The sequence below is a fragment of the Xyrauchen texanus genome, chromosome 5 (genome assembly GCF_025860055.1).
Source record: "Xyrauchen texanus isolate HMW12.3.18 chromosome 5, RBS_HiC_50CHRs, whole genome shotgun sequence".
Classification (NCBI taxonomy): Eukaryota; Metazoa; Chordata; class Actinopteri; order Cypriniformes; family Catostomidae; genus Xyrauchen; species Xyrauchen texanus.
The window spans coordinates 22,704,495-22,776,583 of NC_068280.1; the positions used below are offsets into that span (position 1 = coordinate 22,704,495).

General features: G+C 42.0%; 2 protein-coding genes across 2 annotated transcripts; one reads left to right on the forward strand and one right to left on the reverse strand.

Moving 5' to 3' along the window:
* Positions 1 to 20,382: 20,382 nt before the first annotated feature.
* On the forward strand, positions 20,383 to 41,821 carry pnpla4 (patatin-like phospholipase domain containing 4). The gene is given in 9 exon segments (XM_052126310.1): positions 20,383 to 20,550; positions 22,146 to 22,226; positions 23,743 to 23,747; positions 36,327 to 36,462; positions 36,831 to 36,896; positions 37,280 to 37,427; positions 40,301 to 40,410; positions 41,146 to 41,289; positions 41,813 to 41,821. Coding segments are annotated over 9 exon segments (867 nt in total).
* Positions 41,822 to 47,353: 5,532 nt separating this feature from the next.
* Positions 47,354 to 69,301, reverse strand: sts (steroid sulfatase (microsomal), isozyme S). The gene is made up of 5 exons (XM_052126311.1): positions 69,173 to 69,301; positions 65,776 to 65,848; positions 49,002 to 49,115; positions 47,699 to 47,815; positions 47,354 to 47,511 (listed from the first exon to the last, which is right to left on the reverse strand). The coding sequence occupies exons 1-5, from the start codon at positions 69,299 to 69,301 to the stop codon at positions 47,354 to 47,356; spliced, it is 591 nt and encodes a 196-aa protein (XP_051982271.1).
* Between the last annotated feature and the right edge of the window lie 2,788 nt (positions 69,302 to 72,089).

Here is a 72,089-nt window from a genome sequence, read left to right on the forward strand (position 1 = left end):
TATTTATATATTAATTTCATTTTGACATCCTGAGATTCAACTAGGTTACTATAATGGGGCTTTTCCACTGTACGGTACAGATCGACTCGTCTCCGCTCGTTTTTTGGGGGTTTTCCACTGTGGATAGTATCTGGTACTTTTTTAGTACCACCTCTGTCGAGGTTCTTCCATTGCTCCTTTGTTGTGTGTTTGTGTCATGGTTAAGATGATGTCACGGCAGTAGAGGCAGCGCAACTATGATGGTCACCCTATAATCCCACCCACATTGAGGCTGCACTAAACTGCAGTAGGAAGCAAGCTCAGAAAAGTAAAGCGAGCAGAGTCGAGTCGAACAGTAATGTGCAGTGGAAAAGTGTCATAAGTGTATTCCTAACATTTGTGTTGCATTCTCAAGGTAATTTATCCAAATTCAAGCTCTCTCTCTCGAACTGCCGCATATGACTTGTCTAGCTGATTAGCCCGATTGGGGGCAGGGCGTGAGCACTCAAGGCCCGGCCCCACCCTCCTCCTCGTCACACATCCTTATGGTGGAAGCAGCAATGACACTGGTAAGCTTTTGAAAAATTTTTACATGCATTGTGTATTTTGTCAATTACTTAAATTTTTTATTTCGTAATTCAGTGGTTAATTTCATACATGGATGATCTGTCTGAGCTGTGTAGGGTTTGTGGTGAACGGTTTACACCGTGGGTAAGTTAATGTAAGAATGGGAAGTATTCAAATTTATGTCTGAAAATAATCATAGAAAACACTTTGCCTTAAATACTTGTTTTCCCTCCCCAAATTGGATGTAGCACTTGTGAACTGTGGTTTCACTGGCAATGTGTTGGCAAACCACCCGTCCATCAAGATTTGTATTGCTCTGCCTGCTTATAGCTTTTTAAAATGTTCAATTCAAGAATAAAATTGTCATTGAAATGGGTCACATCTGTGTGCAGTATATGTGTTTAGTTGGTTCACTCAGGATAATAACTGTTCTGTGGTATAGATGCTTGACTAAAATGGTTTTAGCAGATTATCATGTTGTGGTAGATGACATAAGTGGAAGATGACAGGTCACACAAAGTTATTCCATATAATCACTGACCATGGTTTCTGATTGCGTTTTATTACAGTTATAGTCTGAATGGTCTGAAACAAATGTTCACGCTGTTAAACACACAGACACAATGCATACCAACATTCAAGCTATGTCAACAAATTTTTAAAATGACTGTGTAGTAAACTGTTTGGCTACCTGTTCTGATCTCATAATGTTGACCAACATTATAGTCACTATTGGGACCCAAGCCTTCTGATCATGTCTGCATTAATAGTAACAAAAACTCAGTGGGTCTATATTAATTTGCAGCAACATTATTAATCTTTCTCTACTCATTGAAGAGAATGAGAATCAATGAAGCTTAGTGAAACTATCTGAACACATCTGGCAGCCATCCGACTAAATTTAGCATTATTAGCAGCATGTTACCAGCCTTTTGTTATAAACAAAGTTTGTAAAATTCTGTTAAATAAGAAATGGCATATTTTCTAGTATGACATTAAAAAGACTAATAATAGGCCTATAGAGTTAGAATAGAGTTTTTAGCCATTTATAATGAGAAAAAATGCTTCCTTTTTAAACGTAAACCCATTTAACTATAGCAAGCACTATGCTGCACTGTTGTGGTGTAAATTGTGCTTTTATTTGTTGTTGGTATCCTCACATTAAAGGTGCTGTAAGATTTAGAAATCCTTGTTATTAATGACACCTGTGGCCATTAAGTGAACTGCAGCCAGCTATCTGTTGCTCATGATCGCGCTCATGCACACACTCCATAGGGACGCGAGCGAGCTTCAGCCAAAACAATGATGTAACGTTTAAAGAGACTGAACGTGATCCACCGGCATCACACTGACAGATGAGATAGCATAATTAAAATTACACAGTTATGATTGTTTTAATTCAAACTTTGAGACTAAACTAAAACTACTTATCAGCTAACATGGCATACTGATACACATATACAGCTACATACTATCGAACTATACCACACAGTTTACTGTTGCACTGTTATGTTGCACTATTGTATGTGTTTTATGTCATATGTTGTACTATGATCAACAAACCAGAAACCGGTGTATTTGCTTAAATTTATCCAGCATACCTGACTTTTAGTATAAAGAGAAGATCGTTGAAATTATTTGAAAGTTATCTAAAATTACACAGATCAATCCTTATGGCACTATATTTCACATGCTTTGCAGTTACGTATGTAAGCTTACTTGTCAAATTAGAAAAATGGCAATTGAGGGTCAGTTCTGATCCCCAGGAATAACTTTAGTTTCCTATCTGTCACTCACTTGACGGTGTGTCGATGTTGTGACACTACAGAAGCCCCAAAACTCCTCTGATCTTTTTCCTCTGATCAATTGGAATTGGTGAGTGGAATTTGCATGCCAATCCCCAGACATACGGGTATAAAAGGAGCTGCCTCGCAACCACTCATTCAGATTTTTTCTTCAGAGCTGAGCAGTTGATTCACAGAGAGCAAAATACCACTGTCAGTCCATTCACCTCTGAATGCTGCTGGATTTAGGGTGCATTGCAGCGGTTTCTCCCCCTCGTGCACAGATTGAGTGTAGAGAACACCCCTAGGCGCTTCGACAGCCTAAAAGAGTATATATTCTTGCAATAAAAGAGCATATTTTCTCTAAAAGAGTGGCACCAACTGTCTTTTTAAAGATGCCTTTCCGTCTGTGTTTAGTTCCTGGTTGCGGTCGCTACCTCTCCGCATCTGACAGCCATGATCACTGTCTCACCTGCATGGGCCGCACCCACGCTGAAACAGCATTCGTGGATGGATCCTGTTCTCACTGAGAGAACAAGACCATGGCAACTTTTCAATCGTGGCTTTCCTTCTTCAGAGGGAAAGCCACTGCAGATGCTCCCTTCCCCGGTCCTTCTACTTATGGGTATGAGGCCACATGGTTAGAACTGGGGGAGATTTGGGGACCCCAATGGGAGTGGTTCTGCCAGGTAATCCCCCACGGACCTCCCTTTCCCCAGTACACTCGTTTGCTCCGGTCAAGTTCTGGAATGACGACAAATTTGATGTCTCATTCAGGGCTCGTAAACAGGATGAGCTTTCGATCGCAGCATCAGAGAGTGGGCTGATCCAGTCGGATGCGGAGGACACAACTGGGCTCCCACCTTCGGGTGCAGTCGCCCAGTCTGAGTCCAATGCGTAGCTGGTGGCCATGCTTGCCCAGGCGGCAGTGAGCGTCAGGCTGAAGTTGAACCCTCCACTGGTGGAACCTGGTGTTAGGCCACCTCAGCCAGCTGATACAGAGTCAATTCGGCTAAGCATAGGTAGACCTGTTCGCTTCCCGGGAATCCTCCCACTGCCCGCTCTGGTACGCCCTGACCAAGGCTCCCCTCGGCACAGATGCGCTGGCACACAGCTGGCCCCATGGGCTGCGCAAGTGTTCATTTCCCCCAGTGAGCCTGCTTGCACAGACCTGTGCAAGGTCAGGTAAAACGAGGAGCAGGTTGTCCTGGTGGCGCCTTACTGGCCAACCCAGGCTTGGTTCTCGGAGCTCACACTCCTCTCGACAGCCCCTCCCTGGCGAGATCCTCTGAGGGAGGACCTCCTCTCTAAGGGACGGGCCACCATCTGGCACCCGCAACTAGACCTCTGGAACCTCCATGTCTGGCCCTGGGATGGGAAGTGGAAGACCTAAGTGGCCTACCACCGACGGTGGTAGACACGATCACTCATGCCAGGGGTCCCACTACGAGGTGCCTGTATGCCTTGAAGTGGCGTTTTTTCTCTAAGTTGTGTTCTTCCCGACGTGAAGGCCCCCAGAGATGGGCAGTCGGGTATGCACCACGACACAGTAGACATTAAGTCCCTCGGGAGGATACTGCCAATCGGTAAGTCCATGTGACATATTTCCATACAATTATCTCCCATTCAGGCAGGGTGTGGTCTCCGCAGTGTCATTCCTCTTGGGAAAGGACCCCCCCAACGCAAACGCCCCAGCTGAACAATTTCCACTTTTTGTGGAGAAAAAAGAAGAGGCCACGGCAGGTGCTGCCTGTAATCCATTATGGGCAGTCAGCTTTTTCCCGAGGTGCGGGTGACCGTACAATGCTTGTGGAGCATTAGGGGAGGTTACATGAGGGCTGGGTGTGATTGCTATGAGGCACGTTGTGGCTTACCCACACCTGCACTGCCAATCCACATTCAGCTAGTTGTGGCGTTTAATATAGGGACCCCTACTGTCACTACATCAACACAATGTTGAGTGAATGACAGATAGGGAATGTCTAGGTTACTGTCGTCCCTCTTGCCACAACACTGAACTACCCGCTGAAATGGCCGGGACTTTGTCTCAGCTCCTCAGCACAAAATCTGAATGAGTGGTTGCAAACCAGCTCTTTTATACCAGTATGTCCAGGGGAGTGGCATGCAAATTCCACTCGCCAATTCTCATTGGCCTTATCTCAAAGATCAGAGGTGTTTGGGGCACCCAAGTGTGACCCCTGGTGTCACTACATCAACACAACGTTTTGTTCCCTCCATCAGGGAATGGACGTTACGACAGTAACAACACGTTTTCAATCGATCACGCTCCCGCTTAGCCAGACGGGATTCAGTAGTAGGCTCTCGGGAAAGCACATAAATGTCACATCCTTTGTATTTTCCCGGCAAAACCGACCCGCTCCCTTCAGTATGAAAATCAGTCTACAGGCTTTAATAGGCAACCTAGGAAGTCCGGGAAGGGCAAATTTTTTAAGTTGTGTTACATGCCGTTCACACATTGGCAAAAAAAGGTGAATATTACATGAAAATTGTTACATACTGCACCTTTAAGACAAATATTAAAATGGTTAATGCAGGCAAATTTTTTAACGGTTCAGGCAGACTCACATTTTCTAATTTGTCTGTCTAGGGATGCCCTATACATATCATTCCTCTGCCACAGGCCTCCTATGCCAAATACATTATTTAAATGTAAAAGTATGGTGTGTAATATTCTATATGCAGAATAAGTCCAGCAACATGATTTGAAATGAGGAAAACCCAGCCTTTTAGTTTGGAATGTTTCCACGTCATAAATTACAGGCCTTCAACAGGAACTCCCACACAGAGTAAACCAGGCTTTTCTGTGTAAGGTTACAAGGACCATCAGATCTGCACAACTCTCAATCTTAATCTAGCCTTGCTATATAATGCTGAAAATCGCTTTGAACTGTTTGTACCTGACAAATTATTTTGTAACAAGGGATTTTCATGTTTTGTTACCTACACATATAACATCCATGAAAAAAATATCATGTTTAGTATGTTAGTGTTCACTGGTGTATGCAAAAAAAGCTGAAGACAACGAATATCATGTCTCTTGTACCATTCTCAAGATATAAAAGCTCATGATTAAATGTGCACTATTTTTGAGCGGGAAACAAAGGAACATATCTCAATTGTCAAAACATCGAAGGAACGAACTTTCGATCAAGAACCAAGAACCAAGCAACAAAAAGAACGCAAGGAAACACCACAAAGACACACAAGTACATCTTCAATATTGTGCTCAAAGTGCTGGTGTATTAATTAAATAATTTGGGTAATCCCATATCAAATCGATGTAGACTCAAGAAAGGATAAATGGTTCTTAAGGTATTGTCAACAGACTCAATAAAGTTAATTTTCACTGTATTGACTCTTTATTTCACATTATGTCACTTTTTACCAACCTGTCTTATGTATATATGTGTTAGATTAGATTTATGTGTAGAACAGTAATAAAGTTTGCCTGTGTTCAAAGATGACGTGACTGTGGTATATTTTGATAAATAATCTCATCCCGTTTTGTAAAAGATTTTGCTTCAATGCTGTACCTAAATATGTGTGAAATTATTTTCAATAAACCATGAGAATAATATCACTCCAATAAGGGAATTAATCATAATTCACTTATTAAAGCTAATTCCTTACAGAAGAAATTGTGAGCTGATACAACTATACGTTGTATTACGATTTCAATGGTGGAGAATCTATTAAGACAAATAATCTAGTTATTTGTCATTTATCTAATTTATAATGGCTGTCGAACGTGACTAATTCCATTATACATTTCATTACCTAATAAGGTACAATAAGGACAGTTTAATTTAGTTCATAGCTCACATACTTCAAGACCCTAAATTCCCTTCTAAATTTAGCATACCAAATATCCTTACCTATAATGTTGTGAGAATGAGGGCAATTTAAAGTTCACTCCTGTCACATTTCCTTTATTCCCTACAAGTGTATGAATAATGTCTTTGAACGCATTAAAACTCAAATACTGGACTGTTGATTTCCTTTTAAAGGAATATTCCAGGTTCAATACAATTTAAGCATAATTGGCAGCATCTGTAGCAATATTGATTATCACAAAAATATATATTTTTACTTGCCCTTCCTTTTTCTTTTTTTTTTTTTTTCCTTTTTTAAAAAGAAGCAACATATTGGTTTCTAGTGAGGCACATACATGAAAGTGAATGGGGTACAATACAGAAATTTTAAAATACTGTAGTGCTCTAGTTCAGACTACAGAAATATCTATATATTAAAAGCTTTAATTTTGAAATTTAACACAGAACAAGCTTAGCACTTACACAGTGCACAACAGCATCTAATTGAAAGCACTACAAGTTTAGAAGATGGTGAGACACAAAATGGCAAATACCCATAATCCTTATCTACAGAACAGCCAATCAGAACTAAGCACACAGTTATGCTGGGAAGCCACAATATTATTTCAAAAGCATAGCCAGGAAACGTAAAGCATATGTGTGTTCAGGGCTGGACTGGCAATCTGGCATACCGGACATACTTTGAGGCCATTCAGCGGGCCGGTGGGTCAACCGTGAAAAAGCTAAAATGAGCCGCCTCGTTATGCAGAACAGACAACAAAACAGCGCTGCGGACAGCAAACAACCCCTTTCACGTGACCACTCCTTGAGCACCTGTAATAATAAATTGAGATTGCATCTGAAATTGAAGGACACAAACACAGAAATATACACTTTTTGTGTTCAATAAAACACACACTTTATTTAATTTTAACATTAGAATTACACACGAATTACACAGCAAATCATACAAAATCAAACTTTCGAACTATCTACAATTTACATTTTTAAATACATTTTTAATAAAGAGTGCAGGAACAGAATATATATTAAATCATAAATACTCAATAACTGCAATACCTGAGGAGAGAAGAGAGGAAGAAAAGAGGGAGGATGACAACACCAGTACACCGGCAAGTGTATGCATAGGGAAACTTGCTTGAATATCGAGACCTCCCAGCTGACTAGCCAGGTTTTCTCTGAAATCTATCTGGGTTAAGTTCATCGGTCTATGCTCATCCCCTGGTTCCGCATGATTGTGTTGCCATTCCTTGAACAATATTAAACTATGAAGTGGAATGTCTATGACGTGGAAAAAAAAGAGTCTTCACCACTTCAGAGTTTTTTGTAGGACGTTGTAAGATTTTATCATTTGGTCTGACCTATCAACACCGCCCATATTTTTGTTGTAATTGCTGATGACAGTGGGTTGGAGGGCTACTTCTTTTGTCCAGTCACCATCATATTTTACAAACCTAGTAATTTCGGTTGAGCCATTTGCATTGTGGAAATTGGAGAGGCATGTAACTCCACGAGTGTCCTTCCAATGAATTACAAGTATATTCCCCTCAATCATACACCACCTCATATCCCCGTGAGATGTCATGCGTTCCCATATTTTGATGTCTTTAAATTCTGCAGGAAACAGTTTACGATTCACCCTGCATGTCCCACAGGCATTACTTCCCATTTCTAACAACTTAACCATAAGAGCTGGGGATGTGTAAAAGTTGTCAAATCAAACATTGTAGCCCTGGTCTTTGAATGGCTGCAGTAACGATTCAACTACTTCAGTGACACGCCCATCATGACTACCTGTGTTAACATTAAAGTCAAGAGTATACCCTGAGTCTGATGTTGCAATTACCCATAATTTAAAACATCACCCAAGTAGGCTTGCCCTTCATGTATTGTTTAAATCCTGACGAGCTTTAGACTTGACTATACGTTCATCTATTGCAAGATTTTGGCTAGACTGAAAGAGCTGATGGCATTTTTGATTGAGGTGGTCCATAAGATAATGCAGCTTCCTAAGGCAATCCTAATTCTCCTCTGTGGTAGGTCTACAAGAGCTGCAAAAAGAGCCTTGAAGCGGTCAAGTGACATAAATCCCCTTGCACACGTGCCCTGAAGTGTCTTGGTTCCCCAATGACGATGGGAATCAGGGAGAATTGAAAACCCCATGTAAATGAGCAACCCAAGAAATTTGAAAAATTAATCGGGGATCACCTCCATCCAAGCTCCTTGGTAGCTGGAATATGATGGACAGTTTAGGACGAGCTCCCACCCCTGACGGTTTGTAAAGCTGCATATATCAGCAACTACAGCCTGAGTAAAAAACAGCATGAAAAAGTCAATTTCTCACAACATCATATTGGAGGTTGACCATACTGCCTGACGCACGCTAACTAAGTCAATACCAAATGGACAGCTAGGCTTAAATGGGAGAGGTTTTGATGCCTGTGAATTGATGTCAGAGTACGGTTTCAATTTGAAGCAGTAAATCCAACACTTGAGGGGCATCCTCTCTGGCTCCGCCCAGGCAAATGGAGGATGATGATGATGATACATTTATTATTCAGTAACCCCTTAACCAATTATATGTGCTTTTAGCTTATATTTTGCTCGAGTATCTGGCAGTTTTCAGAAATAATATCGGTGATTGGACGGCAAAGATATTGAGACAGGAACCATGGGAATAATTGTTCCCAAATTTGAACGCTCAGGCTGGTAAGGGTTGAGACTACAGACTCATCTATTTAGCCAGGCATACACCTAATTTATCCATCAACTCACAATTAGGCTGCTTTAGTTAGTTCTGCCGGAACCAGAAACACTTATCATGATCTATAACTCTCCAAAATATTTAAATTCATCTACGCTAAATATAATCCTATTTGTTTCCCTGTCGCAACCTTATGATTCATAATCCAAGGTCACCAGAGACGGCCAGATCCAGCTCTGTTCCTGCTTGGTGTCGGACTCCACTGCTACGTGTCTGAGTGATGATGAATAAATGCAGCCAGTGCCAGCCAGACACCACTTCAGTCCATTATGATAAACTCCAGAGAATTAACTGATACCAACTCCAACCATAAGACATGGGATATTTCACATGCCACTGCCTGAACCTTGGACTTATGACAGACCTCACATAAATGACCTGCCGGTTGAACTGCGATGCACCTCATTGATTTGTGTCTGCATCACCTTGGTCTAATGATGGACTACACTCTTATAATGGAATACATAGAGTATCAATTAATTGCCAACAAAAGCCTTTATCAGCCAAATAACAAATGAAAATGCATAACTTATGCAGTTATTCCAGAACTTCAAAGACATTAGTAATTAATCTTACAGTTCATACAAAATCTTTGTTTAAACACTGGCCCTTAACACTTATTATTACACAATTTAAACCATGACTGCGCTGCACATAAGTAACTAATATTGGCATTACATTCATGTTGTTTAGCCAGAGGGGAACTGGCCCCCACAGTGAGCCTGGTTTCTCCCAAGGTTATTTTTCTCCATTAACTCAAATCAAATAAAATCACTTTATTGTCACACTACCATACACACAAGTGCGGCAGCAGATGAAAGTCTTGTGTGCAGTTCTGAGCAACATAGCAGTCATGACAGTGACGAGACATATACCAATAAACAACATATTTACACAACACAATTTACATATCAAATGTACACATACTTACACAACACAATAATAATATAAAATGTACAGTAAACAATGCACACAATATAGAATACACATACAATAAAAATAAGAGTATATAAAATATATATATACAGTAGATGTATTGTGGAGAATATAATTATGAAAGTCCAGTGTGAGATACAAGATTAATAAAGTGCAGTGTTGATTATTGATCATGAGAGATCAAGTGTTCAAAAGTCTGATTGCTTGGGGGAAGAAGCTGTCATGTAGTCGGCTGGTGTGGGTCCTGGTGCTGCAATACCCCCTGCCTGATGGTAGCAGTGAGAGCAGCCCATGGCTCGGGCGGCTGGAGTCTCTGATGCTCCTCCGAGCTTTTTTCACACACCGCCTGTTATATATGTCCTGGAGGGAGGGAAGCTCACCTCCGATGATGTGTCTGGCAGTTCGCACCACCATTTGCAGGGCTTTGCGGTTGTGGGCGATGCTATTGCGTACCAGGCAGTGATGCAGCCAGTCAGGATGCTCTCTACTGTACTGGTGTAGAAACTTGTGAGGATGTGGTGGTTTATTCCAAACTTCCTCAGCCGTCTCAGGAAGAAGAGGCGCTGGTGAGCGTTCTTCACAACGGCCTCAGTGTGGACGGACCATGTGAGTTCCTCAGTAATGTGGACACCGATGAACTTGAAGCTGCTGACGTTGAGGGAGATGTTGTGCTCCTGTGTCATCATTGTCAGTGATCAGACCTACCACCGTCCTATCATCAGCAAACTTAATGATGGCATTGGAGCTATGTGTTGCCACACAGACATGTGTGTACTGGGAATACAGGAGTGGGCTGAGAACAGCCTGTCTGCCTGACAGGAAGTCCAGGATCCAGCTGCACAGCATGCTGTTTAAGCCCAGAGCCCGGAGTTTCACATCAGGCTTGGAGGGCACTATGGTGTTGAATGCTGAGCTGTAGTCTACAAACAGCTTTCTCACATATGTGTTCCTTTTTTCCAGGTGGGAGAGAGCTGTGTGTATTGTAGAGGCAATGGCATCATCAGTGGAGCGGTTGTTGCGGTAGGCAAACTGCAATGGGTCCAGAGAGGTGGGCAGCACAGAGCAGATGTTATCTCTGATTAGCCTCTCAAAGTGATGATAGGTGTCAGAACAAGTAATTTTAGATTTTTTTTGTTCAGGCACCTCATGTTGGACCACGAGGGTGGTGTTGTTGTCCTTGAAACGAGCATAAAATGTATTAAGCTCATCTGGGAGAGAGGCCACGGTGGAGTTTTTATTTCCTTTGTAGTCCGTGATGATCTTAATCATGCCTGCAACATACTTCTAGAGTCGGTGGTGTTGAACTGTCCTTCAATTTTGTGCCTGTATTGGCGTTTGTACACAGCTGTGATATAGCCAGAATGGTCGACACAGAAGCATGAGATATTCCAGATCAGGAGAGCAGAAAGACTTGAAAAAATATACGTTCCTCTGATCACACCATGATTTGTTGATCATAAAACATATACCCCCACCTCTGCTTTTACCTGAGAGGTCTTTCGCTCTGTCCGCTCGGTGTATAGAGTGCCCCGCTGGTACGATGGCCAAGTTTGGAATCTCCGCAGACATCCAGGATTCTTTAAGGCAGATAACGCAGCAATCCCTTGTTTCTCGTTGGAAAGAGGTCCGCGCTCTCAGCTCGCAGAGCTTGTTTCCAGAAAATGAACATTTGCCAGTAGTATACTGGGTTTTGGGAGTTGATTTGCGCAACGTCTTACTCTGATTAGTACACCGGCACTTTTTCCCCTTTTCCTTCTGCTTTTCTGCAGCCAGGCAGCCCAGCCAAAGGGCTCCGATGGCGTGTTTGTAAACAGCAGGTCGGCATTGAGGAATTTGAAGTCTGGTTTTCGGTGTCTAATTGCAGAACCAATGTCCAAAAGCATTTGTCTGTCGTATACAATAAGACAGACAACATCCAAGACAAAAAAAAAAACTGTAAACAAAACAAACAATAAACTGCAGTGTTGTGTTGGAGCTCGCAACACAGTAGCCATACTCGGCGCCATCTTGAGTTCAATTAACCAACATCTTGTGGAGTTTTGTGTTCCTTGCCACAGTCGCCTTCGGCTTGCTCACTGGGGTTCTAAATACAATTATTATTTAATTATTTATTTTTATACACAATTTACAATCATATTTAATCAAACTACATAATGATGACTCTTTAAGACTTTATAGATATTGCAGTTACATTTTCTGTTAATGCATGATTTTCTGTAAAGTTGCTTTGAAACGATGTGTTGTGAAAAGCGCTATACAATTAAAATGACTTGACTTAAGTGCCTAAATGTAACATATATTATTTATTTTCAAAGAAAGTCAAAATAACTTTTTGTGGTAATCCACATTATGCCGCAATTGCTGTCAATTGAGCTTAACTTGTATTGAACCTGGAATATTCCTTTAATATTCTTATCAAAATGCATTCGATTGATAAATTCAAGTGAAATCTCTCAGACCCCACTGCTTTGACTTAATCTCTGGGCCCACATTCTCATAGTTAAGGCTCATGGGGCCTCATTTATAAATTGTTGGTATTATCAGATTTGATCCTAAAATCCATGGATTTGATTCTAGAAATTGAGGAACAAATCGGTATTTATAAAGGCAGAAACCGACGTGAAAATTTTCTTATATGCATGTCAACTGACAAGCAGGTATGTTGTTTGTGCTCATGCTCCGGGTTTGCCAATGCGTGCTGAATTGATTTTTTTTTTTTTTTTACTTTTAGTGATGCAAATATGAAAAGTCAGTGACTGACTAAATGTATTAATAAATGAGTGAGCATGTTTACATGAAAAATAATATTCTGATATTAGTCAGAATATGTTCACATCAACCATCAGAATGGGGAAAGAAAATGTGATTTCGACTATGGTATGATTGTTGGTGCCAGACAGGCTGGTTTGAGTATTTCTGTAACTGCTGATCTCCTGGGATTTTCACTCACAACGGTCTCTATAATTTACTCAGATTGGTGCCAAATACAAAAAAACATCTATTGAGTGGCAGTTCTGTGGACAGAAATGCCTTGTTAATGAGAGAAGTCAACGTAGAGTGGCCAGACTGGTTCGAGCAGACAGAAAGTCTACAGATAACCACTCAGTACAATTGTAGTCAGATGAATAGCATCTCAGAATGCACAACACATCAAACCTTGAGGAGGATGGGCTACAACTGCAGAAGACTGAAAAAACCATAGTGTTCCTAATAAAGTGGTCAGTGAGTATATATGCTTTATTTTGTATATCTGCTATAACTAGGGAAGGGTAAAAATATAGATTTTCCAATGCATCGCAATCTTCATTAGACAAACTCTCTATCGGTTCTTAAATCCAAAGATCAATATTTCACTTTATGTGGCAACCCTCTAAAATGCAAGTAAATAATTCACATAAGTAACCAAATCCTGCGCTATATGACTAAAAATATCCACGATTAGCAACTGGCTGTTAAATGATCAGATTTAACTCACCAGTGATAGAGTAGTAAAGTGGTTTAGAAGTTATTAGCACTGAAATCTAAAAGTTTGTTTTAACTCATTCTGGGTGACCAAAGATGAGATCCACTGATCCATATGTCATAGAATATTGTCTGTTTTTATACAACAACAATAACAACAAAAAAGTAACATTTAATTCTAAATCTAAATGGATGCGCTACAGAAACCATGCACGTTCTATCATTATGTGCGCATACCAATGTAAATACATGTAAATAGCATTATGCAAGTACAAACATACACTCACCTAAAGGATTATTAGGAACACCTGTTCAATTTCTCATTAATGCAATTATCTAATCAACCAATCACATGGCAGTTGCTTCAATGCATTTATGGGTGTGGTCCTGCTCAAGACAATCTCCTGAACTCCAAACTGAATGTCAGAATGGGAAAGAAAGGTGATTTAAGCAATTTTGAGCGTGGCATGGTTGTTGGTGCCAGACGGGCCGGTCTGAGTATTTCACAATCTGCTCAGTTACTGGGATTTTCACGCACAACCATTTCTAGGGTTTACAAAGAATGGTGTGAAAAGGGAAAAACATCCAGTATGCGGCAGTCCTGTGGGCGAAAATGCCTTGTTGATGCTAGAGGTCAGAAGAGAACGGGCCGACTGATTCAAGCTGATAGAAGAGCAACTTTACCTGAAATAACCACTCGTTACAACCAAGGTATGCAGCAAAGCATTTGTGAAGCCACAACCTTGAAGCGGATGGGCTACAACAGCAGAAGACCCCACCGGGTACCACTCATCTCCACTACAAATAGGAAAAAGAGGCTACAATTTGCAAGAGCTCACCAAAATTGGACAGTTGAAAACTGGAAAAATGTTGCCTGGTCTGATGAGTCTCGATTTCTGTTGAGACATTCAGATGGTAGAGTCAGAATTTGGCGTAAACAGAATGAGAACATGGATCCATCATGCCTTTTTACCACTGTGCAGGCTGGTGGTGGTGGTGCAATGGTGTGGGGGATGTTTTCTTGGCACACTTTAGGCCCCTTAGTGCCAATTGGGCATCGTTTAAATGCCACGGCCTACCTGAGCATTGTTTCTGACCATGTCATCCCTTTATGGCCACCATGTACCCATCCTCTGATGGCTACTTCCAGCAGGATAATGCACCATGTCACAAAGCTCGAATCATTTCAAATTGGTTTCTTGAACATGACAATGAGTTCACTGTACTAAAATGGCCCCCACATTCACCAGATCTCAACCCAATAGAGCATCTTTGGGATGTGGTGGAACGGGAGCTTCGTGCCCTGGATGTGCATCCCACAAATCTCCATCAACTGCAAGATGCTATCCTATCAATATGGGCCAACATTTCTAAAGAATGCTTTCAGCACATTTTTGAATCAATGCCACGTAGAATTAAGGCAGTTCTGAAGGCGAAAGGGGGTCAAACACAGTATTAGTATGGTGTTCCTAATAATCCTTTAGGTGAGTGTACATATACAATGTAATACAAGCAATTTCAAGACAATAATTGATGGAATAGACTGAAAAAATAATCAAAAGCTAAAATGTGACTAACTTTATGAAAAACTAATGATACACTATAATTTGTTAAATTAACATGTTTGAATTATACCAAGAAGGGTTGCCTAGAATGTTTCTTTATAATTAAGAGCATCAGCAAAGATAATTTTTTCCATATTTAATCAAAATTACATTGTAACAGATATTTACCCAAATTAATCGATATTGAATTGAAGTCAGGAAATCTTTATCAGTACCCAGCCCTAGCTGTAACAGAATATTTATTCATAGCCGTATCTCCACGTTTACATAATAAATACATTTTGAGACCTATCAGATAACAGGCGGGTGTAATAGAGTGTATGGTATGTAATATGTCAAGCACATTTTTTGTGCAAGGATGAGGAGAGATTATAGTTTACAGCCCTTAAAACATAGCTAAATAAATATACAGGTTGAAAGCACCTCAACAGTCTCATATTTAAAACTCGTCTACATTTTTTTATCAATTCATCCTTCAGCCTCTTGTCTGCTGCTGTTCAGGAGATAAATAAAAACAAGAGTGAGCAGAAGAGAACAAGTGGGAAAAGAATGCACATGCTGTATAACAGAACATGATTGCCATGAAGAGTATGTATATTTACATATAAATGAGCATGTAAACCTCTTTCTGGAATTAGTGTTTTGCATGAATATGTAAAAGGTTGAAGAATGGTGTGGATTTACAGTAAACACGATCAATGAATGGATTTATTATTGATAATAAAAATTATCAACTATTGAGTTGTTGAATAGGCTACATTATATGAGCAAAAAAATGAAAGCTGCACTCACTTTTTTTTTAAAGCCTTGCCAACCGCACAAGAACATTCTATTTACATTTACATTTATGCATTTGGAAGACGCTTTTATCCAAAGTGACTTACAGTGCACTAATTACAGGGACAATCCCCCCGGAGCAACCTGGAGTTAAGTGCCTTGCTCAAGGACACAATGGTGGTGGCTGTGGGGTTGAACCAGCGACCTTCTGATTAACAGTTATGTGCTTTAGCACACTACGCCACCACCACATTCCAGTGAATGAACGAATAACTTGTGTATACGCTTTTTACGTATTCTGTCTCACCATATTAGGATATTTGTGAGAGTCCTTTCACTTGTTCATGTGTGCATGATTTTAATAATGAATAAACTGTGATATATATAAGTGGGATGCATTTAGGAACATTGTTTTTGTGTGTACGAATGTTTTGTAAATTGTTTATAGGAACATGTACAAACATCTTTATAAATGAGCCCTTAGTAAATACTGGACAAAGTAGCAGTTCTGGAGAGACTAGATTTATTGTTTCTTTCTTTTACAAATAACTATTGCTGCCAACTTGGAAATTTGCAACACATTGCTTTTCACCTTTGCCAGTTACACAGGATTTACCTATTCCCACCTGAAATCCCTGTATCAGATCGGACTCATAGCTCACAAGTGGAGGGAAATGCTGGAGACTGAAGATTACACATGGGAGGAATATGTGGAGGATCCTCCTCTCTCAATCCCGATGCCGGCTTCATGAGTTCACATCCACATCTGAGTCTGCTCCACGCCATGTCACAGACACATCTGAGTCTACTCCACGCCATGTCACAGACACGTCTGAGTCTGCTCAATGCCATATCACAGCCACGTCTGAGTCTGCTCCTCGCCATGTCACAGCTCAGCCTTACGCAACTCCCTGCTTGAAGCCCTTCTAGGCCCCTGTCTCCAAGTTGAATGATCTACCACTGATATCGGTGCGTAGGGACACAAAAAACCCTTCCTCACATATTGTCAGCACCCATGCCTGATACGACCAATGAGCCAATGCCCACGCCCACACCTGCCATGGCAAACGGCCAGCGTTGCCAGTCTTGTCCTTCCCAGAACCAGTGTTACCAGTCTTATCCTTCCCAGAGCCAGCATTGCCAGCCTCGTCCATCCCAGAGCCTGTGTTGCTTACTTCGGCCATCCAGAGGTCAGAGGTTGTTCTCAAGTCTTTGCCCAAGACTTGGGAACAACCTCTTGGTCGTCAGCCTGATCTACTCTGGTCTCCTGGCCATCCACCTGATCTGCTCTGGTCTTCTGGATCTCCTGACCATCTGCCTGATCTGCTCTAGTCTCCTGACCATCTGCCTGATCTGCTTTGGTCTTCTGGATCTTCTGACCGTCCGTCTGATCTGCTCTAGTATTCCTGGTCTTATGGCCATCCGCCTGATCTGCTCTGGCTCCCTTTGTCTCCTGGCAGTCTGCCTGATCTTCTCTGGTTTCCTTGGTTTCCTGGTTGTCTGCCTCATTTGCCCTGGTTTTCTTGGTCCCCTGGTCTTCTGCCTGATCTGTCCTGGTTTCCTAGGTCCCCTGGTCATCTGTCTGACCAGCCCTGGTTTCCTTGGTCCCCTTGTCATCCGCCTGATCTTCCCTGGTATCCTTGGTCCCCTGGTCGTCTACCTGATCTGCCCTGGTTTCCTTGGCCCCATGGTCGTCTGCCTGATCTGATCTGGTTTCCTGGCTCCTTTGACTCCTTGTTCTCTGGTTTCATCTTAGCCCTACCTCCTATTCCTACCCTCCTTGGCCATCAGGAGCCACCCGTTAAGGTGGGGGGGGGGGTATGTTAAGATTCACTGTTGTCTGCCCTCTGTTTTGCCTCTGTCATCTGTTCCTCCTGGACTACACATCCCATAATCCCCTGTTCTGATCACTTCCAGCTGTTCCCTATTTATTCTCACCTGTGTTTCTTTTACCTCCTTTATCCATGTATATATATTGCTCTATTTTCTATTTAACCTTGGTCAGTTGTTATGTGTGTTTATCCAGTTCATGCTCTGAGTTCTAGCCTGTTTGTGCCCAAGGTTCCTATGACCCCATTCAGGGATCAGCTACTGAACCTGCATTTGCTGCCCCGGGAGGATGCAGACACCGCCTTAGCATAGCTGTGTCCGGTGCATGCTTTGTGCACCTATTTGGATCGCATGCAGAGCTTTAGACACTCTGGCAGCTCTTTGTCTAATTTGGTGGACAGCGAAAAGGGAACGCTGTCTCCAAACAGAAGCTTTCCCACGGGATCGTGGATACAAATGCGTTGGCCTACCAGACCCAGGCCGTGCCTGCCCCCTAGCGGGTTCGAGCACACACTACAAGGAGTGTGGCATCCTCGTGGGCACTGGCCAATGGAATCTCTCTAGCAGTCATCTGCAGAGCGGCGGGCTGGGCAACACCCAATACCGTCACAAGATTTTACAATCCCCAGGTTTCGACAGGTCCGAACACGTAGAATTCAGTAATACGGTGACAACAGCTTGCCAGGTGTATCGCTTGCACATAGCCTCCCCTGAGGTGAAGATGTGCGCTCTACTCCCCCAGTCAAATCCACAAGTCACGGACACTGGGTGTCCTTCCACCCTAGCCCTCTGGCTCCGAACTCAGTGGAGGACATTTGCAGCCAGACCCACCAGAGGCCTGCGCTAGAATAGTTGCTCCACAGGTTCTGATTATTCCAAAATCTCCTGTGATGTATTTTCCACTGTACGGATCCCCTGTCGGTCAGAGTGCTCCTCCCCATCGAGGCAGGACCTACCACCGTGCCACTTCCATGTGTGACTTGTAAGCCCATGTGACATATTAGCCACATGTTAACCTCCCCTGTTGGGCAGGATGTGGTCTCTGTAGGATCTTTTCCCCCTGAAAGAATAGGATCGGAATACAACGCCTTCCGCAATGCATTTTATAGCGTTAGATGGCCCGAGTCACATCTAACACTCTATGGAGAGAAAACATACAGAGAGAAAAGGCTGCAGCTGGCGCGGCCTTCTCCCAGGCTTGTTATGTTGCTTCCCTAAGCCGCTGAAATGGCCGGGACCTTACTATCGGCTCCTCAGCTCAAAAGCTGTCTGAACAGATGCACACTTCCCTCCTTTTATACCTGTATGTGGCCTTTTCTCAAACATAAGAGGTAACCGAGGCTCTCAAGAGAGACCCCTAGTGTAACTACATTGACACAATGTCTCATTCCCTCCATCAGGGAATGGAGGTTACGACAGTAACCAAGATGTTTTCCCCAGGAGGTCTCCCATCCAGGTACTGGCCAGGCTCAACCCTGCTTAGCTTCAGTGGGAAACCAGTCTTAAGCTAAAGGGTGATATGGCTGCTGGTTTTGTCCTGTATCTCCCCTATCCTAAAATTTCTCTATGGCCTATGTGGCTTTCTCAGTCACGTGAGTATTCTACTCAAAGATAGCCAAGGATACGGCTTGTAAAACCAATAAAATGACATCATGTTATTTGAAGTCCTTGATTGGATTAAACTATCCAATAACAATCTCCTATCAATAGACGTCCAGTTAGTAAACTGATTGAAGAGTCAGTTTGAAAGAGCACACAGATGAAATTGCGGCTGGAACATTTTCAAGCAAGCGTGCATGTATAATGAGGATCGTCAAAAAAAGTTTACATTTCTAAAAAGGAGTCACAGACACAGCCTAGTAAAGTGAGGTGTGAGATTTCTGGAGCTTGCATTTCCATCGCCCATGGAGGCCAAACCGACATTGTGTAGCATGTTCATACAAATAAGAGGATACTGCTAAAAGTAAGTGTGCCATACCAAGTGTTAGTGAAGTAAAGTTCAGAATCTGACAAGGTGCATGCAAGTGAAGGACTTTTTCTTATCCTTCTGTTGTGCATGGCAATAGCTTTGCACATCATGACCAGAGAAAAGTCTTGCTTTTATTCAGCATCGCCTGCTCATTGGAGAACACAGAAAAACTTGAGTGAGCCATACTGAGATACATCACAGGGTGGAAAGACATTCAGAGCAGCCTCGACACTTCTACAAAACCACACTCTTTGATGAGTGGGTTTGCTCGAAAACCATTCACTCGTCGCATCACTGAGTGGAACATGAACAAGATGGCTGTATCTGAGAGATGGACAGATGTTTTTCGTGAGCTGGAGAGCAAGACCATAAACTTCAGAGTAATAGCCAAGGTCGTGGAGTTCGTTTTATGCCTGCCTGGGACATCTGCATCTGTGGAGCGTGTGTTCTCACAGCATGGATAAATCTCGACTCTGTGTAACAGTCATGAAGGCAATGCTTTTCAAATGTCTTAATTTTGGACTGGACTGCTCTGCATTTTACGATAAACTCTTGAAAGACAAGTGCATACTTTGAAAATTTTATTTTCCTTTGCAATGCATTACTTTGCATTGATCTGCGCCTAGGTAAAGATACGTCAATTTCATTTTTGCTGGGAAGGGGCTGTTCTGTTTTCCACAAGCAGGAATCTGGTCACCCTACCTATAACCCATCTTATAGATGGAGCCGGGCCTGGTTTTAAGAACGATTTAAATATATGGGTCACAAATTACACTTCAAAATAGACTAAAATAATTTCTCTCAACTGTCCAAGGAAACAAGGAAAGTACACAATTTAATCTTTTTTTCCAACTTTTCTAAAGTTAACAGGGCTGCTGCACTTTAGGGTGCTGTTATGATGATGGTGAATTTATAATTTGCTGTGGCTGAGTTTTTAGGGGTGCATCATCTGGGGGCAGTAGAGGCAATACTAAGACATGGAGATAAGTTGCTATCTTCTTAAAAAGCCTGCTCTGGAGCATCAGCTGGTTCTTTAGTGGCCACTGCTCCTGATAAACTACAAGTAAAACCTTGCATTCAGTACATGTAAAAGGAATGGTTTATTCTGAAATTCAATTTTTTTTAATTTACTCATCCTCATTTAAAACCCATATGACTTACTTACATTCATGGATCTATTCACACACCTATTGTCTGTACAGACATTATTAATGTAAACAGTGACTCCAAGCCTCCAGGCTCCATAAAGTACAAAAAACACCATAATGCCACAGTAAAATTAGTTGATGCTTCTCATTAAGGCATACAATAATTTTGTGTGACGAACAGACCTTAGTTTATATCAACTACCGACTCCTGTAAACAGCGCACAAGTGTAAATATGGCGAAACGCCAGTAACATCAAACCTCATTTGTTTATGTAATGACATTTGGGCAATTCTAACAAAACCTGAAAATGCCCTGAACCTATTTTGCACCAAAATCAAAACAAACAGATAAGAAATTGTACTTTGCATATTGAAAATGTATCCTATATTAAGTGCAATACATTTTTTTTTTACATTGTGACATTATTTTCATGACACAGATATTTTACCCCCCACCCCCTTTCTCATTACCGCAATGCGTAAAATGATGGTCATTATAAAACCGCAATGTGGAAAAACCATGACTCTGCATTTCATTTAAATTTATTTGGAATTAAAAAATCTATGTAAAACAGCATCTATAGCTATGATAAAGTAAAACAGCAAGTACTTTAATTGTGGTTTTATAATGTGTTTTTGACCTTGAGCGAATAATTGTATTTTTTTTATTTTTTGTGTCCTAGAGAGAAATGGTGCGTTCATGCAGTGGTGTGCAGTCAGCCCCTTTAAACTCTTCAGATAAGGGGTGACATAAATGGAGATGGAAATTATTTTTGAATTATGAAGCATTATTTCCCTTGTTTATTAAAAAAACATTTTTTATTATTTAATAAATAAATGCATTAAAATATAGTAATATACAACTTCAGATAACTGTTGAATACTTAATATTTGAAGAGGTAACCGTTAATGCACTGCACACCACAGCATTCACGTCATATCGGAATTACTGTAATTACGAGATAAAAAGTGTTCATGTATTCGAAGAACGTCTAATTATAAGTTATATACTCTGAATTCTATGAAAGCTCAGACTTAATGTTCATGATGTCATGTAAAAAGAACCAATATGGCAGCATCCTCAACAGTTAAAGGTAGTGGACACATATTTATGTTGGATTTGCCATTTTGTTAAGCTATCGTTACTTGGAGTGCTTTCTTTGGTCTTAAACATTTTGCAACAACATAGCATTTAATTAATGTAGTGAAAATATTCTGCTGTTATCAATAACAAAGCAGTTTTGTTATTGAGTATTGTCATAAAAAGCTAATAAATTCTGAAGTCCCAGGACGTGAACAGCTCTGGGTAGAACTTCCAAGTTGCCTACTCAATTACAGTACTTCCGACACAACGTGAACGCAGCATAAGTCATAAGGGATAATTACAGTATTTTTGATTTTGGGTGAACTATTTATTTACATCACATGTTCTCACAGTTGGAACAATAATGAATGCAAATAATTGAAAGAGGTCTTTAACTGGCCTATATGTTCTTTGTGTTTTTAAACTGATTGTAAGGAATTCACCAACAGATTTGCTGAGAATGTCAGAAGGCAGAGATTCGGAGCAGAATATGACTTCATGCTTGAGGTAAATGCAGCTCTTGGGAATGCTTTTTTCCCCCTTCTTTTTAACGAATGGAAAACGATTCAGTAGTTGGTTGAAATTAACCCCACAGGGCTTTTAATAACCTTATATCCACATACTGAATTTTAATCAGTAGGGTATCCAGGTACGATGAAACTCTGCTATTTCTGTCACACAATTTTCACCTAATTTTAAATCGTATTGAATTTAAAAACGGTGTTAGAATTTTATGATTGATTCAATTACCCTCCTATGAAAGTCCTTTGCTGTGAGTATTTTCCTCTCAAACAGCTTGTGAGAGGTGTAACACACAGCATTCAAAAATTTCACACTGTTGAAGGGCTAGACAAATTGCTAGAAAAGTCTCTTTTAATTTGTTATGATGCTGTTATGTTTTTCCCTGCTGCCATTTCATTGGGTTTTAAGTAGAAAATTTGTTTGTAAATGTATCTAGTAGTTCAAGAAAAGCTCTACCTGTTCTTGGTGCATGTCCAATTTCTTTGAATTTGATTTGGCATCATGAAGGCTTTTTCAATTGCTGTGAATTGCCAGTCTTATGATTAGATGCATATGTGTTTTAAAAATGAAACCAGATCAAATCAAGTGCTTTTATTACTGAAGAGTGTTAATGAAATATTTCAAATGTACTATATAAAAACCAAAAGTAAACTAAGGAGGCATAAAAGACTAGTGAAACATGCAGTGCTTAAAAATAAATTGCTGGTCAAGAAAAGTTCTTGAAGAATTGATGTAACCATGCAGGTCTAGGCCATACCCTCTGTCCATCTGTCATTTACTAATGATTTTGAGTCTTTTGAAAGCAAAGCTTTTTTTACATTGGAATTTACTGCATGATAAACAAGCAAACAGCATCCAGTGTTGATTTAGACAGAAAAGGGAAATTACCATTTAAAATGTGCTGTCATGAATGGACACTCTAATCAGGTCAGAAAATTAGAAATTAACATACATCTAGAAAACTGAGATGAAAGGATGGAGCCCAACATATGTAAAAATGTTCCAGGGCCACTGTGGGAACAAAATGTTGAATAATCAATGAATAAAATCTTGTTTTAACAAGTCTGTGTAATGAAGCAAGAGAATTCAGATCATTGATCATCTTGTTTTTTGTTGCAGTAATTTTCGTGAGAGAATTTCAAATATAAGGGGTTGATTAGAACATGTTTTATTGGCCTCCATGAGCATTTATTTGCAATATTAACATAAAATGCAGTGTGTTATGCATAGTGCTCTTCAATAAAGGAGTGTGTTGAGGTGTTAATTCGTGCAGGAGTGAGAGATTTAAAAGTGCTCTAAGCGATATTTTCATGGAAAGTTATGCAAACAATTTTCCTACTCCCTGGGAGATTTTACTGAAATAAGTGTTGTAAGATATCTCAACTGTTTCTGTGACAGCTCTAGACTCAGTAAACAGCAAACAAAATTGTGTCCGTGAACCGCAGGTAGGGACCTTTTCTCAATGATGTCAATCATTTTGTACATTCTCAGAGTATTGTAGTTGCAGTGAACTATTGAGACTTAATTTCATTTGTAAGCCATGTTGTTCATAACAAATGTCAGTTGAGGGTGCTACATTTGAGGGTGCTACATTTACATCTGTTGTTCCCTTTACAAAAAGCTTCACTATGATGCTGCGCTTTGCTAAGTGCTTTTGGGAACAATCCTAGTTGTGACCGAGCTGTGAGTATGTGTGTAACACGTCAATGAACATTGACCGGAATTTATAGCCTTGGCTGATGTAATCATTAGATGCACCTGTGGCCAGGCTATAAATGGATGCATCACCAGGTGTCGTCAGATCCTCTTTTTTCAGAGCGATTCTGTGTGTGTGTGTCTTACAACCCTGTCAAAACTTTCTTTCCTCTGCTAGGAGTTAAAATTTGTTAGGCAGTGTGCAGTGAATCTTTCCTCTTCTTTCTAAAAAAAATTATATATATATTTTTAAAAGAGAGAATGAAAGCCGGGGCAAACGATGCGTGTTCCCCAGTTCTCGCTCTATAGCCAAAGAGGACACGCATCAGTTTTGCTCTGTTTGTTTGGGGGAAGAGAATGCTGCTTTCACGTTGCAGCAGGGCGGTTGAGAGCACTGCGATTTGCTATCTGGCAAAGTGCTTCGCGCTCACCTCGCTCACTTCCAGGTGTCAGCATCCACGCTTAGTTTGTGGGGCTCTCGCATGGATTTGGCTGAGGAGCAAGAGACGGGTTTGTCCCTTTCTCTCGCTCTCTCCCCAAACCCAGCTGGTCCTTCACATGATCTCCAAATGCGTTCTGACGCCTCTTCGGTTCATGAGGGGGACCATGATTCTCTTCCCGCCTCCAAGCTTTCCGTCCGCGATTAAAAATCAGCGGAGGAATTGCTCGATGTGGTTACTCGTGCGGTTGCCAGACTCCAGTTGGACTGGCCACGCCAAAAAGAGACTCCCAAACCCTCCAAATTAGGGGATAGATATTTATCTAGCAATCTGGGGAAGGGAACGCCTCATCAGTCCCTTCCCTTCTTTGATAACCTCCATGAAGAGCTTTCTCGCTCATGGAGGAACCCCTATTCTTCCCGTGTTTACGTACCCTCAACGTCATTATATTCGACTATCGTGGGTGCTGAGGCAAGGGGATATTCAGTGATGCCGCTGGTCGGAGAGATCTCTTGCCGGGCTCGGCATCGTCACTCAAAAAGCCCTATCTCCCCTCAAAGCCTTGTAGGACAACCTCCACTTTAGTGGGAAGGGCTTATCAAGCAGCAGGTCAGTCTGGTGCTGCTCTGCACACTATGACTGTATTACAGGCGTACCAGACTGACCTGCTGGACGACCTGAGTGTGGGTGCTGCACTCGACGAACAAGCCTTCACTGAGCTTCGCCGAGCCAAATATCTTTCTCTCCTTTGAGGCACCTTTGGCTCAACCTTTCAGGCATCAAGGACAAGGACAAAGTTTTCCTCCTTGATGCCCCGGTTTCGTCCTCGCCATGACCACGGTTATCTCCAGGTTCCAGGAGGCGAAAAGCCATGAGGAAGCCTTCGGGCAGTTCCTCCCTCACCGCACTCAGGGGGCGGGTCCTTCGGCCCCCCAGACCCGCTTCGGTCCTGTTAGAAAGGAGGCTCAAAAGCAAAGCGTGGCGAGTCGTGCTCCTCCTCCCAGGGATTGGGGACAGTCTCGTCACCCTCGGCAGCCCACGAAGCAAGACCCCAGGACCATAATTTCTAAAAAGAGAAAACCCTGATGGTCTTGCGCCTAGATTTAGGGGGTAGCTCCCCTCGGGATGGGGCGCGTACTTCACTTCACCCCTCCTGGTACCCCCTCAAAGCCTCTCCATTCCCGCCATCTCTTGGTGTTTCGGGTGGCAGAGGCTCCCATCAAAATGTGGGTGTTTTCGCGGTTCTCTGTATTTATTCAGGATGCGAAACACTCGACAACCCCTCAACAGGAAGTGTTAAAATCAAATACCCATCTCAGAGATCCTGGCAGTGTAGAATCTTCTACCAGATATATACTTTTTCTGTGGGTCTTAAAAACAGTAGGAAAGGGTGTCAGGATTTAATTCACCGCCGCCTTCCGTGTTTCAACGACGTGGTTCTCACTACCGTAAACCGGTTTTCTTTTTTATGTCTGCTGTGAAAAGCAAATCTCCTGGTTAAAGGGGCCATGGAATGTGTTCCCCTTCCAGAGAGAGAGTTAGGTTAGTACTTCCTGGTTCCCATGGAGGGTGAGGGGTGGCGTCTGTCTTAGATCTTAAAGCTTGAACTGCCCAGTCTGGGTGTTCAAGTCCTAGATGCTGCCTATCAAGACAATCGTGTCTCAAGCCCTACGTCTCGTTTGGCTGGTCACCATCGATCATATGACGCACTTCTTTACTTCATTTAGAAGTTCTGCCACAACACAGGAAGTTCCTGAGGTTCACTTTCGGGGGCGAAGTCTTCCAGTGTTAGGTTCTTCCATTCGGCCTAGCCCTTTTTACCCGCAAATTCACAAATGCATGATGTAGCGCTGGCTCCTTTGCGACTCCGGGGCATCTGTATTCTGAATTATAAAGACGACTGGCTGATCCTAGCGCTGTTCAAGGAACTGGCAGTTCAGCACAGGGACATCGTCTTAGTTCATCGGTTTCTCTGGGGTTGAGGCTCAATGCCAAGAAAAGCGTCCTCGCTCCCACTCAGAACACTGTCTATCGGGGCATCGTATGGAGTTCAGTCACAATGCAGGCACAACTGTCTCCCGCTAGAATTGAGTCCATTCAGATCACCCTGAGCAAAGTCAGGCTAGGTCATGGTTGCACTGTTTTCAGTATCAATGATTTCCAGGTCTCAGGGCGACCACGTCCTCGGTGATCCCTCTGGACCTTCTGCTCATGAGACCATTTTTGTTGTGGCTCAAAGCCAGGGGGTTTCTTCCAAGGGCCAAAACCCCTAGGCTATTAAGGGTTACGCGCCTCGGGCATTGTTCCCTTTCTATGTGGTTCAGACCCCGTTTTTTTGCCTTGGGTCCCACTCTAGGTGCGTCTTGTTGTCGCAGGCTGCTAACAACAGACGCCTCCCTGACGGGCTGGGTAGCGGCCTTAAATGGTTGTCCAGCTTAAGGGGATAGGAGGGTCGTCAGCTTGGTTGTCACAGTCACTGTCTCAAGTTGATGGCTGTATTTCTGGCCCTGAAATACTTCCTCCTGAGGTTGCCATGTTTTGGTGCGGGTGGGCAATACAGCAGTAGCCTCTCACACAAATCATCAGGGAGATCCACGTTCTTGTCAGCTGTATTTCTGATGTCTTACATTCTCCTTAGGGCCCAGGGTAAGCTCCTATCACTCAGGGCAGTTATATCCCTGGATGCCCGTATGTGGGAGCAGATTTACTGTCCAGACAGAAAATACCAATGGGGGAGTGAAAACTCCACCCTAAGGTAGTAGTTGGCCAGAGTTCGCCAGCAAGTGTCTTGCTTCTTACTGATAGCATTGCGTTGGCAGAACAGGGTTTGGTTTCTTTCCTCGACGGCTCGCCTCGGGCGATTCCGAACAGGAAGGATCTTCTATCTCAGGCACAGGGGACATTATTTCATCCCTGCCCCGAATTGTGGAATCTTTCATGCTTGGCCCCTAAGGGTACCAACTGAGGGACACAGGGCTTTCTCCTGATCATATCGAGACCATTTTAAATGCGGGCTTCTTCCACTTGGAACAAGTTTGGGTGAGATCGTATAGGGCAGAAGAGGACCTCTTCGCCTCTATGAATGGCGCAATGTCTCCTCTACTTCTCCCTGAGTCACCCAGCCCCCTTGGGTCTGGACGTTAAGACACATACATGACCCAGAATGCGTCTGTATGCATTTCTTTTCCCGATTTGTCTACTCCCGGGAGTCTTGGCCAATGTTCACCAGCAACGATCTTGCCTCCTACTAATGTCGCTGTGCTGGCAGAACAGGATATGGTTCTCGGAGTTAATATCTCTCCTCGACGGTTCGCCTTGGGCGATTCCGAACAGGGAGGACCTTCTTTCTCAGGCTCAGGGGACATATTCATCCCCGGCCCGAATTGTGAAAACTTTCATGCTTGGCCCCTGTAGGGTACTGTTCCATTCCCCCAAAACGGTCAATCCAGGGAAAGGGGGAGCAACAATAATTTAAAATAACCAGGGCAAAAGAGAACAGGAAGTCAGAGTTATGTGCAGTTGAAACGTGTATTTATTATAATATGGACAAAGAAAAAAAAAACAATACAAAACTACTCTCTCACAATGAGACAGCAAACAAGCAAGATAAGGCAAACAATAAACACAAACTAAATAACTGAGAAAAAAACAAGATTCAACATTAACTGGACTACTAAACAATCCTCTCTCCACTGAGGTTAACACACAAACAAACACTGTTCCAAACTCACAACACGATGCAAGTTGGTGTTCAACCCACAGGTTGAATAAAGTTGGTCTGCAATGTGGTCACAACTGGAAGGAAGAGAAATGAACAGAACAAGCACACACCTCACAACAACACTCAACAAACTATGAAAGAACAGTCTTCTTATCCTCCAGGTACTGAGTGTTAATCAGGCATACCTGTTGCCACTCACACATGCAGCCGAGACATGGAGGGGGAGGGGCCACCACCTGAGAGAGAAGAAAGAAACACACCCCAACCAAACACATGACCCTTAGGGTCGTAGCACCCCCTCACTTAAGATCAAAACCATAGGTTTTGTTAACCGAAATCACCATCATTCACCATATTATATAATAATAGTTATCACAGTTATCTTTAACCATGATACATCACTTATGTTCTACTGATAACAAGTTAAGACACCTCTTACCCACGAGACAGAGCGTCGGCAACCACATTTTCCGACCCCTTTCTGTGTTTGATGTTAAGCTGGAATCCCTGGACCATCAGGGCCCAACGTATCAGACGCTGATTGTGATTATACATCTGATTCAGGAAAACTAGAGGATTGTGATCAGTGTACACAGTCACAGGAGATGGGCTGGAACACACATATACCTCAAAGTGCTGTAATGCAAGTAACATGGCCAGCGTTTCCTTCTCAATGGTGGATGGGAAGTCGTGGAGTAATTCAGTTGGTGGCGCTTGAACTTTGTGGAGAAGTATGAAACAGGGTGATGCACACCATCTTCTCCAACCTATAACAAAACAGCTCCAGCTCCAGTACCACTAGCATCCACCTCTAACTGGAAGGGAAAAGCAAAGTTAGGCGCAGCCAGTACAGGAGAACTGCACAACAGGGACTTAGCAGCGGCAAAGGCATAATCACATTCAGGTGTCCACACAAATGGTACAGCTGGACTACAGAGCTTAGTAAGAGGAGCCACTACCACTGAGAAATTCTTACAAAAACATCTGTAGTATCCTGTCATGCCTAAGAAACGCCGGAGCTCTCGTCTGGTTGTAGGAATTGGATAAGTCAATATTTCAGCCACTTTAGCCTCCACTGGTCTGACCTGCCCCTGTCCTACCAGTTTCCCTAAATAGGTGACAGTAGCCCTAGCAAAATCACATTTGGCTAGGTTAAGGGTCAATGCTGCGTTAGCAAGCCGTTCAAACACGATTTCCAGGCTAGCCATATGACTTTCCCATTAATTTGAATAAACCACTACGTCATCCAAATACACATTACACTGGGGTACATCTCCCAACACTATGCTCATGAGTCGTTGGAATGTGGCTGGGGCATTTCTCATGCCAAAAGCCATCACTGTATATTGAAGAAAGTGATCTGGAGTCAGAAATGCTGATATGTCAGAAGCTCTATCAGTCAACGGGACCTGCCAGTATCCTTTAAGAAGATCCAGTTTGGTGATAAAAACAGCAGAACCAATGCTATCTATGCAGTCTTCCATACGGGGTAATGGAAACGAGTCTGGGACCGTGACTGCATTGACCTTTCTGAAATCTGTACAGAACCGGGGGGTACCATCTGACTTTGGTGTCAGAAAGCAGGGTGAACTCCATGAGCTACTACTAGGTTTTGCTAAACCATTTTCTAGCAGATAAGTAGCCTCCTTCTTCATCAACTCTCTTTTTCCAACAGGACACCTGTAAGCATGCTGCTTGATTGGAATAGCAGAGCCAACATCAATATCATGCTGTATCACAGTTGTACGAGATGGTACATCACTAAAAAGCATGGGAAATGAGTTAAACAATGTAAGTACATCTCCCCGCTGAGTGTCAGTAAGGTAGGAAAGCTGTGCCCCCACTTCAGCCAAGAACTCTGTATTAGATAGCCTACCACACTGTTGCCCCTCGGATACCACGGTCAATCTATCATCCCCTTCAGCACCCATGAACGCACCATAAACCATGGACGCAGAACTGGTGTCGGGAACAGCCGCTTCCACGTTGCGTTTCTGCTCCCCTTGATCATTCTCCCTGGAATGATAAGCCTTCAACATGTTAATGTGACACACACGCTTTTTCCTCCTGCGCTCAGGGGTGTGGATGACATAGTCGGTTTCTGAGACTTTGCCCTCCACTACATATGGACCTGAGAAGCGAGCAGAAAGAGAAGAACCGAGCACAGGCAGTAATACCAACACTTTGTCACCAGGCTGAAACTTGCGCTCAACAGCGTTTCTGTCGTACTGCTGTTTCATGTGGGCCTGAGAAGAAGAGAGGGCTTCCTTAGCCAAGGAAGTGGCGCGATGCAAACGTTCCCTACACTGTGAAACAAAATCTAACACATTAGACTTAGAGTAGGAGCCAGCCATTAACTGCTCCTTCAGCACTTTCAACGGCCCATGGACACTGTGGCCAAACACAAGTTCAGAAGGACTGAATTTCAGGGACTCTTGTTTGGCATCCCGTATGGCAAACAATACAAACGGCACACCTTCGTCCCAATCTTTCCCTGTGTCATAAGAGTACTTTTTTAGCATCGACTTCAGGGTTTGGTGCCAGCGCTCTAATGCTCCCTGTGACTCTGGATGTAAGCACTGGATACTGAATTTGACACTCCTAAGGACTGCAGGGACTGTTTGAATGCTCTGGACATAAAGTTGTTTCCCTGATCAGTCTGAACAATCTTGGGTAAACCAAATGTAGTAAAAAAATGAATCAATGATTTTGTGATGGCTGGTGCCGTTATTTTCCTCAGAGGGATTGCCTCTGGAAAACAAGTGGACATGCACATAACAGTCATTAAGAAATGGTTACCAGCTTTTGTTCTTGGTAACGGACCCACACAGTCCACAAGAACATGTTCAAAATGGCTCACCTACTGCAGGGATTGGTCGCAGTGGAGCTGGATGCACAACTTGATTGGGTTTTCCTACCATCTGACATGTACTGCATGTGTTACAGAACCGAGTTACATGAGATTTCATTCCTGGCCAGAAGAAGTGTTTAAGGACACGGTCATAGGTTTTTGTGATGCCTAAATGACCAGACCACGGGTGTTCATGAGCTAATCCTAGCACATGCTTACGCCAACCAACCGGAACTACTATCTGATACACTGTGTTGAAAACCTCACCAGTCTCATCAGTTACTGCACCTGTATGCGAAGACCACTTTCGCATCAGTACGCCGTTTTCCACAAGAAAACAATGACCTTTCCTACACTCGCTCGGGTCAGCAACAACTGCTGCAAAGCACTTTGTCAGTGAGGGGTCATTTTCCTGTGTACCAATGAGTCCTTCACGTGTCAGCGGCAGTGGTACTTCAGGAGTGGCAACAGTCTCTGGCACTGTTTCACACACCTCTGTCGACTCTCCACCAGCAAACATCCTATCCTCAGAAAAAACAGAAGGGAACATGGAATCAGACAAAGTTACCTCCTGATCTTTTTTCCGAGCTTGAGCTCTAGTCAACACACTGACTGAGCACAGTTCTGAGTGTTTTGAAACCAGCTCATCTGACTCACTATCAGAAATGGGTACATCCACAACTTCAGGATTAGGGTTTACTTTACCTCCCGCAATGTCATTACCCATGATGAAGTGTACTCCCTCCACAGGAAAACATGATCTTACAGCTACAGGGAACCAACCAGAAACAAGCTTAGATTGACCGTGGATACGATGAAGTGGGGCTGGGACATAACACATACCAATACCTCGAACAACTATACTGACCTCACAAGCTGACTTAGCATCTAAAGGCAAGACACTAGAAAGGATAAAAGACCGCAAACCACCAGTGTCACGTAGTATGTTGACCTGCTGCCGATTTTCAACCTGCCCTGTGAGTGATACAGAACCCGAAAGGATGAACGGTTTAAAACATCCATCTGGCTCTTGCAAAGAGGTAGGCTCACTTTCAGAAGTGACAGTTTGTATTAATCCCACTCCCTTCAGCTGCTTGATAACTGAACCCTGCTGCTTTTGTTTCATAGTTATACAATCTGCTATGAGGTGACCAGGTTTATGACAAAAAAAAACATAGTCTATCTATTTTAGCACTTGAAATAGAGTTAGTTAAACCAACTCGAGGTACCTGTCTGTCACTAGACTTCTTGCTAGCACTAAGATATGGTGGAGAGACAGAGGAAGAGATCGGTTTACTGTAGACACCCTTATGTGTTAAAGCAAACTCATCAGCTAGCATCGCCGCTTGTTGTAGGGTAGCCACTTTCTGTTCGTTCAAGTAAACAACGATCCTCTCAGACACACAGTTCTTGAACTCTTCCAACAATACCAACTCACGTAAGGAAGAAAAGTCTTCAGCTTTGCAAGCCGCACACCAGCGATCAAATAAAGTTACCTTTTCCCTAGCGAAGTCTGCATATGTCTGGCTAACACCTTTACTGAGACCCCTGAACCGCTGTCTATACGCTTCAGGCACTAGCTCATAGACCCGCAAAACTGCGCTTTTAACTTTATCAAAGCACAAACTGTCTTCCACTGAAAGTGCAGCACAAGCCTCCTGAGCCTTGCCGGTCAACTTGCACTGAAGCAAAATGGCCCAAACTTCCTTTGGCCAACGAAGAGCCACTGCGATATGCTCAAACACGCTAAAATAACCTTCTATTTCTGATTCTCTGAATGCAGGCACCAGTGCTATGTTTTTACTTACATCAAAAGTGGTATTGATGGCGACCGAGTCTCAGGGGGAACTGAGGGGTGCACAGCAGCATTAGCTTGCAGCTCAAGCTCACGCATCTTGAGAGCCGTGTCCGCCTCCAAGCGTTTCAACTCTAACTCTCTACGCAGCTGGAACTCACGCTCCTGCTCCTCCTTGTCCAACTGTAAACGAGCTAATCAAACTTTCAATCGGGCGCCATCTTGTGGCGTTGAAGAGGACTCTACAGAGTGTGGTACAAAATGAGGCAAAGTGAAATGTTGCCATTCAACCTCACCCTGCTTTACTTTGGGCGTGACAACCTCATCCTGCTCTGACGTGTCTGTTACCTCTACCTGGCCATCTGGGGAGGTCTCACCTACAACCAAAAAAACTCCCCTCTGCACTAATCCACTCACCACAGCATCCTTCAGCTCTCTTTTCACTAGAGTACTACCGACAGGAATACTAAAGTGATTAGCAACAAAATATAAATCAACTTTCCGACACAAGTCAAGCTGATTTAATGTAGGATTCGCTAAAAACTCCTCCCGGTTAAAGACAGCCATACTAGCCACCCACTAGTACTGCTATTAGCTACACTAGCCACTAAGTTAAACCAAATGCAAGCGTAACACACACACTTACAATACTCACCATCCAGCGCTTTGTGCAACACCACAACTTCCCCAGATCCTGCCTATCAATTCCTTACCTAGTCTATCTTCTGGAGCATGCCGGGCTCGAGGCGACTTTAAAGGCAACAACTTCGGTGGCCAAAACCCCGAAACGCCTACCCCCGCCAGGGAATTAATCCCAACCCAGGATTACTCCGAACATAAAAAAGGCAAAATAACAAATGGTGTCCGAAGGAAGAACTGTGACAGTTCAGCTGGGCACCTCTAGTCTAAACTAGGGAAGTTAGTCATGTGTTCACAACCCTGGACAATGACAACCACACAATACAAACTAGCACAAAAAATCTGATCTCCAGTCTCCTTTAAATCCCAGATGAGCCCCCAAATTGTTACGTTCCCCCAAAACGGTAAATCCAGGGAAAGGGGGAGCAACAATAATTTAAAATAACCAGGGCAAAAGAGAACAGGAAGTCAGAGTTATGTGCAGTTGAAACGTGTATTTATTATAATATGGACAAAGAAAAAAAAACAATACAAAACTACTCTCTCACAATGAGACAGCAAACAAGCAAGATAAGGCAAACAATAAACACAAACTAAATAACTGAGAAAAAACAAGATTCAACATTAACTGGACTACTAAACAATCCTCTCTCCACTGAGGTTATCACACAAACAAACACTGTTCCAAACTCACAACACGATGCAAGTTGGTGTTCAACCCACAGGTTGAATAAAGTTGGTCTGCAATGTGGTCACAACTGGAAGGAATAGAAATGAACAGAACAAGCACACACCTCAAAACAACACTCAACAAACTATAAAAGAACAGTCTTCTTATCCTCCAGGTACTGAGTGTTAATCAGGCACACCTGTTACCACTCACACATGCAGCCGAGACATGGAGACGGAGGGGCCACCACCTGAGAGATAGAAGAAAGAAACACACCCCAACCAAACACATGACCCTTAGGGTCGTAACAGGTACCAACTGAGGTTCACAGGGCATTCTCCTGAGGTTATCGAGACCATTACAAGTGCTAGGGCTCCCTCCACTTGGAATTGATCTGGGTAGATTTTACAGGGCAGAAGAGGACCTCTTCACCTCTGTTGATAGCGCAATGTCTCCTCTACTTCTCCCCGAGTCACTCAGTCCCTCAGTTTCTCAGTTTCTTATGGCAATTACGTCTCTAAGGAGACTTGGGTACCTACATGCTCTGTCTCTTTTGCTGGCCTGTTTTGAGTTTCCCCAGGTATGACCAAAAGCATTCTTTGCACCCTCACCCTGACTACCTGCCCAAGGTCCCTTTTGCGACCCTTGGCCGGTTATTCTCTAAGCCTTCTGCTCCCTGCTGTTTGTAATGCCGGAGCAGCTAAGACTTCTCAGACTTTGTCCAGTCTGTACCCTTCAGACTTATGTCCACCGCATTGCTAGTGGCGGAAATCAGGGCAGCAATTCTTCACTTGGAAGCCGTGACCGGGTGGCGTTCACCTCCTGGCAGACTTCGTCACTTTGGGTGAGGGACATTACTGCCCGGGCCTACGAGGCACGCGGTCAAGCTTCGTCAGTAGGTTTTAGGGTGCACTCTACCAGAGGGCTCTCCTCCTCTAAAGCCTTGGCTAGAGGTCTCCATCTGCAGCAAGATTGTGGTGCGGCAGGTTGGTCCTCTCCGCGTACATTCATTAGACTTTTATAGTTTGGATGTTCTTGCCACTCCAGGCTCTTATGCCCTTGAGTCGACATCTCAAGCTCATGTCTGAACAAGTTTTGAACAAGGCTGGTCCTCTCCGCACACATTCATAAAATTTTATGGTTTAGATGTTTATGCTACTCCGGGCTTTTGTAAAGGGAACATCTCGGGTTACGTATGTAACACTTGTTCCCTGAAAAAAGCGGAACAAGATGCTGCGCTGTTTTTCCACACTGGGATGCCCCCGGACGGCTCATCAAAAATAAGTATCTGACGACACCTGGTTTTTATAGCCTGGCCACAGGTGCATCTAATGATTACATCAGCCAAGGCTATAAATTCCGGTCAATGTTCATTGATGTGTTACACACATATTCACAGCTCAGTCACAACTAGGATTGTTCCCAAAAGCGCTTAGCAAAGTGCAGCATCTCGTTCCGCTTTTTTCAGGGAACAAGGGTTACATACGTAACCCGAGACGTTTTTAACAACCGTTTCTGCATCTTTGAAGTGTAGGGTTTTGGTAATAAGGGACGTGCATTATAGCATTTAACAGGGTTCACTGAAAAACTGGAAGTTTTAAAATTTTATAACAGGGAGTAAAATCTTAAAAAGTCATATAAATGTGTTTCTCTAGTTAGCTCTAAGATATTTTATCAGCAAGAAATTATTCTTCATGAGTTCGTCTCTGTAAATGCTCTTTGTGATATTTATGAAATTAAAATTAAAAATCTTTATCCAGTAATCACAAATGCTTTGAAAAGTTATGGAAATAATTTGGTAAAAAGTAGTGGTAACCCTCAACCTGACACAGCTGTGTAGATCTTTAAGAAATACAGTTCCTGGCTCTGGTAGAATGTGGTTTGAATGGTCTGAAGATAGTGCAATTCTGATGCTTAAATGTGTCACCTCCTCAGAGCTACTTATGAAAATGTAGATGCTGCTGGCATGATATGAAACGGCAGACTTTTTTCTTTTTCTGTAAAAGGAAATAATATCTGTGATGTGCACAAACCTCTGAGGGCCTCCCAATAATTTTGACACAACGCTTGGAGCGGAGAGCAGACTTTATCTATTTTTATAGGATATCCTCAGAATAGATTGGATTTCTTATTATTATTTCTTTTGTGCTACCTCAGTGGTTCGAACAACAGATTGTGTAATTCCAAAATGATGTTGGGGAAAAATGGTTTTCACTAAGGTTGTTAATTATGCAAACAAAACAAATGAGCATATGTCCTTTGGTTTTCCTCTAGGGAAGGCATAGAATAGATTCTCCTGCCTAATGCCCACCAGTTAGCCAATGAATGGCTTCATGTTTCAATAACGCACTCAAAGACGCTCAAGCACACTATGGTGTCCAACTTCACCTCAAGAGAAGAACTCATTAAGGTATTCAAGTCTGAGGTCAACAGACAATGATTTATCTTTGAACTACAGGAATGATGCCCACAACCCCAAGGGAACTTGCCTATTCAATTAGCAACATCATAAGTGTTGTCACTGGAAAGAGTTACTGCTCTGGAAAATTGCTACTGTTGAGTTCATTAAGTCTTTTCCCATCTGAAATAAAAAACAAATTGCACTGGTGCTTCAGTAGTCAATCAAACATGTTGACACAAAAAGCCTTAATGTTATTTCTGTTTGTTTCTTTTCACACACATATCTTTTGTTTTTTTGTCTCATCTTGTTTTTGTTTATAACTCCTTTTCTCTGTCTGTCCATTCTACCCATGTATTATGTCTGTGTTGTCACTAAAGGTGCACTTGGCCAGCTGCTTTGTGACTGTCTATGCTGGAGTGAAGCCAGTGGGGTTCCAAAGGCAGGTAATATTGTCTAATGCAACCAACTCTCCAGTACAGTCTCTAAGCTCTGTATGATTTATAGTCTGTAGCTCTGCTGAGAGCTGCTTTGTGCTGTTTATATTTATTTAGATGAATGAGCAAACCACTTCTCTGGTTCTACTTGTCCCCTCCACTGACAAAGGAGGTCTGATAGAACTACATTAGAGGCAGAGTGCCATGTTATTTTCAGCCAAAGCAAAGTTCAAGTGTTGAATCATGGAAAAACATCTAGTTGTTCCATTCTTTTAGCATGACATATGCCTTTACACTCCTTACAGAAACTTCTGTATTTGGTGTGGCCCACAGTGGTTTGCATATTGATGATTTGATATCTGCATGTTATTTAAGAATGTAATTATTCTCAGAAATAGATTGATGGAGGATTCTCAGACAGTCTTCCTATTCTTTCAATAGGACGCACAATCACAGTTTGACCGTTTAGCGGTCCTCAGGATATTTCCCCAGCTCATAAGGGCATAAGTAAGCTTCACCTCAGACTGGCCAACATGAGAGTTGTGGTAAATTTTTAGCAAAAAAGGCAATCTTAATCTAATTACTAATTTAAATAATAGTACTACCATGATGATGTTTTAGTGTCATGTTAATTGAAAACAATATTAAGGTTTAGAGAATTAAGTTGTATTGTTTTGAGAATAATCTCATAATAGGCCTTTTATGAAAATAAAAGCCATAAAAGTTTCAAGATTAAAGTAATATTTTAAGGATTAAGTACAAATTACCATAATAGCCATAGCATTTTAAGAAAGTCATAACATTACAAGATTAAAATCTTAATACTATGAGAATTAAATTCAAAGTATAATTATATAAAATAATTAATGTATTAATGCTAAGGGTGGGCTATGGTGACACTGCAACTGATACAGATCTATAACGAAAAAAAGGTATATGTCTGAAAAAAAAAAAAGAAATATATATATATATATATATATATATATATATATATATACACCTACTTTTTCATGTGATTATCTAATCAGCCAATCATATGGCAGCAGTGCATGGAATCATGCAGACACAGATCAGGAGCTTCAGTTATTGTTCACATCAACCATCCGAATGGGTAAAATTGGGAAATCAGGGATTTTTGTGTCACTGCTGAGTATTTCTGTAACTGCTGATCTCCTTGGATTTTCACACAAAACAGTCTCTAGAGTTTACTCAGAATGGTGCCAAAAAAAACAAAACATCCAGTGAGTGGCAGTTCTGCAGAAAATGCCTTTTTAATGAGAGGTCAATTTAGAATGGTCAGACAGGTTCAAGCTGACGGAATGAGGACAATAGCATTCCTAATAAAATGCTAGGTGAGTGTGTATATATAATCTAACTACCTGTATCAAAATGAGGGAATTGCCTCAACCAAAATAAGTGATACTAAGTGAAAAAAACACACAAAAAATCCCCATACAGGGAAATTATCAGCATTTGAATCATAACAAGCAAAGTATACAGTAGCCTATATAAAATAATTGTGATTTTATCTTCATATTAAATATTTCCCCAAAAATATTTCAAAAAATGATCTGGTCATCCAAAATCAAATAATAGCCCAAATATCAATTCAATTAAATGGGCTTTATTGGCATAAAAGTTTCAAAAACAATGTTGCCAAAGCATCATATAGAATAAATAAAATAGAATAAAAGCAAAATACATTTTGTCCAATAACTTGGACAGTATATAATATAATTATTAGTAATATAAAAATAACAGCAATATATAAATTATTATTATTATTTATTTGACCACATCACATTGTGTCTGTGTGTGTTTGTCTATCTTTCACTGTCTCTCGGGTTGTGGCATGCTGATACATACTGGGCAGCAATATGTGCCCTGTCTCCTTCTCCTAGGAGTATTTGTAATTTTGAGAGGCCATTTAGGTCTTTAAATTCTGAAGTTTCAGAGTTAAACTTGTTTACGTAAACATTCCTTATTTCTCTGAATGTTTCACATTTTAGCAGGAAGTGCATTTCTGTCTCGACCTCACCTGTCCAACAGTGACCACATATTCTGTTTTCTTTTGGTTGCCATGATTTTTTGTGTCTTCCTGAAATATCTTTCTAAAATCTCTCTCTTGCATGCATGCACACACTGTCAGGGTTCAACCACTTCTGTTGGTTGTGTTTTTATTGCCTTTGTGGCTGAACTCTGGCACTCATGTTTTGTATCTTGTCTAGTCTGTGTATTGTGTGAGAGTGCATGTCTTGCTTTATTGGCATTGCCATGCATTATCTTGTCTTGTTGTTTATTGGTGTGAATGCATTGCTCTCATGTCATCTTGGCTGCATGCACTCATATCAATACTTTGTGTTTGTCTCTCACGACCGGGGTCGCGTGTCCGTGTCGCGATCTGTTTTCATGTTGTGCTGAGGTTCGGCCTCTTCTTAGTTGCCTGTTTTTTCATGGCCAAACCCTCGCACAGGTGTCTCGACTCGTATTGTCACCTGTTGCGTGCATTGTATTGTATTTGATTCAGGCTTTGTCTAGTGTGAGAGTGTATGGCGTCATTTCTTTTTGGCATTGCCATGCATTCTCTTGTCTCGTCTGTTGTTTGGCATGAGCACGTGTTGCTTAAAGTCCTGGCGATATGCGCTCATGTTATTCATGTGTTTGTGTTTTCTGAGATATTTTTTCCTCATCCTGTTTGTTCCTGTCTGTAGTGTCTCCTGTTTGGATCCATTTTGCTCCAGCCCAGACCGTTTATGTGTTAGTCACCCTGGAAAGTGTTTCTCTCTTTGTGGTTCATTTTCTTTTTCTGTTGTAATTTTGTTTGTTAAATAAATACCCATTTCACTCAGCTTTTGAGTCCTGCCCTTTTTTGCGATCACCTGGAGCGTGACCCTGACACACACCACTTGGGTGTGTTTGAACTAAATGTAGTTTTATGCGGGCCAAATAATTTTATTTTAAACATTTTATAATTTTATTTTAATTATTTGTTTTAATGGCAGATCTGCTTCTCAGTAAAAACCTGGCTGCATCAAAATGTATGCATCATATGTAACAATAAAATAGAGAGGACCTGAAAACAACTAAGAATTGTACTTTTTACCTCAATATTTGTCCTTGTATCTGGATTAACCATGCATGCATATTGTACATAGTAATTATATATAGTTAAGTTGTATAATTCTGAAAATGTACTGGAATTAACCATTTAGACTTTGATTTAAAATGTTATTGGTTACTAACAATTAAAAATGAAGTTTTTACTCCAGAATAATTGAAAGGGACTTTGTTCCCGTTTTCGGTTACATTCTGCCAAAAATTCATTTTTTTTTGTATTTTTTTTTATTTATTTTTTTGTCAGTTTTCAATTCCTGTACAAATATACTATTTATGTGGCACTAAAACTGTCATATTAACTATTGGGATAGACCACATTGTAAGGCTGAACCAGGCCCTTTTTCCTCCCTCATTACCAAGACTAAAAGCACAGGACCAGGAAGGATACCAGGATGCTGTTCACTTTGTAAAGAAAGATAGATGGATGCAACAGACAACTTTCTAATTTTAGTTCTGGAATATCTCATTTGTGGCATGTTGACTGCATTTTCAGACAGTAACTTTTCCTCATAACTGTACCTAAAACTCTTAAGGGCAGTACAATAGTTTATCATTTTGTTTTATTTATAAACACTCCTTGCAATACCTGAATGGTTGCAGGTAGGTGTGTTGGACTCTATGGGAAATATTATTTGAAATATTATGGGAAGCAGAAAAAAATCCCCAAATTGCTGTAGCTTGAAAGTTCTTCAATGTTATTGGAACAGCAATGATCCAGTCAGGGTCACATTACCTAAATGTTGCTGTTTCAGTGAATATTGAAGTTCTAGATATCATTTGATTATAATAAAAAAATCTATTCTGTGGTGCAAGAATTATACTTGCAGTATCTACATTATTCTCAAGATGAGCACAATAAAATGCATCATGTTTTTCAGGAGGCTAAACTATAATTGTCTTAAATACAATTTTATTGCACAGCTCTAAAATAACTCCTGCTATCAGTTATAGCCCTGAGGGCACTTAAAATGCATATAATGTTCTGTAAGTATTACTAACTGAAGTACTGAAGTATTTCTGAAATCCCCTTTGTTGAAATTTGTTCATAATTGCATGTAAACCTCTAGTCAACCTAGTCCAACAACTTATCATCTTTTTCTAACACTTGAAGCTCGAATATATCAATGCTGTGTGTCTGTAGGTCCTTGAGGACAACCATGGAGAACAAGCCTTTGAAGTAGAACCACAAGAGAGGATATTTGAACTTTGCAAGTCTCCTCACCACTCTGAACAATTGCTTTACTCGCACTTGACTCTGGGAGAGCGCTATGATAATTTTTTGCCTGTGAGAATAATGTCTCCCTGTGGAAGGTTTGGGCATTAGCAAAGGGTTGTGGGTATCTGTGATGAGGGAGTATAGAGAGAAACAGAGAGTTGAAACACAGATGAGTACTCAAAAACTCTGCTGTAAAAACTGCTCATTTGTGTCATGAAGGAACAACAAGTAAATAGATTTAATGCTACTTTTGCAATTAAGTACCAGTTTCATTGACTTAGACCCATGGATAGATGGTTGTCAAAATATCCAGAGGATTATGTAATGAAAATCCATCCATTCTAATTGGCCTTAATTAGAACTGTGGAATATTATAAACTGAGCACCATTAGCCGATTTTGATGGATTGTTCAGCAGATAGCTCAGCAGGAGCACAGAGCATTTACATCAGTCTTAAAATGTATGTATGATACAGTAATGTTAATGTTGTTTTGGGTTGATCCATGAATGGCACAGAAATCTTATTACAATCTTCTCACATCTTGTTTGAATTTTGTAAAGTCTGATGTTATTTCTTTGATATGTTTCACAGTTTTTATGAACACTTTAGAACAGTTGTTTCCTGAAGTCCTAAATTGTTCCAGTAAGTTCAATTAAAGAACAAAATTGTATTATTTGAGCTTTAGATTCCCAGGATAATTGTGTTGACACTTTATCCTAAGTGATGTATAAAGAGGAATACTAGGCAAGAGAAAAATATATTTCAATAATACAGCATAGCAATGCAGTTGGACACTGCAACTGCCCAAGAGCTGGGGCAGACTGGTGATAGGGAGAACTGGGACTTTTCCCAGTGGGCCGACCACAAATCGGGGCAGAGCGGTAATGCTTTGTAAAGGTACTGTGGTGCCAGACACGGTGAATAAAGTGTCTCTTTATGGACCATGTGGGAACAGGCCTTGACAGGAAATGTTGTGTTAATGATTATTTCACTCAAAATTGCTAGAGGCTGAAAGTGGTTACAGGAAAAACAAAACACTGAAGCTTTAGCAAAAGCCTCTCAAATTTACAGCAGTTAACATCAATATGGAGGACAGAGAGCTCTCTACTATTTCAGTCTTCAGATAATCAAAGACGAAGATAAATCTGGGCTGTCGGAGTCATTCATAATGGCACTATATCGCTGAGACATACATCACTAAAGAGTCTAAATAGAAAAGAGGAAAGTATAGAAATGTGGCGGTGCAAAACAAAGGCAACAGAATCTTTAAAAGCAGTTTCTGATTTAAGTGGCACTAACAGAATTGCAAAAATAATGTCAGGTTGTTTTAAACAGGTTTTCCAAATGTTCCCACTGTCTTCCATGGTTCACAAAACAAATCAGTCCCACCTCAATAGGGTTGTAAACTGCCCCATTAGCTAGCCAAAATGAAGACACACCTATTGTACTTTACAATCTCTATAAGTAAAAAATTCCAACTAAAATCAATATTTTATGTCCGTTTGTTTATTTCGTTTTAAAGGTCTTGTAATAAAAACATCAACAGAACTGAAACCGAAGGTTGAATTCAGCTGTTTTTGGAAACCCTAGCAGTCTCTTTCATCTCAAATAACAACATAATTTCAACTCAAATCATTGTTTAATTTCCATTTAATAATTTATTTAGTAAGTAGCCATGTAATAAATGGGTTAAGTCAGCTGGTCTTTATCATAAAATAACCCTAACCATTATTTTAAAACATTTCACAGCATCTTTAAATTATTTAGGTTCCCTAACTTATGAAAAGCCATTAGAAATAAAGTTTCTAAACATTTTAGAAACCTGTCCTCAAGCAGGGCTTTGGTTCTTTTCTGATGGTGTGCCTTTGATCATCTGCGCCAAGCAGACCTCCTATATTGCAATTGATTGATCTCTCCACACTGCATAAGGGCCCGGAAAATCTGGATGATTGAACTTGTCTACTTTGATATAGGTCTATATCTTAATTTTATTTAAATTTTTTTAGCTCGAGAAGCCCCATGCATCTTTCAAGGCTCCCCTGGGTACAACCATCTGCTCTTTTTGCTATTTCTTTCAAATTAATTATCACCGTTCACATTGCATGAAGTATTTTAGTAAATATGCTGTAAAATGTAGTCTAAATGAACAAGTTACCCAATGGATTGAGATATATGATCAAATAACTCATGCCTGAATCTGTCAAGCAACACCTACTTGCAATAAATTTAAGAAACTTAAAGATTTCATGATTATCCACAGTCCTAAATGAATAGTCAAGAAATTATGCAGCATGCTGTATCAAATGGTGAACATCAGATAACGCTCAAAAGTGCAGTGTGTTGACTCTCATAAAGGAGTACTATCCCAATCTGATTAGTAAACATCTCAAATAGTTCCAGAAACAGTGATAAACACATCAAGCCATACAGATTAGCATAATAGCAAAAAATATATTGCATCTGGCTCTTAAAAAATTAGGCAAAACATCTTTTTATTTCATGATACAGATAATTTTTTAAACGTGAACAGAATTATGTAATGAACATGATGTTTAGAGCGTGGAGAGCCCCTTATGGTTGGCAAAAAAATGTAAACCATTCAGTGCAGCCTGATAGTCACAAGCAAAAATAAGCAAAACAGATTGGATACCAAAAAAAAAAAACCAAAAAATAAACCTCTTCACAGCATCTAAGCCTGTAATAGGCGTTATGAGTATTGAATCATTACCGGTTGTAGATCAAAGCATATGAGTGTATTGAGGTACTAATTACTGCTTCACAAAATGTATGACCTTATGTTGTTGAATCATCTCCAAACTAGGAGGAATATAGAACTCAGTGCTCTAGCTATGTTTACAAAAACTGTTACCAGAAATATTATCTTCAATCATACAACTATTGATACAAATGTAGCAGTGAAGTGTAGAAAATAAGTGCACTGCAGTATTACCAATATTTTGATTTCCCTTCTTTCCCTTCAATTCAAACCCTATTAATTGTTACAGCTCTTCATGTTTTTTAAAGTCATCAAGCAGATTTCAACTGTGAATTACATTAGGTTTCTAGTACATCACAAATAAATTAACATGTTTGAACCAATTTAAAGTAATTTTAAGGATTACTGGCTCTTTTAATGCACTGAAGCTCTGGTCTATTTTTTTAGCTTCTTCTCATGTCTTGGCTGACCTATCTGTTGATCTCGTTCACACTTGCAAAGCTTACTGAGAGAAGAACAGCAGGGCTTGACCCAGGCCTTCCAAACCAGGTGTTGAGCTGTAATGTGTGCTATGACAGGCTTTAAATGCTGTGTATGATGGATTACTGATGCCCTTATAGCCTCAAGAATGGAGTAGGATTTGGGCTCAGTGTCTGGGGTCAGGGGGGTTATCTCTGAGGGGTCCCTCGACATGCCATGCGCTACCTGGAAAAACAGGGAAAATATTTTTTTAAGGTAACTAATCAATCCATCTTTCCACTTTCCATCTTTCCACTATTTATCATAAATGTGCTGTAAAATTTCTGAATTCTGTCTAAAAGAGATTTAATGCTTTTTATCCTATTCTTACACTGATTACAGGATCATTATTATCAATATATATTTACAAGGGCTGTATATTGATTACAATTTTTTATTGAAATAATAACATGATTAATCAAATTAATTGCCAGTAATAACATTTCAATATTTAGTGAAAAAGTGCCCCAAATAAAGATTATTTAGTATATAACAATATAAATAATTCTGAAAATAATAATACATAATAAGTATTACAATGCAAATAATTCAAATACATTACATACAGTACATATATTGTGGTAGCAGACAAGTAAAGCATTTAGACAATACAAAAAGTGGTTTTAAAAGTCAAAACAATTTTGTTTTATTTCCATATTATTGAACATAACTATTATTGGATTAATTTAATTTACAATATTTTTAATTGTTGGTATACTCATGCTTCATATGGACATTTTGGAGGGTCTCACTTTGGTTGTGTTGCATGTCAATGATTTTCAACATCTCTAGTCATAATTGCTGGGTTTATGATGCTTGTAAGTGGTGATCTAGAGCTGAGGTTTGTTATCTTTAATGTTATAATCAAATCAGATAAAATCACTTTATTGTCATATGACCATATACACAAGTGCAACAGTGGTGAAAGTCTTGTGTGCAGTTCCGAGCAACATAGCAGTCATGACAGTGACGAGACATATACCAGTTTACAATAAACAATATATTTACACAACACAATTTACATAACAAATGTACACATAATTACACAACACAATAATAATATACAGTGTACAGTAAACCATACACACAATATAGAATACACATACAATAAAAATAAAAAGTATATAAAAAAGATATATACAGTAGTTGTATTTTGGCGAATATAATTATGAAAGTCCAGTGTGAGATAATAAGATTAATAAATTGCCGTGATGATATATTGATCATGAGAGATAAAGTGTTCAAAAGTATGATTGCTTGGGGGTAGAAGCTGTCAAGTAGTCAGCTGGTGCGGGTCCTGATGCTGCGATACCGCCTGCCTGATGGTTGCAGTGAGAGCAGCCCATGGCTTGGGTGGCTGGAGTCTCAGATGATCCTCTCCGCTTTTTTCACACACCGCCTGGTATAGATGTCCTGAGGGAGGGAAGCTTACCTCTGATGATGTGTCTGGCAGTTCGCACCACCCTTTGCAGGGCTTTGTGGTTGTGGGCAGTGCTATTGCCATACCAGGCGGTGATGCAGCCATGGATGCTCTCTACAGAACTGGTGTAGAACCGTGTGAGGATGTGGTGGTTCATTCTAAACTTCCTCAGCCGTCTCAGGAAGAAGAGATGCTGGTGAGCCTTCTTCACAACGGCCTCAGTGTGGACGGACCATGTGAGTTCCTCAGTGATGGGGACACAGAGGAACTTGAAGCTGCTGACTCTCTCCACCGGTGCTCCATTAATGGTGATGGAGCTGTGTCCTCTGTCTTTCCTCCTGAAGTCCACTACAAGCTTGGTCTTACTGAGGTTGTGCTCCTGACACCAGCGTGTCAGAGTGTGCACCTCTTCTCTGTAGGCTGTTTCATCAATGTCAGTGATCAGACCTACCACCGTCGTATCTTCAGCAAACTTAATGATGGCATTGGAGCTGTGTGTAGCCACACAGTCATGTGTGTATAGGGAATACAGGAATGGGCTGAGAACACAGCCCTGCAGGGCTCCAGTGATGAGGGTCAGTGATGAGGAGATGTTGCTGCCCATTCTAACCACCTGACGTCTTCCTGACAGGAAGTCCAGGATCCAGCTGCACAGCGAGCTGTTTAAGCCCAGAGTTTCACATCAAGCTTGGAGGGCACTATGGTGTTGAATGTTGAGCTGTAGTCTACAAACAGTCTTCTCACATATGTGTTCCTTTTTTCCAGGTGGGAGAGAGCAATGTGTATTGTAGATTCAATGGCATCATCAGTGGAGCGGTTGTTGCGGTAGGAAAACTGCAATGGGTCCAGTGAGGTGGGCAGCACAGAGCAGATGTGATCTCTGATATAATGAATGCTTGTTGTGGCTGTTATCAGTTGTGTTGTGTAACAGCGGGCATACAAATTTCTCATACATCCAGATGCCGTCTCTACTTGCTCCAATGTTGCACTGCTTGCACTCTCTTCTAGTTAAATCGCAATGCTCATGATAGGCGTATAGATTCACCATTTGTTTATTTAAATAAAAAGTTTTATTGGGGCGGATTAGAACACAGAACTCCTTGTACTTGAGGTAAAAACTTGACCATGAAACCTATCAGAAATTCAGCCTAAAATGTACTAATCCATGTATTTATCCACTATTTGCAATATTATCCTCTATTTTTCAAGTTATCAAAGTAATTATGTGAATTGATGTGGCCATCAAAATCTCTGGAAAACAAACAAACAAGCAGCAAAGCACTGTGAGTACTCTAGAAGCCAACAGAAGTTGTTGAGTCGATTTAGCAGTTTGGGCTATTAGGCACATGTTCATCATATTAAGTGGCTGGGAACACTTCCATTGGTAGCATTTGTATCTGTATATTTGTTCCACCAGAAACCATAAGCAATGTGCCCAAAGCCGTAACTGCAGATATTGCTGCTGGATGACAGATGCTCACCTGTCACTGGGTTCAGAAGTAACAACTAATTTCAGCACTGTGGGGAAAAGATCCATGTTGCTAGAGGGCTCATCAATGACCTTCCCTACATGTACGCCACCTGGCCAGTGAAGAATCTCCGGTACCTGAATCCCACTATTGTTTGACTTACCAGCTGCTCAAGAAAAGACAGAGAGGTAGAGGGAATGAAATTACAGTTTATTGCTGTTCACCTCATATTTAAAACTGAAAATAATAATGCAGAAAGATAATGCTTTGTTCACAATGGTTGGTAAATGAGCTCAATGTCTCAACACTGTAATTTGGTCCTATGGACAACCCATTAGACAATTATGCAATACCTTTGTATATGCCACTACAACCCCTGTGCACCTCTCCATGGATGGGAATCTTTTCCAGGTGGGGCCACTGATCTGAGGTCAGGAACACCTTAGTGTTTTCCTTCAATTTGATCTGACCTAAGGAAAGCAATGAGACAGTAAAGTCAGACTTACAATTAGATCAACACTAAATTAATGCAGTAAACCTGCTGGAGCATTAAGCTTAGTTTGTCTCCTGGTTGAAATAAAATAATAATGATGTGATGTTCTGTTGAAGTGCTTGCAAGGCAGTTCTACAATGATTTTCCTCAAACATTCAAAAGGTATTTGTTCTAAAACCCTGATCCTAAGTATTAAACTTCTGCAGTTAATTTAACTGGAAGCTTTTTTTTTTTTTTTTTTGAGAATTTTATTCTTACCTATAGTTGTGCTTTTTGTATTTTATAATACAATAAATTGTTATCTTCTATTGACGTACAGTGATAGAATATTTAGCACTCTAATTTCAAATCTACACAAATCTAACCGAAAGTGATGAGGTCATCATAATATTTACAGTACATACTGAATTGAAATGGTCTTCTTTCTTGCATCTATTTGCATTCAAAATTGTGATTGGTCTGCCATTATGCTGCAAAAACAGCACAGAATCAATGTTATGGGTTGATTCGTATGCACAGCTGACAGAATACAAGACACGTGCTGAATGTTATGACAACAGCAAAGCAGCTATGATGCAGCATTGCATTTAAACAGAACCAAAGCCTAAAACATACACTTACTTTGAATTTTAACACTAATCTCTTGCTGCTTTGCAAGCATTGGTATTTTCTTTATGAAAAGCAAGTCTAGTTTATAAAGTTACTGCAGTTCAGTTGTATCTGTCGAAAACAAACATTTAGTTTATCAATTGCAAAATGCAATTCAAGATAATGTTGACCCATAGACTGCAAATAAATGTCTATTTATCTGGTTACCAGCTTTATATTAGTAATGTAGATATATTTTTAAAAACCTTTCACAATGGATGTGCTCAGTGGGTTGTGGTGAATTGTTTCTAAGCTCAATTACTTCACTGGAGGATAGATTTAACCATCTGCTGAAGAGCATTTAATTAAAGGAAAAATATCATAAAATGGGCTAGTTCAGTTTGCCATGTAAAGTGAAATTTGCTAAACTTCCTGAACAAGATAATATTGACTCAAATGCCCTCTAATAGCTTGTTACCATGACTCTCTTTTCATGACTTAGTTTAGATTTGGCAATATTTTAAGACTGTTTCTGTGCACATGGACATGGGTCAAAACCAAGAGTCAATCAGTACCTACACTCCAGTCCATCTCCATGACAGCATCACCATGAATACCATGCTTGCTCCTCCCTCTAAAGGGAGGAGAGGCAAAGAGTGTAGTGTGGACTTGGATGAATAAGAAGAAAAGAAAGAAAAGTCATTTTTAGTCCTAACGTTAACATTGTACAGACACAAAGCACATTATTTAATGGTTCTATTATCCCACCTGATCAGAAATCAGAGTCTGACAGGAAGTGCTTTCCTTTTTTATATGAGTTTTCACAAGGCTTTTTTAAAGGCACGAGCCGATCAACAAGTCTCACCCCAACTTCATGTTTCAATAGAAAATATGTCAACAGGCCAAATAAAAATGGGCTCAACTAGACTTTAAACAAAGATTAGTACTATAAGTATCTGTCATCTGTTCTGATGAAATAAACGTTCTCAAAGAAACTGCATTGATTCTTTGTTGTCCAGGGAGAATTGATGCTGGGACAGTAGCAATTTCTTTATGACTACTTCCCATGAAATTAAATCCCATAAATAAAATGTCATAAAATATATGGCAATGATGAGTTAACTATACAGTGGCCAGAAAAAGTATGTGAACACTTTGGAATTAGCTACATTTATGTATACATTGTCTTAAAATCTTGTTTGAAATGAATCTAAGTTGCAATAATGAACACAATCTGTTTTAACTAATTACACAAACATTATTGTTTCCCCTTCTGTCACACACTCGACTTTGTGTAGAATGGAGTGACACAAGGGGTCTTTCTTGAGAGCCTCGCATACCACTGAACTTGAGAAAAAGGCCAATGGCCACTCACCTCTGTTGGCGAAGCACTGCGGTTGGATCTACGGCGCATTAACAGCAGCTTTCTCCTTGTCTGCAAGCTGTGCAGTCCACGCCCCTGGGTGCTTCGTCAAGTTCATTCACTTTTCTGCGCGTTTGAAAGACAGCACAATACACAAGTGAGAAAACTCCTGTATAGTGACGAATAGTTCAAATTTTCCTCAGAAGAAGAGCAGGACTCCGATGAACGTTTGTTTTTTGAAGATGCAATGATACAATTTCGGACAAGTATGTCATTTAGTTTTCATTAGTTGACATGCTATTGTATATAAACATGTACATATTTTATTAGTGGGACTGTTTCCAGACTTGCCAACCAGGATTCAGCGTATTGACATTTGAAATATGTCAAAATAAGCAAGTTTTAGATACATTTAAATGCTGCTTCAGCTAAAGCAGGTATTTCAATTGTATGCTGTATGATATATGATACAAAAATAATATGAATGTTTAGATTATATTTTAACTAGTGTTTATGCTGCCTCATTATCATCAACAAAGCTTGTGCTTGCAAATATGTGTTCAGGTTAAATGACTAAAATGCACTTTAAATATGCTCATATTAGAAAATTAGCATATAATAATGATTTCCGAAAGATCATGTGACACTGAATACTGTAGTAATGATGCTGAAAAATCAGCTTTGATCACAAATTGCATTTTACAATATATTAAAATAGAAAACTGTCTACAATATCAGTGTTTTTACTGTATTTTCTTTACATAAGACTTTTCTTAATTTTAGACCTACACTACCATTTAAAAGATGTCTCCTCTGCTCACCAAGACTGCATTTATTTGATCCAAAAAATGCAGTCTTGGTGAGCAGAAGAGACATCTTTTAAATGGTAGTGTAGGTCTAAAATTAAGAAAAGTCTTATGTAAAGAAAATGTATAGTCAGATTACTTCTTTTAACTTAAAACTTGATTTTGATCATTAAGTCTCCTCACATTCATTCTCTTTCTGTCACATTCCTCATTGACAGGCACAGGGGAGGGGTCTTTTGTCTCCTCAGGTGTGAATTACAATCAATATTCATGATAGTTCACGCCTCCTCGCACATGACCTTTCTAACACTAAAAGTGTCTTACAAAAGTTAAATTACTATATTGTTTTGTATGAATGAATGATCAGGATGGTTTTCACATCATTTTGTATCAAAAACTCTAGGCTACAAGATCCAATTCTCAAACGGCTTGTGGACAAATGTTTAGTATGTGTTATATGGCTTTATTTCAATGACTTAAAACTTTTGTTTTTTTCAAAAACCATGCATAAATGGTATTGTCTCAAAAATACAAACATATGTTGCACACACATGTTGCTCACATATTATTGTAGCCCAGTTTGTGCTGAATACAGTGTAATCAGACTTTAGCCATTCATGTGTTTTTAAGCAACAAAAACACAAATGTCAAGGCATGTCAAAACTTCTCCAGGGTCCAAAACACCCTCAGAGCCCAGAGGGTTAATCACCCCTTCCTGCCATCAGACTTTCAACCCTTGGACAGACCTCTGTTTTCTGCGGACTGGAGTCCCCCTACAGCAGGTGTCCAGATATGTCGTGATCACCACAGACGCCTCTCAACGGGGCTGGGGCGCCTAGCGTCATAGCGTTAAGATTGCCCCAGCCGCTTTACGCTCTAGGCGAGAAACATAGAGAGAGAAAAGGAAGCGGTTGGCTGGCTTGCTCCAATGATGTTCATGTAGCGCCTGTTCCCCCCTTAGGGGTGCTGGGAACCTAAGGTCTGTATATGACACCTTTCTCTGGGGGTGTTGGGGAGGGTTACGTGCGGCCGATACAGTTGCTTCTAGCATGCAGCAGCCTGCTTGCACCTGTGTCAGCAGTTCATGTAACATGTTCTAGTGCATGGCACTTTGAAATGGGACCACTTGTGTCACTACATTCGACACAATGTTAAGTGAGTGACAGAAAGGGAATATCATGTTACTGTTGTAACCTCCGTTCCCTGATGGAGGGAACGAAATGTTGTGTCCCCTTTTTCACAGCATGAGACCCACCACTGTGATTGGCCATACCTTATACTTGGCTCCTCAGTGCAAAAAACTAAATGACAGATGCACGCCCACTTCCCTTTATACTCATATGTCAGGGGGTGGGACATGCAAATTCTGTCTGCCAATTTCTCATTGGCCTTTTTCAAGTTCTTTCTCAAGACACAACATCTCATTCCCTCCATCAGGGAACGGAGGTTACAGCAGTGACCATTACGGTTGTTCTGGTACAATCTGAATGCATCATTCAAGCATTCACATTGTAGGTTGGAAAAATTATTTGAACCCCTAGTTTAATGATGTCAGTAAAAGTTAATTAGAGTCAGGAGTTGGCAAACCTGGCATCCAATTAATGAAACGAGATTGGGCTAGAGCTACTTTGACTCATAAAAAGCACCCAAACATTTTGAGTTTGCTAAAAAAAAAAAGAGATCTCAGAAGATCTATGATCAAGAAATGTTGCTTTGCAGTTGGAAAGGGTTACAAAGTTATCTTGAAGAGCTTAGATATTCATATGTCCACATTTAGACAAACTGTCTATAAATGTCTAAAAAACCAAGTACAAAAATTACATTGGTTTACATGGCGAGTGGGATATTTAGATTAGAAGGGTCAAAAGGTCATAGGACCTTGAACATTGATATCCTCGATCGTCAGGGGCCCCCAAATCAGGTCCTAGAATTTGGAGACCCTGGGTGCTTGATAAGCATTAAAGCCTCTTATGAATGTACTGGTGCACATGGGCCTACAGGACAGGCAGTCTCATTGATTCCTATGGCAGGCAGGGAGATATATTGAAAATAATGAAAAATACTTTTTTGCATCCTAGGCCTTAGTCCCCTTAGTATGTTGTTGAAGGGCACTGGGCATGTCGCTGTGTGAGATGTGGGGTCTGTCAGACCTACAAACACGATGCCAGACCTACGTCCACGTGCAATGTATACCATTCATTTCTATACTCTGTTTATGGAAACCACTCTAAAACCTCCAAATGACTCCAATTTGAAATCTGTATCTTCTTGAAGTCTGAATGAGTTGGTTAAGTGCTAAATTGGCTGACTTTTGAGTTATTTTCTAGAATATTTTTCCACATTTTTTCAAGTACTTGCCCTTCACCATTCGAAATAAAACTTCAATATGTTATTCATGAGGGCTCAATGAATGAGCATTCGAAGCCCTTATATGTTTACACCACATGCAAGGGTATTTTCACTTTTTCATGCAGGAAGGTCCAGCTGCAATGCATGTAATGGCTGCCAAATGTATAGTTCCCCTTCTGTCGCTCTCTCCACGTTGTGTTGGAGAAGCGACACTAGGGGTCTCTCTTGAGCGCCGATATTCACCTCTGACCTATTGAAAAGGGCCAATGAGAGTTGGCAGTCAGTATTTGCATACCCCGTCCCCGCATACGGGTATTTAAGCGGGGCAAATACGGAAGTTTAGTCAGAAAATTTCTTCGGAGCCGATGGTCTGTCTGCAGTTTGCTGCGAGTTACACGCCATTAAAACGTTCTTGTTTCCTCTGACGATCTGCATGCTGTTGGATCTTGATGGCGCACAACAGCGGCTTTCTCTTCTCATTGCACGGCGTGCATTGTTGCCCCTGAGCGCTTCGACAGCGCAGACACACACACATATACTGTGTATTAAAAGAGTTATTTCCCTTAAAAGAGTGAATTTCTCTAAAAGAGCAAAACACAGCGGCGTTGAACGTCCTTTTCAGGACGCATGTTTTTCAAGATGCCCTTCCGCCCCTGTGTTGTTCCTGGATGCGGTAGAGTGCTCTCCGCTTCAGACGGCCACAGGCGCTATCTCGTGTGTTTGGGCCGCGATCACACCGAGGCGGCGTTTGCGGATGGCTCATGTTCTCACTGCGAGAACATGACCATGACCACGTTGCGGTCGCGGCTTGCTTTCAACAGAGAGCAAGCCACCCCAGCTGCACCCCGCATTGCTCCTTCTTCCCACGGGATTGAGGACGATGCGGTTGGCACTGGGGGCGATTTGGGGGCGGCAGCGGGTGCAGTTTCGCCGGGTAGCCCCCCGCGAACCTCCCGTATGTCGTTCCCCGACACGCTCGCTGGTCCCCGTCTACGCTCGCGGCGATAGCGGCTCGACTGTCTATCCTCCCGAGCCTGAAGCAGATGAGCTCGCCGCTGCATCGGAGAGTGTGATGTCTGATGCCGAGGACTCCCCTGGACTGCCGCCTTCGGGCCAGCAGGCCCAGGCTGAGGCTGACGCTCAGATGTCTGACATGATTTCCTGGGCCGCCGTGAGCGTGGGGTTGGATTGGAACCCTCCATCCTCCCCACAGCCTTCACGGTTGGATGACTGATTCCTGGGGGACAGCGCGCCGTTCGCGGCCTCGCATCCCCCCGGTCCCGTTTTTCCCGGAGGTGCATGACGAGCTGACGTCTACTTGGAGAGCCCCGCTCTCCGCCCGTCTAGGTGCCACCCGCTCCACTCTCACCACCCTCGACGGCGGAGAGCGCCACGGATACGGGGCGATTCCCCAGGTCGATAGGGCAGTTGCGTACCATCTATGCCCCGGTAGCCCTACCTCCTGGCGTGGCCGCCCTGTACTCCCATCCAAGCCCTGTAGGACAACATCCTCGCTCAATGTGAAGGCCTACAGTGCGGCTGGACGCGCTGCCTCCGCCCTGCATGCGATGGCCCTCCTGCAAGTCCACCAGGCCAAAGCACTCAGAAACATGCACGGGGGTGGACCTGATCCTGATGTTCTGCAGGAACTGCGCTCAGCGACCGACCTCACCCTGAGAGCGACGAAGGCCACAGCGCAGGCACTCGGACAGGCGATGGCCACCCTAGTGGTCCAGGAACGCCATCTCTGGCTCAATCTGGTCGATATGCGTGAGGCCGAGACGCACCTGTCTCCCAGATTGGCCTTTTCGGCGACACCGTCGAGGACTTCGCCCAACAGTTCTCCACGGTGAAGAAGCAGACGGAGGCCATCTCTCACATCATGCCCCGCCGCACACCTGCCGCTACAGGCCCTGCCCCGTCTGCTCGCCGAGGGCGTCCCCCTGCGGCGAAGAAACCAGCTCCTGCTCCGCCCCAACCCGGGCCCAGCTCTCAGCCCCAGCGTCGAGCACCCCACAGGTGGCGTACGCCCCCTGTCTAACGAACCCCCTCTAGGACCCGGAAGGCTCCCAAGCGTTCCTGAGACAGTCGACCCTGAGCCGAAGACGTTAGCTCTGGAGGTGGTAAGACCGCTCCGTCCCCCGGTGGTGGGCCGGGTGGAGAATCCTTTGTTTTCCTTTGTTTGCTCCAGACTCGAATCCCGAGACAAGCATGGCACCATGGCACGCATAGGGTAAGGATCACCCCCGCCTGCCTCAAAACACTCCGACCCTGGACAGACCTCTGCTTTTTACGGGCAGGAGTGCCCCTGCAGCAGGTGTCCCGATGCGTTCTGGTCACAACCGACGCCTCCCGGTCCGGGTGGGGTGCCGTGTGCAGCGGGCACACAGCAGCGGGCCGTTGGAAAGGGGCCCCGCTGCGTTGGCACATCAACTGGCTGACCGTCCTTCTCGCTCTCAGGAACTTCCTCCCGTTAGTTCGGGACAAACACGTCCTTGTGAGATCAGACAGCACCACGGTGGCCCCCTCTACCAGGCACCTTTACGCCCTAAAGTGGCGCTTGTTCGCAGATTGGTGTTCTTCCCGAACTGAAGACCCGCAGAGATGCGCGATTAGGTCAGTGCTCCTGTTCCTACAGGAGAGGCTGGACAGGAGGCTGTCCCCGTCCACCCTCAAGGTGTATGTTGCCACCCACCATGATCCTGTAGACGGCAAATCTTTGGGTAAGCACGACCTGATCCTCAGGTTCCTGAGAGGCGCCCGGAGGTTGAATCCCTCCCGGCCAAGCCTAGTTCCCTCCTGGGATCTCTCGGTAGTCTTGGCAGGACTCCAGAGACCCCCCTTCGAGCCGCTTGAATCAATTGGACTCAGGGCCCTCTCTCTTAAGACGGCCCTGCTGATCGCGCTTGCCTCTATCAAGAGGGTCGGGGACCTGCAAGCATTTTCTGACAGCGACACATGCCTGGAGTTCGGTCCGGCAGATACGTCTGTGATCCTAAGACCGCGACCGGGCTACGTGCCCAAGGTTCCTACCACACCATTCCGAGATCAGGTAGTGAACCTGCAAGCGCTGCCCCGGGAGGAGGCAGACCCAGCCCTTTCGTTGTTATGTCCAGTGCGCGCCCTGCGCATTTACCTGGACCGCACACAGAGCACCAGATGCTCTGAGCAGCTCTTTGTCTGCTTTGGGTGATGGCAGAAAGGGAATGCCGTCTCCAAACAGAGGCTCGCCCACTGGGTTGTTGACGCCATCACACTGGCTTATCACACCCAGGCCGTGCCCCTACCCTTGCGGGTCCGAGCTCACTCAACAAGGGGTGTTGCGTCCTCGTGGGCACTGGCCAAGGGCACCTCCCTAGCAGACATCTGTAGAGCCGCGGGTTGGGCAACACCCAACACCTTCGCGAGGTTTTACAACCTCCGCGTTGAGTCGGTTGCGTCTCGTGTTTTGTCAGGTCCGAGCCCGTAGAACTCGGTAACACGTAGACTGACCGGCCGGGTGGATCGCTTGCGCCCAGCGCCCTTTTCCTGACGTCAAGGTTAAGTAGTGCGCCTTTTTTCCCAGGGCGCCCCACTCCGAGTCGGGACCCTGGTCGATTCCTCCCCAGCCCTCCGGGTCCGCGGTTCAGCGGAGGAACTCGCCGACCCAAGCCACTGCGGGTACCCTGATGGCTACACTGTACTGGTATAGGTGCTCCACAGGTAAGGCCTCCTGCTTGGAGTCCCCCTGTGTGTATTTACACGGTTCTGTCCCCTTACGAGCGGACCCCCGTGTCTCCCTTAGTCAGTTACAGCTGCCCCGGTCGCAGTGCTGTAGCAACTCCCCCCTTTTCGAGGCTGGATCTACCACCGCACCATACTTTCCACACGAGCCCTAAGACGGCCGTGTGACGTGTCTACCACTTTTCCTCCCCAAGAAAAAGGGCAGGTGTGGTCTCCGCAGGGTCTGGGTAAGACCCCCTTCCCTATATGCGTGTAAGGGCCCCGGCCCTGATTGCTCTATGCGAGAAACATAGAGAGAAAAGAGGCCCAGCCAGGCTGCCCGTTCCCATGTTGGCAAACATCGCCTTGTTCCCCTCTCAGGGTAACTAGAAGGATCCCGATGTTCGTATGGGGCATTGGGGAAGGGTACGTGCAGCCGGGTACAGACGATGCATGGCACTGGATGAATCCCTGCCAGCCTCTGTATCGGCAGTTCACGTACACGGTTCAGCACATGGCAAGATTGGAATGGGTCCCCTAGTGTCGCTTCTCCGACACAACGTGGAGAGAGCGACAGAAGGGGAACGTTTGGTTACGTATGTAACCTCCGTTCCCCGAGGGAGGGAATGACACGTTGTGTCTTTCCTCCGCCATGTCACTGAACCGAGCCACTGTTGTGGCCGGACCATTTCCGGCTCCTCAGAAAAATCCTGATTAAACTTCCGTATTTGCCCCGCTTAAATACCCGTATGCGGGGGCGGGGTATGCAAATACTGACTGCCAACTCTCATTGGCCCTTTTCAATAGGTCAGAGGTGAATATCGGCACTCAAGAGAGACCCCTAGTGTCGCTTCTCCGACACAACGTGTCGTTCCCTCCCTCGGGGAACGGAGGTCACATACATAACCAAACGTTTTTTGGACACTCATTGTTTATGCAAATTCGACAATGTTTTTACTTAAAACTCATGTATATTTGTTCAACTCTATGCCCTGAGTGCTAAGCAGGTGGTTTATTCAATCATATTTATTACAAATATTCATTAAATACATTTAAATGAATGATCATAAACCTAGTATTTGGAGGCCATTATGTACACTGCAGCTGGGATCTTCCTGTATGACTTAGCAAAAAAAAGGAAGTCCCATCTGAAATGTGTGTAATGCCTGCTAAATGCATGGTCTGTGGACACTCATTTGTAAAGGTAAATCTATCGGTTCAGACAGGAGGTTCAATAAATTGTCCTTTGAAGGTTTCTGAGTTGTTCTGTCTTTTCTGAGCGCTGAAGTAAAGCAATTATTTTTCATTTACATTTTACAAATTGATTCTGTTAATAATGTTATCTGACTCCAATTTAATATTAATCTGACTCCTAATTCATTTCTGATTATTTTTTTAATATAAAGTTTTTAAGTTATTGATTACTCTAAATCCTCTTCTATTCATTTTCCTTTCGATCAGTAAACAACTTGTTAAGACGGGCGGTGAGAAGTGACCGAGAGTCTTTAAATGGCTTTCTCCTACCTGGTTGTCCTAGGTGGTTTCTCCTATATAAAAGCTCCAGTACAGTCTACACCCTGGTCTAATACATTGCGGTAACAAAGGTACACTATAGCGATCTACTTGCCACTTATTCATGTACAAACAACTTGTTAAGACGGGCGGTGAGAAGTGACTGATTTATCCTAACCGGTTGTCCTGGCTGGTTTATCCTATATTAAAGCTCAAGTAGTGTTTTCATTGAAGAAAACACATCACTAGGCAGAACAACACAGACATGCATTATGTTCTTGCGTTCAAAACACTTGAAGGAGCGCAAATGCAAATTAAGAGATCTCAAGATGTGTTTAAACATTGAGTATTAAACTATATTTAACTTGAAACAGTGACCTAAACATTTTATGTTTATGATGCGATGCACCCGAGATGCTACGCAAGCATATCTGACGCAGGTGTACATTGATGGGTCCTTAAACAAGCCCTCATAATAAATCTCGAACTGATTAACAAATTCACTTGTGAAATGGATTGCTGTGAACTGTATGGCAATGATATGCTTATGTTTAATAATATGGTAGTAAACAATACATTGTATTCTAAAGCCGCTTTTTGTATTGTCTTATCAATGATTAACTCTTCTGCTACAATGTAAATGTAATGCATTTTAATTATCTGAATATTTTTTATTATATATATACAAAGCAAATATTTGTATATGCGATTAATTAATCGGGACACCATGTAATTAATTTGAATTAAAAAAATTATTGATTGACAGCCCTACTAAATATATATCAGTGGTTCTAACCAATACTATGTGTAAAAATTTCAAATTGATTGATTTATAACATGTGATTTATGACCCCCCCTTGTCACCCCTGATTGACAGGCATGTGTGACATGTGGTGGAGAAAGTCCGGACATGTTAAGCAACATGTTTGGAAATGCTCTTCCTGTGATGTATTGGCCAGTCGTCGAATGTCAGTGATTGTTTTTGGTATGTTTATGTTAATGATGTCTTACCTCTCACCATTGTTCCTTCCTGGTATTCTTTTCACACCTACTGTACATCACTACCTACATCCTGAATTACGTTTGGAGAGATTTGAATGACTGTGGCGATGAGCCATTGTACATCACTGATTGGGACGGCATGACTCCTATTTTTTGCTGCAACTACAAGACAAAGGTCCGCGAACATGCATGGCCTATTCCTGAGTCTGAGTATCACATTTACTATGACATGACATTTTTGTTTCAGTGGAAAGATGTTCGTATGTTTGATGACTTTTTACCTGTATTGACAAGATGTTTAGATGTCGTGACATGTATGATCGCTACAGTTCTGTATAAACAATAGTGTTTCACCCTGATCATTGTGTTACCAACCCTGAAGACCACCTCTTAAGTCTGCCCCCATATTACAACCATTAAAAACGCCTGCGGATTGGTACATTCACCATGTCTCAAGAATCTGTGTCTGTCTACTGCTACAGCAACACTCCTGAGACAACACCGGCTATACCTGATGACAATGCAACACCGCTGGAGCCCCACCCACAAACTTGTGACAACAGCTGGTTGGAAAAACATGACCTTACTTACAACGCCATATGAAAATGCTGGAGCAATATCTTGAGCTGTGGCCTATGCTGGGATTGATAACACAGACAGTTGTATCTGCTCTGACAGCTTCAAACTCATAAAAGCAACTGCCAGGGTCCTTCTGGAACATATCATCAATAAAAAGCTGAAAGAACTCTGTTTGGGCTGCGGGGTGGACCAGCCAAGTCAGATTACATATTCCTGCTTGTTTGAACCTGACGTCTATTTCTTTGACATGTACTTTGAGGAATTGTCACGTAATCTGGTTAAACCAGGAATTAAACAAATCATATCACAAGCATTGAGCCGGTGTAGTTAGAGGATTCTGCCCCAGAGGATTCAGTGGACAAAATTTTGCATGAACTGCATGACAATTTTTACAGAGTGGAAAAGCTTTGTGAAGTCAGAGAGAAAGTTTTGGATGTCAGCAGCGAACAGATTGACTGTGACGCCATGCACAGCTGGAAAGGCTCTGCACAAGTTGCCCGAGTGTTGTACTGAAATGGGGAACACATGCTTTGCAACAGGACTGGTGAAGTGTCTACTTAAACGTTGTATTAGATGTGAGATGACCAACTTAATGTACAAGATCATTAATGACTGTGTTGTTGTATCTGTTGCTGTAAACGGATGTGGTGTTGAGCCCAAACATTTAACAAACCTCAAGAAGCAAATGTTTGTTGTAAGAGGCATGTCAAATGAGCGGACAGATATGATGCGTATGATAATTTGTGCAACTATCAGAAAAATACTAGACCTGGTGACTAAATGTGGTAGTTGTATTAGAATTGCTGACATAACGTGTATGTGTACGTCTGTGACTGATTTATGTGTAATCACATTGTCAAGAAAAGACCAGACTGATGTTTGTGAAATTATTGAAACACTAGTTGATTACATTCTTGAGAAAAACACTGTGATGTGTATACAATTTTTGTAGTACCTCGATGCTGTATGATGCCATTGTTCTCTTTTACTTAAATAAAAACCCAAAACACTTAAACCATCTGAGTTATTATTTGTGGAGACTGAAGTGACAATATGAGAAATATTTATTACACACCTTCTAACCCGGGTTCTTTAGGAGGTAAAAAAAAAGTTTAAAAGATGGTGTTTTAAAGAACCGGATGTTCGTTTAACCGATAAATAGTTTTTGGACTGGCTCGCCGGCGAGGATGCTTACACACTACACAGAATTGCCCCTCAAAAAAAAAAAGGAATCTGTTTTTTGTCTATGAAATTGATATACAGTTCTATCGGGAAGACACGCAGGCTTGAGTGAAGTTTAAGATGCCATTTATTTGATAAACGTAAAACAGAAAGTAATGTCTCTCTCTTTGGCGTAGGCCCCATCCGGCGGTCCGAGGGAGTTGTGTCCGGAACCGTCATATCCTGCCGGAGGTAGGAGGCAGGGTCGAGGAGCCTACCCCCATGCGGGACAGGGCTCAGCTGGTGGTGGTGGGGTGGCGGAGGTTGCCTGTGTTTTAGCGCACTGAAACAGCAATGTGATTGGGGAAGTTTGTTTGCTGGACCGTATGATGAAGTGCTGTACGAATGACAAGTACGAGTGTCATTTCTTTCTTCCCTCCGCTGAGCCGCATCAAGACTGGGATTGTAGATCGAGAACATTTGTTAAATACATTCAATTATGAAATATCTAGCAATAGTATTACTTACGAAGAGAGCGTCTGGAGCGTAGGAATCTATATTGAAGAAAGTATAATTCTGGCCATTCCCCTGTGAACCATGGTCCAACCCCTGAATCCTATGGAGGGAGCCATGTCTGAGAAATAGGGGAGTGTCGTCCGGAAATTCTCGCCAGCCATCATCGATTGGTGGGTAGGAGAGTCTGTCTATGGAATGAGCTAGTGTGAGGAGGCGGAAAAAAACAGCGGAGTGGCCTTGAGGAATGATAAGCATGGCAAAATTGAGGTGGCCTGGTGGGGCTGGAGATTGCATTAGGAGACCCAAACTGACCAGGGAATGACGTGAATATAGACCTGATCCTGTCATGTTTCATTAGGGGGGAAGCTTGCATGGTTAGAGAATGTGTGTGATGTCTAGAATTCTAGAGACGTGGCCATCTCTCTCGCTCTCCTCCCTTTTATTGCTCGAGCTGGAGCAAATACGGTGAGAAGAATAATGTCTCAGCTTCATGAGAGTTTAGTTGTTGGCTTTAAAAGGAAAATGAGAGTCTTCATGTACTCCCGGCATAGAGCCCTGAAGATGCAGTGGACAGTTTAGTTTTTGAAGGAGGTGTGCCCCAAAACATACAAGAATGTGTGCATGTTTGTGCAAATCATCTTGCACGAGACTGCTTTGTGAATGTGTGTTGATATGAATCGGGATCTTCAAGAATGTGATTCTCGAGCATTGATCAGTTCCGGCTGTTCATGTCCCACCTTTACAACCAGAAGATGCAGTATCGCACTTTATATTTCGTGAATATTTGCAAATCTCCTTCCGAATGTGCATGATAGCTGATTCGACAGCTGATGTGCCAAGTTACCATTGTCTCTGACATATTTCGGAGACCAGATACACGCACGCCTAAACATGTATGGCTGAATTCCGGCATTTACGCTGTCGATCATATTGGTTCTGATTAGTTGTTGCTGTAGTGGTCTGACCACGATGAGTGAATGATTTGTGAAGACATACCAACGAATTTCTGCTCTTTGATGATGCCAGAATGATAATAAAATGGAAGTATGCCATGAGATGGGAATTACTCGCTGTATGACCTGATCATAGCGAAATGCCTTAAGCTGGTGGTAGATAATCTGATGAATAGGGGAAACGGTGCGGAGCCTACCGCTAGGTGTCAGAGGCGCGCCGCAACAGTGGTGCTAGCGATGAGAACATGGAAGTACGTCTGGAGTAAGAAAATGCTGCGTTTTATGGACCACGTAAATGCACCCTTGGAGGCTCTCTGGGAACCTCATCGAATGTTGTACTGAACGAAGTAAATTCTTTCACAAGGCTTGGTGAAGGCTATATTAACCCGTTGATATGTATTTGTTTGCACTCGGGAGTGAAGTCATACGTTTAATATATTTGCATTCTGATATATGCTTGCATGGATATGCGATTAATGATAACAGATTATACGTCTTTTCGAAGGTCTAAGTGTTCGACGTTGATATCCGATCTCTGTTGCATGATAGCAGTCCTCCAGAAACAGCAATTTGTTTATTTGTGCCGGAAGTGCGGATGACAACATATCAAAAACGGGACTTCATACCTTATTATGAAATAGCGATCGCCAGATGAATCCAGTTCAGCCTGCTTGGGTCAATTGTCCGTGACAGAGTTCATTCTATAACGTCCAGTAGCACTTTGTATGTAATTATAAATCTTGATATGTTCTCCATGTTTACATGAGATCTCGCCTGGAAGAATTACACTTCATCGTTCTTCGACAGACTATGCAATCTGAGCAGCATTCCTGTTGTAAAACTGTATATTATCTTATATATGAAGTCTTCTAAACAGAATGAGCCCATCTCAAAGTCCAAAATGTTTTTTTTTTTTTTATTGTAGTTTTTTGCTTTAAAATAACAACATATATTAATTCTGAAACTTGAGAAGTGAAGCCCAACGTGTCTTCTTTCAAAAGATACTACAACTGTGTCCATACTCCAGGGGAGCCAGTAGATACAGCCATTTAATTTAGGTATGTAATTTGCATGGTTTGTGCTCGGGAAGGGGGGGCACACATCAACAGGTGAAACTGTGATTCATGCTCCTTCGGAATGCTCAAATCATGGACTCGGTCTTCCTAGTGAGTAGGGCATAGGGAAGATTAATTGGATTGGAAAGCGCTACGTGATTTGGGCGAAGGTGGCCGCAAAATGGGGGAATCTTACTGAATGAATAATGAGAGCCCGTATGATAAGCATTGACTGTACATGATGATATGCCTGAATAATTATCTTAATTCCCCGATGGGGAACACTCGGGCATGCAGACTGTGAATGACAAGTGAATGAACCTTGACCGGGTTTCCCTCATGAGATTACGAGATTGCCTGCCATACTATGAGAGTGAATGCGCTGTTGACATGAAATACTGGCTTTTGATATTCATGCGAATGTGTTATGATGAACAGGCAGCATTGCAACTTTGTGATGAACAGGTAGCATGGCAACGGAAGGTCTAGACCCATGACTAGATCTGAATGCATTTGATGGATATGAAAATGACTTAGCTTATTTCTGATGGAAGCCGGCTGCTGCCTGAGCCCGCTAATGAAGTGATGACGTACAGCTGCTAGTCTTCCCGCTAGAACTACGCTGCACTTCCATTTCCAGGCCGATTTAGTTGATATGTTTGCATATGCCAAGGAAAATTACAACAATCATTTTCAGTTGACATGCATAGATATGTTTAGTAAATATGCATGGATGTGTGTGTTCCCTCCATTACAGACAGACAAAGAAAAGGAGTTTTTAACAAACATTTTCAAAGCATGACAGACACCCACCACAGAATGAAAGGCCTGTGTCGTTGAGTGGTTTAATAGAACCTTAAAAGGTAGAATGTGGAGGTACTTAACAGCTTGAAACTCCAAACGCTACATCGACATACTTCAAGACATCACGGATGGATACAATGTCAGCTATCACAGAAGCATCGAAGGATCGAATTTGAATTTCTTGTATCATGGTACACATTTAATTAAGAAGATGCTGCGTTCATTCTCAACTATGGTGAAACAACGGCGACAGATAGTGAGAAACACATCACCAAATATCCTGATGAAGGCAAAGAGATAGAGATTTTCATCACCAGCGATCAAAAGATGTCAAATGTACCTTACAGGTTAAAGACTGGATATTATGATGACATATTTGTTTTGATCAGGAAGATCAATGCAAACCTGCCATCGTGGTTGAGTCTTGGTTATGACCATATTAAAAACAAAGTGTTTCTGAAAGCCCCTCCGAAGACGTCATTGACATTTTATGGAAAGTTGGCTAATATTTTAGGATTAAAACCAGAGGTTACTATTGAAAGTGGTATCCAAACTCATGAAAATCATAATATTGGGTACACGCCTGTGACGTATGCACCCCATTAAGCAAGGGTTGTACACCATGCATATATACACGGATATTATAGAATATCAATCAGATGGTAATCATCATCTTCTGCTACTAAGGTGTGTTCATATAGACTGTGAGAATAACAAGATTGTAAGTGTTAGATATGTCAGACCACATTACGAATCAGTTAATAAATCGTCCATCACTGAGATACCATACAAGTGAAAGACAATCAAAATCAAGACGTACGTTTCAGTTACGGGAAGGTGTGTGCTAAGCTGCACTTTAGACCTGTGGCATATTTCAACAATCACAAAGCCGACACCATGCGTTATGTGGCCTAATACCAGAATGGACTACTCGGCTATGCCGGGGGTGGGGTTATATATGACACTGGTTTGGGGGGGATATTTAGAGGACTCTTTAGAATGGTGTGACAGGGCAGAGGGCGGAGGGCAGGGCCGGGTCGTGATTATACACACCCGGTCCCTTATCAGGCTAATTAAGCCTCCGAGAGGGATAAAGGTCAACTGCAGATGGTGATGCGATGAGAGAGAGATTTTTTACGGTCAGCTGACCGTCATGTGTATAATCACGACCCGGTCCCGCCCTCCGCCCTGTCATAAATGGCTATACCATCGCTAAAATGAGGATTTAGCTTAGCCAAGCCACATCTTAAATCAGCTGCAAAAAAACATACTAAGCGACATTGTTAGCAACACATTATCATGGTCTTTCACAGAAGAAAACAAAACAAAACATACACCTCAGAAAGTGTCAGTCGTAAAACGCAAACGCAAGGAGACAACAAAACAAGCTACATCAAAAAAACCAAAGAGCATGTGGGGCTCTATTAAAACAATATTTTAGATCATGTCTTTAATACACAACATGTCAGAAGAGTGTTTCAAAACCAAACTGGATCTGTTCACAGTGCCATTGACTCAAACCGCTAATGAAAGAAATATAAAAGTACCACCATTATCAGCGATATCGGACTCATCACCTTTGGAGTTATTATCGCGAGGACTGTAGAGGATTATGTTGACCTAAACAACAAATTGGTGTTTTTACGTCTCAAATTCACTTATGCTGACGGCACAGATATTGCAGACGGAGCCCCCGTGGGTCTTATTAACTATGCAGGGGCAAGAACAAGAGCATCGTTATCGTTGCATAATAGAAAGTCTTACCACTTATGGTAAAGATGCCCTTGAAACTCTTTTCTCTGCAAGGCTCTTTTACAAAGACATGACTGGACATATGGATGTGGCAGACTACACTGGAGGTAATCGCAGTCTTACAAAGAGAGCGGTAATGGTAAATTACCAACGCCAGTAATGTGGTTGAGCTACTCGCCACCGTATATGCTGTAGCCTATAAACTAAACATCCTGTCAGCCTCGCTATTTGTGAAAAAAGTGTCTGTGACAGTAGCTGTGAGATTGGGCCATGCACAAGCACTGCTCTCAACAACTGCCAAGTACCCCATCGACAGAGTGTGCCTGAAAAACTTCTCAATTCCTGCAGGCTCAAGTGTCTGCAATCAAGAAAGCTTATTCTTAGGAACCCTACCAAAACCTGTGGTTCTAGCTAAGGTTGATAATAATGAGTTTACAGGATCCTATAATAAAAATCCATTTGCATTTAAAAACTATGAACTAGAATTTTTGGCCGTTATTCTGGATGAACAACTGCACCCAGAGAAGCCTCTGCAGCCTGAATATGAAAGTGGTTCTGCAGTGCGGGAATTGTACCAGTTAGCGTTGGCTTCTGGAAAGCATCTTTTGTGAAAAAACTCAAACTAAAACAATCTCATTGTAATGAAAAGTTTTCAAGTGTGTTCAATGTGCAGAGAGAAGAATTTCTAGCAAAAATGTACTTAAATATTGATCTGTTTCTCACCCACACCTATCATATAAATTCTGAAGTAATGGATTAAACCTCTGGAGTTGTATGTATTTATGCTGCTTGTATGTGCTTTTTGGAGCATCAACATTTTGGCACATCTTCACTTACATTGAATGAAGCTGTAAAGCAGAAATATTCTTCTAAAAATCTTAATTTGTGTTCTGAATGAAGAAAGTCATAGACAGATGGCATGAGGGTGAGTAATAGGGATGTGCACTAGTAGTTGAATACTCAAGTATTCGTTCTGCAATAATTATTAGAGTAGTAAAAATACCATTCGAATTTTGCAAAGTTTTGCTTTCTTAGCCATAAATGCAGTTAGGTGCATGTTAAATGCTGAACACACAAACTAAAACTAGCAGTTATAACAGAATGCACTGGGACTTTCTGATTGACTGTTTGCTGAACAAACGGTGCTGTCAGTATGTTCAGATGGGTGGCTGTGGCTCAGGTGGTAGAGTGAGTCGGCTGCCAATTGCAGGGTTGGTGGTTCAATTCCCAGCCCACACAACTCCTCATGCCGAAGTGTCCTTGGGCAAGACACTGAACCCCAAGTTGCTCCCAATGGCAGACTAGTGCCTTGCATGGCAGCTCTGCTGCCATTGGTGTATGAGTGTGAGTGTGAATGGGTGATTGGGACACAGTGTAAAGCGCTTTGGTAACCTCTAAGGTTAAATAAAAGCGCTATATAAGTGCAGACCATTTACCATGAACACCAAAAAAGCAGGTCATTGTGAGAATGTGGCTTATTGCGAGAAAGCTAGGTTCCTGTTCAAATGTACTGGATAAGCGGTGTACAGTTTACTCTTGTATATGTGCAGCTCGTCAGAAAGCAGTGTCCCCATAGCAACGTAATCCCTGCGACACTTCTGTAAACAACAAACTGTTAAATGTTAGCTGAGATAAGGGATATTCCATCATTTAAACTGGTGTGTATAAATGAGTATAGTTTACTGAGCACATGGATATGCTTGTTTTTCTAAACAAAAACATGAGATATAATATAAACATGATAACTATTATATGTCGAGTTCTTATATTCCTCCTGTACATTAACTGCTTCAGTCTACTTCATTAGCTCTTCATTAGTTTCTTTTTCTTTGCTTTGCTTGAGCTTAAATTACTTTTTCATGCTTTGCTTGTTTAAATGTTTTAAAAACAATAATAAAAAAATAAACACAGGACATGATATAAGCTTGTTTTGGATATAATTGTAGACTTAATTTTTTTTAATGGTGACACAACCTTTATGACAAAAAATTATTTTACAACGTCTCTTTCTCATTAATTACCGTCATTTAAATAATAGGATATTAAAAAAAAAAATGTATTAGCTTTAATATTCGAATTCCAAATTATTGATGAATGCCCATCCCTAGTGAGTAAATTATAAGAGAATGTTCATTGTTGTGTGAATTATTTCTTTAAGTAGCACGTGTGGGGGTGGGGTTGGGGGGGCAACGAATGGCTGCTGCTGGCATAGGCAATGTCGAAGACGATGACGTGAAGATAGAGAACCCAAGTGCAGATATTTACATACGTGAAAACCCTATCTCCATACGTGAACTTAACTAAACATAAACATGGCTTGAGATAAACATGGCTTGACTTAAACATCTACATTCACATTCAATAATTGACAATGGAAAATGGAAAACCTGAGGCTTAAATACATGACATGGGAGAACAAGTCAAACAAGTTAAACAATGAACAGACAGAACTATAAACAAGTCTAATAAACTTAAACCAGTGACAAACTACAACTGATAATGAGAAAAAAGACAATAAACCAATGAACACAAGACACACACACCTGGAGGGAAACAGGAATCACATGACTAGGGAATACATGACATGAACAGGAACCATATTTTTCAAAATAAAAGACACAAAATACATGAACACACACATTAAACATTACATATCCCCCCACTAGAGGTGGCTCCCAACGCCCTAAAACATGAACACATTCTTTGAACATGACAAATCCCAAAGTTCTGTAGGGAGCTGTGGGGAGGGGTATTGAGGCGTGGGCCGTGGTCTGGCATGGCATGGCAGGTCGTGGAGCATGGAATCAGGGTGGAGCCCGTGGGGGGTGGAGCCATGAGAGCCATGGAGCAGAGGCGAACCTGGACCATGTAGCAGAGGCAGTCCTGGACCGTGGAGTAGAGGTGGGCCTGGACAGTGGAGGAGAGGTGGGCCTGGACCGTGGAAAAGAGGCAGGCTTAGGACATGGCATGGAGCAGTCTAGGGCTTGGCTGTGACATGGCATGGAGCAGTCTGGGGCTTGGCTGTGACATGGCATGGAGCTGTCTGTGGCTTGGCTGTGTCATGGCATGGAGCAGTCTGGGATTGGCTGTGACATGACATGGAGCAGACTGAGGTGCCATGACGTGGCGACAAGTCGTGGAAGGCGGAGCAGTGGACTCAAAACTAAGTATCCTAGATGACTGGGAAAATACCTTAGTAGTCGTGAACATGACCAGAGTCTTGGTAACGACCTCTGTGGTCTTGGGCACAGACAGAGACTCAGAGACGACCTCTGTGGTCGTGAACATGTGCAGATACTCATAGACAACCTCTGTGGTCATAAACATGGACAGAGACTTGGAAACGACCTCGATGGTTGTATACATGGGCAAAGACTCGGAGACGACCTCTGTGGTCGTGAACATGGGCAGAGAATTGGAAACGACCTCTGTGGTTGTGAACATGAGCAGAGACTTGTAACGGACCTCCGTGGTCGTGAATATGGACAGAGAATTGAAAATGACCTCCGTGGTCGTGAACATGAGCAGAGACTTGGAAATGACCTCCGTAGTCGTGAACATGGACAAAGCTTGGAAACGACCTCCCTGGTCGTATACATGGGCAGAGACTTAGAAATGACCTCCAGATGAAAGCACCAACTGGCATCCTTCCCTCTAAACTGAAATAGTCCATATACGCCTACGAGAGCCCCTGCAACAACTTTGCCATCGGATTGCTCAAGTCTGGTGTTTCTATACAAATTTTGTGAGAAAGAATTACACAACAGAAAATAATCTATAAAACAAACTCCAGCCAATATGAGACATAAGCAAGATTCATCCACATAACTGTCCCGAAGGAGTGTTATTCCAACTCCAGCCACTAGGTGGAACCAGCACAAAAAGAAACAAAAATGTGCTCAGCTTTCTTGTTCAGTCAAGTGTATGTTCAGTGAGTCAGGCCCACTCAGCTGTTACATGAGTGCAACAAATTACCTAATCACTCCAATGTCCTGCAAAAAATAATCCACAAAATGGAAACAGTGCAATCAGGCCAATGAAGGACATTGCTTGCTATGGGCATGTAAATATTTTGCAGCCATTCTTAGTATCTATTCTCAATTTGGCCTGGAACAATAGTGCAAAAGTGACCTTCCATTGATGTAAGTGTTTCTTGCATTACTTGAATCGATCACGTTTCTCTCTTGGAAGAACTACAGCATTTTCTGGTTCTCAGACTTTGCGAATTTGACAAGAAAGCCTTCCTTTACTCCTCACCTCGTGTAACACAAGATCTTTATCGGGTGATCTCAGAAATGTGGCCAGAATTGATTGGGGCCTGTCTCCCTCCACAGATCTACAAGCCGGAACTCTGTGAGCTTACTCAATTTCCAGCTTATGGCCTGTTATGTAGAGCATACTTGGGAAGAGCCTGTCTAGGAATTTCACCATATCTAGGCATTCTTCATCCTCATGAATTCCAACAATTCGGATGTTGTTTCACCAGTTACGATTCTCAAGGTCTTCCAACTTTTCCCAGACGTGTTCCAAGTCTGCCTTGGTCACTAGCGGGTTAGCGGCTAATTCACTCTCCGATGACTCAGGATAATCAATCTGTTTCTCAACCACTCTTGTAACCATCTCTGTGAATTTTGTCTCCATGGCAGGCCAAGTTAGTCACAAGATTTAGGGGTTTTGTCAAGTATATATACAGTATTAGACTTGTCAATGGATTTAATATTTTCATCTAATTTAATTACAGTTGAAGTCATAAGTTCACATACACTTAGGTTGAAGTCATTAAAACTATTTTTTTAACCACTCCACAGATTTAATATTAGCAAACTAGTTTTGGCAAGTCATTTAGGACATCTAAGTAAGTTTACCAACAATTGTTTACAGACAGTTCAATTCACTTTTAATTGACTATATCACAATTCCAGGGGATCAGAGGTTTACATACACTAAGTTAACTGTGCCTTTAAGCAGCTTGGATATTTCCAGAATATGATGTAAAGCCAATTAGCTTCTGATTACAGGTGTACAAAATTGGATATGTACCTGTGGATGAATTTTAAGGTCTAACTTCAAACTCAGTGCCTCTTTGTTTGACATCAAGGAAAAATCAAGAGAAATCAGCAGAGACCTCAGAAAAATAAATTGTGGACCTTCACAAGCCTAGTTCATCCTTGGGAGCAATTCCCAAATGCCTGAAGGTCCCAAGTCCATCTATACAAACAATAATACATAAGTATTTTCTATGTGTATGTAATGCATTCTGTCTCCAAGAGATTAACGTAGGTTGGCGCAAAAGTGCAAATCAATCCCAGTACAACAGCAAAGGACCTTGTGAAGATGCTGGAGGAAACAGGTAGACAAGTATCTACATCCACACAAAAATGAGTCCTATATCATCATAGTCTGAAAGGCTGCTCAGCAAGGAAGAAGCCACTGCTCCAAAACCACCATAAAAAGGCCAGACTACAGTTTGCACATGGGAACAAAGATCTTTGTTTTTGGAGAAATATCCTCTGGTTTAATGAAACAAAAATTGAACAGTTTGGCCATAATGACCATTGTTATGTTTGGAGGAAAAAGGTTGAGGCTTGCAAGCTGAAACTCACCATCCCAGCCGTGAGGCATGTGGGTGGCAGCATCATCTTGTGGGAGTGCTTTGCTGCAGGAGGGACTGGTGCACTTCACAAAAGAGATGGCATCATGAGGAAGGGAAATTATGTGGATATATTGAAGCAACATCTCAAGACATCAGCCAGGAAGTTGAAGCCCAGTCGCAAATGGGTCTTCCAAATGGACAATGAACCCAAGCATACCTCCAAAGTTGTAGCAAAATGGCTTAAGGACAACAAAGTCAAGGTATTGGAGTGCCATCACAAAGCCCTGACCTCAATCCGATTAAAAATTTGTGGACAGAACTGAAAAAACCTGACCCACTAACACCAGTTCTGTCTGGAGGAAGGGGCCAATATTCCAGCAACTTATATTGAGAAACCTGTGGAAGGGTACTCAAAACATTTGACCAATAAATTTAAACAATTGAAGGGCAATGTTACCTAATACTACCAAAGTGTATGTACATTTCTGACCCACTGGGAATGTAATGAAAGATATA

Bases quoted from the DNA above. Each gene is read 5' to 3' on its own strand.
- sts (XM_052126311.1), bottom strand. From the start codon at position 69,301: ATGACCACAGAGGTTGTCTATGAGTATCTGCACATGTTCACGACCACA. The intron at 49,116-65,775 runs GTACTTTTATAT...GACTTTTCTTTC, and splicing joins CGATATCGCTGATAATGGTG to TTTTCTTCTTATTCATCCAA. The intron at 47,512-47,698 runs GTATTGCATAAT...TTTCTTGAGCAG, and splicing joins TTGTAGTGGCATATACAAAG to CTGGTAAGTCAAACAATAGT.